Below are 72,089 nucleotides of genomic sequence, written 5' to 3'. Positions count from 1 at the left end.
AGGCCCTGCCTATCAACACTGTACACTAACCATTATCACAAAGTAAAGTAAATAATGAAAAATGTGTAAACTTACCAGAGAGATGTCGAAAAACAACTTCAGTTATTCAAGTATAACTGGAAGAAAGAACTAACACTATTCCTACCACGGGGTACTGGGGTACCCCAGAACACCTGTGGACGCGAAAGCACTTGCCGTTCGGTCACAGCTTACTGACGTACTTACGCGCCAATTATCGAGAGTAGGTAGATTAGCTAGAGCGATTTTTGCAACAGTGCAATATTGTTAAAATTGTTGATATTTTAAACAACAGGGGGGGTACTCCAGTACCCCAGATAGGGTTTAAGAGTTAACAATGACGATGTGAACAATGGAGAAGCAACCCCGAACCAAAAGACAACTATTTCAGATTAAGAAATAAGTAGATCTAAGTATATTTAGGAATATTTATTAATACTTGGCCAAACCAAATTATAACCCAAATGCCTAAATATCTAACATCTCTTTATAATTAAATTCATCCCCCTCGTCCCAACTGATGTGACCTGAATTGGTGAGAAGACAGAGTGGAGAAAGTACACGACCGAAGAGGTAAAGTATAAAACTGCAATTTATTTAAAAATCATTATTATTCTGAGCTCGTTACCGGAGATATAAACGGATTCGCTACAATTCTTCCTGCAGCTATCTGTTTCTTCCTAGTTCTAGGGACTTCTGCCGAGACTTGGTATTATCACGGTGACCGGATAAATCATCAAAATGATAACTCATCACATCTTTAAAAAGTTATATAAAGTCATGGAAAGTGATGAAACAAAAACTTTAACAACTGGGTGAAGTGGGTTAGGTTAGGTTAGGGTAAAAAAAAATTTCATGGTGTCTAATAACTTTATATCACTTTTAGAAGGTGTGTTGAATTGTCGATATGTTGATTTATCATGGAAACATTATCACAGCGTTTCCATAGAGTGATATCTATGCTATCATCACAACACAAGTAACATTTCGGTCATTGTAGTGGTAGTAGGAGATTTTCAAATATTGTTGGCTTATTCGTAACCCAATAATGTTTGTCTTTTTTTAAAATATAATATTTAAAAAATTATTTGATGACCCGATCTGTATTACCAGGTCTTCCCAACCTTCATTTTGTCTATCCCCTTTTCCCGAACACAAACCCCAAAGAGACTCACACTTATAAAACATTTTCATAAAACACTAAACATTATTCATAATTTTCTGTTATACTGTTTAAGCATAAAATATAACTCTTATACAATACTGCCATCCATTGCTTCACAATATAATATTACACGATGCAATGGATTTCAACACATCTACAATAAAATATACAACGTAAATAAAATTATCTACATCCAAAATCATTGCTACAAAAACATCAGAACCATTATCGAGCGTATCAAATGGCGTCTTGACTTTATTATGCAAATATCTATGTTTTTCTTTAAATCCCTAAGTCTTGACCCAGAATAGGTGCATATATCGCATTTAAAAAGCTTACAAATATAGTTTCCCTTGGGTTGCATAATATAATCGTTACACGCGGTGTAAGTTACCCTCCGAATTTAGCAGGATATGGTGTGAAAGTAGAATTTAAACATATCTGAATGATTGGGCAAGCATTAAGGAACCAAAAAAAAACCGAAGTTTAATTACTACGCCTAAATCCCATTTGACACATGATACGTGTCCGGTGATAAACCTTATAAAAGATTCGGCATCGTAAAATGTGTTATTAAAATAATTATTTATTTCCTTAATTATTCCAATAATCATTTTGGTACATCCATATGCTGTCCGGTACACCAAGGACGGGTTATATCTGAGAATTCTAACAATTCTTCAAATTTCTAAGTTAATTTTCAAGTTCTGTGAAAGATTTTTTTAAATTTTTGTTATTATTTAAGTTCTGTCTAGCAACTAGCCTATAATGATTTAATAATAGAAATTGAATAGGATAATCACAGAACCCTAAAATGAACGTTGAAATTTGTAAAGTTGCCCGAAATAAGGTCGTAGATAACGATTTTATCGTTTTATTAACTTCATTTTGATTAAGATATAAAATGAAACCACGATCATAGTTTAAATGTGAAAATAAAAGGCAACCATGGTTTGTTTTCTTTGATGTTGATCTTTCTGGGCTGAATTGGTGACAAATTGCAATTTATTTCCAATAAGTTTTTACACATCGACTATGGAAATTGACATAACTACGGAATAGCGGGTAGAAAAATTAAATTTGAAAATAATCTGACCTATCTCAAATCCTGATTTAGGTTGTTAAAACATACACTTCACTTGTGGTCTTTACGAAAATTATTGGCGATCGATCTTACGGGCACTGGAGGTTATCCACCGCTTACCCGCCCTGGTATAAGTAACAGATGTTACTCCTTCAGGGGTATTACAGGTTATCCACCGCTTACCCGCCCTGGTATAAGTAACAGATATTACTCCTTCAGGGGTATTACAGGTTATCCACCGCTTACCCGCCCTGGTATAAGTAACAGATGTAACTCCTTCAGGGGTATTACAGGTTATCCACCGCTTACCCGCCCTGGTATTAGTAACAGATGTTACTCCTTCAGGGGTATTACACGTTATCCACCGCTTACCCGCCCTGGTATTAGTAACAGATGATAACTCCTTCAGGGGTATTACAGGTTATCCACCGCTTACCCGCCCTGGTATTAGTAACAGATGGTTACTCCTTCAGGGGTATTACAGGTTATCCACCGCTTACCCGCCCTGGTATTAGTAAAAGATGGTTACTCCTTCAGGGGTATTACAGGTTATCCACCGCTTACCCGCCCTGGTATTAGTTACAGATGGTTACTCCTTCAGGGGTATTACAGGTTATCCACCGCTTACCCGCCCTGGTATTAGTTACAGATGGTTACTCCTTCAGGGGTATTACAGGTTATCCACCGCTTACCCGCCCTGGTATTAGTAAAAGATGGTTACTCCTTCAGGGGTATTACAGGTTATCCACCGCTTACCCGCCCTGGTATTAGTTACAGATGGTTACTCCTTCAGGGGTATCACAAGGCCTTTTTTGAATTTGTTTTTAGTTAAACGACTCCAAATTTATTATAAAAATAATCTCTTATAGTTAAATAACTTACTATAGTTAAAATAAAATAAACGAAACAAATAAAATAAATAAACGACGAAACAGCTGCTTAACCTTTTAAATGCCAGTAGGTAGAAGTGTAGCTGTGCACAACAGGTCGTGAAATGCCAGTAGGTAGAAGTGTAGCTGTGCACAACAGGTCGTGAAATGCCAGTAGGTAGTAGGTAGAAGTGTAGCTGTGCACAACAGGTCGTGAAATGCCAGTAGGTAGTAGGTAGAAGTGTAGCTGTGCACAACAGGTCGTGAAATGCCAGTAGGTAGAAGTGTAGCTGTGTAATTTTTAATCAAAATAAATCATTTTTAAATCTAATTTTTATAAATTATAAACATTACACCTTGAAAGGATATTTAAATGACTTACCAAATTTATTCAATGTGCGACTTTTTTGCTTCCCTTCACTTAGATAAACATTTTTTAATTTTTCACAAAATGTCAGAAATTGTCACAGAAATATGGGAACTTGCATTAGAAAAATATTAACAATTAATTAAAAGAAGCCATTATTAAGATCGATTATTTTTTTATTATTACTAAATTATTAAATTAAAAGTATTCTAATGTACGGGATTGTTCGAAACACGATTCAATGCAGGGAGCCACTTTGCACTGCACTTATACCTCGATTCTTTGCAAGCGCAAAGCGTTCTTTTACGATTTTCAACGTACAGTTCGCTGTCGTCATAGTTTTTTTTACGGAGCCATTTTGGCTATCCGATAGTATTTTGTTATCTTCAAGAAACTTGTAGAGTCTAAGTTTCACCGCTTTTTCTATGATTTTAGATATTGTGCTAAGTAAAGATATCGGTCGTGTGGTATTTATTTATTTGTAATATCAACATGTGCTAATTGTCAAATATTTAACATCATTTGATGATTTAAAGGGTAGGACATGTGCAATTAATGTTAGGTAAGATTTTAGGCGAGTGTATATTGAGTGACCACGAGTGAATTATTGGTTAAGGGCAGCTGTTGGGAAAATCATGTTTGCGTAATACCGGTGCAATACCGTATCAAACGCTTTTGCGAGATCGAGAAAAACAGCTGATGGTTTGCATCTGAAGTACTCCTGCCTTAGCGGAAGCCATTTTGGCTATCCGATAGTATTTTGTTATCTTCTGGAAAATATGACGGCCGGCATAGTCCAGTGGTAACGCATTGGACTGCCATTCCGAAGGTCGCGGGTTCGAACCCGGCGTGCGCAAATAAATTTTATTTGATTAATTTGTGTTATTTCACAAATAATTAATTAAAATTAATTAAAATAATTAATTAAAATAATATATAGTATATTTGCGGCACGTTCCAGAGTGGAAGATACTACCAGTATCGCCCTGGTGTAAGACCACCATTCAGAATTGAAACGTTGCTCCAAATGGCTTAAGCCGTTTTTAGTGACTAGATCTGAATAGCCAGGTACTTCCCCACCTTCCTCTTTCCCTTCCCCACTTACCTTCAGCCTCACAACATCCCCCAATTGGGGATGCCATAGTCTCACTGGCTCCAGACGGGAGCAGTTGGGACTCTTGTGAGGTATTCACTATAAAAAAAAATTTAAAAAAATTTAAAAAAAACTTGTAGAGTCTAAGTTTCACCGATTTTTTCTATGATTTTAGATATTGTGCTAAGTAAAGATATCGGTCGGTAGTTATTTACAGATAATTTGTCACCTGTTTTGAATATTGGGATTATTGTGGCCTGTTTTAAGAAGTTAGGAAATATACCAGTTTTGAAGCTTAAATTGATCATGTATTTAAGAGGTGAAGCTATACATTTTTGGATGTGTTTGATAACTTTTGTTGAGATGTGATCTTTCCCGGCAGAGTTACTGTTTTTAATAGAAGAGATTAGTTCTATAATTTCTAGCAGTGGGAGTAAAGTGAAAAGGGTTATAGCTGAGGTTAACGATAGGTATATTGTTTGTAAGATCTTTCTCCGAGACGTTGTTTCTATCTAAACTATCTTTTGCTAAGTTACGTCCGATATTTTTTCAGCGTCAGAGTTGACGTGTATTGTTTGTATCTTCGATATTAATCTTAACAATGGGTGAGTCGGTTTTATTAATATTGGCAATATCTTTAATTAATTAATCTTTATCTTTAATGATATTACAATTTTTTTTTTCATCGGAAGCTTTGCTGATTTGTTTTTGGTAGGATTCCATTTTAACGCTGTCAATTATTTTTGCAGTTGTTTCTATAGCGTTTGAAGAATAAGAGAGATGCATAATCGTTGGGATTTTTTTCTACTGACGCTGTGTTTTCTTACAACGCTTTCTAATACAGTGGAGAACACATTCATGGTTTCAGTTTAGTGTTAGATCGGTTTTATTAGTTTTGATGTAGGATGTTGCATCGGCCAAGTGGTCATGTAAAGTATTTATAAAAGATTCACATGCAGAAGTGGCATCGGTACAAGAATATGTTAGTTTCCAGTTTTATTTAGAGAAATTGTTTAGGAGAGGGTTGAAGGAGATCTTTTTTTGGGGGAGGGTATTTTGTGGTGATTGTTTGGTTGAGGAAGTGATGATTGCATAGATTGATCTGTGACCGTTGACAATGGATATGTTGTCTAGCTCGCTCTTAACAAAAACATGATCAATACAACTACAATTGTTTGATTCGGATTTTCTAGTTGGGGCGGTAATAGCTGGAAAATATCCTTATAAGGTAGTGCATTTAGGTATTTATTTTTCATCACCAATTATGTAGGTATTTTGGCAGTGTTCTATGTTTGTTAAAATTGCATGTAGTGAATGTATGAATGCGAAATTATTATGAGTGTTATATGATTATCAAGTGGAAGTTGTAGGCTGTTTGCATTTTTAATTGTGATCTCTTTGACTGAGTGTGTGATTTGGTTTTTAATGTATTCAATATGGCATCGCTTTTAGTTTGGTAATGTAGTGTATTGTAGTGATTGTAGTTTCTTAAAGTTTTAGGGATGAAATTTTTTTGAATCATGCATTCGCTCAAAACAATTACATCGAAATCTGCGCCAAAGTCAGTGGGAAGAATTAAGAGTTCATCAAAATTTTTGTTTATTTTTCTTATGTTCATAGAGAATATCTTAAGGGTAGAATTAGGTAGTAACAGTTGACGTACTATTTCGGAATCATTAGTAGATGTCCATGGGATTGGTGTTGTGTTATATATTAAGTCTGCTATGTCATCCATTTTTATGGTTTTTTGTTTTGCATTAACTATTAATAGCCAAGGTGATAAGATTTCTTCCTCATGTCCCAGTACATGTTTACTGTAATGGTTTGTCGTTTGCATCCTTAATTCGTATTATAGGGGAGTCATCGCTCTTTCTTAGTAAAATTTATCCGTCCTTCGTCTATACATATTTGTATCCCAAAGCTTTTGTCGACTTTGCCAACCACAGGAGCTGCTTATTTTGTGGGGTTAGCTTGTCATTGATGAAGATTTTGAAGAGATGACTCCGAGTATATAAAGTTCTTTGGGGGTGAGAATTCCTACCTTTATAGTTCTTTTATAGTAGTTTTATTATTATTTCATGTATAACTACCACAACACGGGCATTAGCCTAGTATGGTAGTTAAAAAAAAGTCAAAAAAATAACATGTAAACATTTATTAAATAATAAAAAAAATAGCAAACTGGCTGTTATCAGAAAATCTGTCGCTTAACACAAACAAAACGGAACTTCTAAAATTTTGTCCAGTACAAGCTACACCTATAAACATAGATGTTAACTTTAATATCGATCATATCAAACCTTCCCAAACTTGTTCACTAATGGGAATACAACTAGATAAATAAATAGCAACTATAAACTGGAAATAACGTGTATCTAAAGTTGTAGCAAAAATCAGTTGCTTTTCTTTTGTTCTAAGCATCCTTAAAAATATCATAAACATCGAGTCAGTAATCACCGCATCTATGGATACTTATACTCAATGATCAAATAATATGGAATAGTTTTTTGGGGAAACTCAGTAAACCTCAAAGATATTTTTATCATCCAAAAGAGGTGCCTACGAAAAATTACAAACTCTGACCACCTGGATTCGTGTAAACCAATTTAAAAAAATCTCAAACTTATGACAGAGACGGACATATATATAACGGAGTTATGCCTCTTAGTTCCATCATCTTCAGAAAAGTTCCCACAAAAAAAAATAAAGAAATAAACACGCAACAAGGTTCACAAAAAACTTATTAATCCAAAAGCAAACAAAATTATAGTTCAAAAAGGACCACACTACATGGCCATTAAAGTTTATAAAATCCTTCCACGTAGCATCAAACAAAAAACCGACATACTCAAATTCAAATCAAAACTAAAAACGTGCAACACAAATGTCACTACACTTAAAATGAATACCTTACATAAATTAAATTGTTATAACTAAACAACTAAAGAGAGTTTAATATTAACACTTTGCATGTAAAAGAAAAGAAGGAACGACAAAAAAATGAGTTTCTTATTTACAAACAAAATTAAACATTTATAAAAAAAAGTGTATAAAGTGAAGGGTTAGTTTAAATCTAGGCTTAGTTCTAATTCTTAAAATTAATTGTCCGCTTCCTTAATCCTAAATTATTGTTCATTCAATGTCTTTAAAAGTTGGGTCGCATTACGGTGATTCTGGATTCGCGGATCCCCACGATCGCACTTATCTAACTTATAGTGATAACACAAGCGGCAACTTGGGCTGGTTCCGAAGGGCGGAATCAGTCCAGCCTGGGCCAAGGCTCCGAAGGGCGGAGTCGGCAGGCAGCGATTACTGAGAGGGCAGCTTCCTGGGTGGAAGTCTGGCGACCCCTCTGGCTTCCTGGACGGAAGTTCACGGGGTTACGGGAAGAGCCTCGGCGGAGGCGAGATGGTAACTCCTGCGAGGGCAGTTTACTGGACGGAAGTCTGGCGACCACTCTGGCTTCCTGGACGGAAGTTCACGGGGTTACGGGAAGAGCCTCGGCGACCACTCCAACGGGGAGGGCAGGAGGCTCCACGGCGGAGGCGAGATGGTAACTGTTCGTTGCTGAAAAATCTGTCTTCAGCTGCGCGATCCGGCGACATTCGCACGCCTGTCGTGGGGTGCTGAAACTATAGTGGTTCCGCTTTATACCACTTCGGTTCGTTGTTCGGGTCCATGGCGCTTGCATCGCCATTCTCACCGCTAGATGGCGCTAGCTGGCTGAATCTGGTCTTCCGATTAACAAGGTTCAAAAAATATATATTAGGTATATTAACATAATGCATACATACACTTAATTGATATCTGGTTGCAAATTAAATTCTTAACCTAGGTTTACAATTACTCATGTGTAGATTTATAATTATTGTTAAATATTTTAAAATTACATTTTTACGATCTTCAAATAATTGCAATATAGCCTAGCGCCTTGGGCGAAGGTTTTTATTGCCTTGGGTTGCTGGCTTTTTTCCCATTTCAGATTTATGACTATATGAGGGTCTAGAGCTTAATCTGCGGACTAATAGGTGTATCTCTAGGTTGGCTTTCTATTTTTTTATGGCGGTTGCCGGCCAATCAATACAACTTAATATTTAAGTCTAATAATACGAACTGCCGCCTCCATCTGCGTGTAAAGTTACGGAGAACATATGCGGGCGCACGTCTTCAATTTGGTCGTTCTGTGAATTCAAGTCACGTAGATACCTAGGAACATATCAATATACCTCTGTTTTTATTGTTTTAAATTTATTATTTACATTTATATGTTAACGTGTAATTGTTCGGTATTGTAATATAATGTGTATTTTTTGGGATAGCTGGAATAAATAGGATGTAACCTATAATCTATACCCTTTGTGCTCTGTGTATGTTTGTGCAATAAATGTTTTTTGAATTTTGAATCACTCGCGCGATAACAACATACAATACGAAAAATTAATACTATTTTTTTTAACGTGATTTTATTATTTTATAAGCAATTTAACTTAATTTTTCATTCAATTTTTATTAACAATGAATTAGAAATGGTGAGCACATAAACCCAGTATCAAAAAATTATACTCATCTATCCACACACTTTCCTCCTTTTAATTTAATTTTACTCATATAGTTTTCCAGGTGAAATTACTAAGCCATTGAATGAAGATACATAATAGGTACTTTTATCAACTAAAATTTAATACGCCTTATCAATCGTTTCATAATAATCTGTGCATTTCTAAAAAATAAAAATAAAACATAGTATTTAATGTATAAGAATATATCGCGATTTCCACAAACCTCCTCACTATGTTTTACTGTTTTGAGGCGTTATGTTGTAGTTTTTGAAAATATTATCTTAATGTCTTTACATTGTATTCATTAAGTTTCAAGTTATTCTAATGAGTTAATGATTATCACTTAGTTCTCTCAGCCATGTTTGATTTTAGTTGGTATACTTGATTATTGATTTGTTAGGGGATTATATAGTTTCGCACCATGAAATCTAATATTTCTCTATCCAAAAGATGTATTGAAATAAGTAATTACCAGGAAGTTTTGATGTTTTCCCTGGTTTAGTATTTATGATGCAGGGGGATATTCAGATATATTAAAATAAAGCTTTTGTGGATTGAAAACTTAAAATATTTCGTCTGTAGGAATTCTCACCAGAACTTTTAGAATTGTCTTAAGCATTAACATCTTTTTGGGCTCTGTGTGAGTGATCAAGGCAGGTCCCTATTCATTGGTCCCTAGACTTTCATTGGCTCCAATTCCAAGATATTCGATGTTTTTAAAGTGTTATAGTAGAACAGAGGCATGATAAAACTTGAAAACGTTTCTCGTACGATTGATCGATTGGAATTCATATAATTTGGGAGTTAAGTCATCCGTCCGATTTTTTCTGGATTTTTAGAAAACGTCAAATATTTTGTTTCAATGATATTAAGTCAGCGTATTGTAAGTGGGATGCTGCTTTCGAGAAAATGACTTGAAAAAGGTTTTTCTCCACTGCAAGTCAGCAAGTGGTTCTTCATATCTCCTTTTCGAAAACCAGAATAGTTGCAGTCGGAGCATGAAAAAGTTATTTCTTCACTATGCATCAGCATGTGAGTGGTCAGAAGGTACTAAGAAAAACATGAATATTTGCACTCGAAAGATGAAAAAAGTTTTTCACTACTGTGAATTTGCATGCAGCTCGTAAGATGGACCTTTCGAGAACAAACGGTTAATCTCCACTGTGAATCACTCTATCTCAACATGAAAAAAGTTTTACTGTACTGTGAGTCAGCAAGTGGTTCTTCATATCTCCTTTTCGAAAACCAGAATAGTTGCAGTCGGAGCATGAAAAGGGTATTTCTTCACTATGAATCAGCCTGTGAGTGGTCAGAAGGTACTCATGAATATTTGCACTCGGGAGATAAAAAAAGTTTTTCACTACTGTGAATTTGCATGCAGTTCGTAAGATGAACCTTTCGAGAACATACAAACGGTTAATCTCCACTGTGAATCACTCAATCTCAACACGTAAAAAGTTTTACTGGACTGTGAGACCCCATGTGGACTTCAAATTTCCCTTTAGAGAACAAGTTCTCTAAACACAAAAAAGGTTTTTCTTCACTGTGAGTCAGCATATGTCTCTTCCAATCTCGCTTTCGCAATAATGTTTTCTAGCAGTGTGAAATTGAAAAAACAATTTTAACCAATGTGAGTGTTCATATGGCTCGTCAGCTGGTCCTTTCGAGAACATGAATAGTTGCAGTCGGAACATGAAAAAGGTTTTTCTCCAGTGTGAGTTAGCATGTGTCTCTTCAGATCGCCCCTTCGAGAACATGAATAGTTGCAGCCGGAGCAAGAGAAAGGTTTTTCTCCACTGTGAAGAAGCATGTGGCTCGTCAGCTGGCCCTTTCGAGAACATGAATAGTTGCAGTCGGAACATGAAAAAGGTTTTTCTCCAGTGTGAGTCAGCATGTGTCTCTTCAGATGGCCCCTTCTTGAAAATGAATAGTTGCACTCAGAACATGAAAAAGGTTTTTCTCCAGAATGAGTCAGCATGTGGCCCTTCAAATCGACCCTTCGAGAACTTGAATAGTTGCACTCAGAACACCTAAAAGGTTTTTCTTCAGTATGATTCAGGATATGGTTTGTCAGACTGCTTTTTTGAGAAAATGAATAGTTGCACTTGGAAGGTGAAAATGGTTTTTCTCCAGTATGAGTGCAAATGTGACGTTCAAAATTTGACATACCACGGTAGGAGTTGTGACAATGGGCACAAGAAAATCCCTTTTCCACAGGATGCGACTTCAGATCTGTAGAAAAATTTGAAAAATTATACGGATAAAGAAAAAAACAAAATTCTTATTTTAGGTTAATTGTCATTTTTTTTACCAAGAATCCATTGTCTATGAAACAATCATTAGATTATTATTAATTAAAAATGGTGTATGCAAAGTGTTTCATGTAAGGCCTTAAAAGTTAAATTTCCGCGGTTACTATAGATAAGTTAAATTTATAATAAGATAACATTAAATCTTAAAAAAAAAAGAATACTAATAGTTAAATCATACACGGAAAACCGGTTTTACCTGTTGTCTGGTTAATTTTTTCGAAGCGTTGTAAGCATTCCTTTTTGACATCCGATTGATTAATGTTAATTTCCATATAAGGAACACCCCCTTCATCTTCTGTTTGGGGTCCAAGTTCCGCCTTGATAGTAACAGTCTCCATTTTAATGCTACCTTGAAAAATAAAACGAAAATATGTACGCTGAACAATGATATAAAATAAAATCCTACCCAATTCAAACACGAGAAAAAATTTCTTAGTTAAGTTGTGAAGTTTCTTAAAAAAAATATTATTTTTTTGCAAACAGGCTTAAAATATCTACATGTTAAATTTATTTTAATATTTTATTAATAAAATAAAAATTAAAAAAAAAACATTTTTTTATTAAATAACTGTAAACTAAAATATTCCATTGATTTAACATATGCGAAGAAAAAAAAACATAACGGAAATTTGGATAAGAGACTTGAAAGTTAACATAAGATTTAAGAATGTCCTAAGATTTTCGCTTCAGGGACAGATCCTTAAACGAAAAACCCAGCTCTCGAGCACTTTTAGTACGGGGAGCACTTTGATTTGTTGTTTTTAGTCTATGGATTGATGTTTTCTTCAATCCGCATTATTGATGTATTTCAGAACTACTTTTAAGCAATTAAATTAAATTAAAAAGTTCGGTAACATTTTTCAAAACTCGTTATAATATCTTACATGAATATACATTAAATTATATTAAATTAATACCAGTGTAACAAATTCGTGACTTGGGTGTAATATTCGATGAAAACTTGTCATTCACTGCACACATCAACTATATAACTAATAAGGCTTTAAAGATGCTTGGCTTCCTTTGCAGAACTTTAACTGATTGTAAGTCCATAGATTGTATTAGAACCCTCTATATTTCACTAGTCAGAAGTCAATTGGATTATAATTCACCTATTTGGTCCCCTTTATATAAAGTTCACTCCAGTAATATAGAAAGAGTTCAGTACAAATTTCTTAAGTTCGTAAATTTTAAGCTCAGAATTCCTATTGATTACATTAACTATGTCAGTTTAATGAATCGATTGCATCTAATAACACTGTCTGACAGGAGAATTATTTCAGACCTGGTTGTGTTCAACAGAGTCATTCACAACTTAAATGATAGTGCTGCCATCGTTGCCACTATCAAATTCCATGTGCCGACTAGGCATACAAGACAAAATATGACATTCTTCTGCAATACATACACGACCAACTATCAGAAAAACTCACTGACCAACAGGATGATCTGGGCAACAATTATGGGGGTGCTATTGATTTATTTATTGACTCCATTTATAGAATCAAGCATAATTTATACCACCACTTTATCGAATCCTACAAATTAGAGTAGCGTTGGTAAACAAGTTTTAATGCTTTGTCTTATATCAAGTGTTGTTGTAATTTCTTTTTTACTTTATGTTACTCTTACGTTTTGCTAATATTGTTTCATATATATATATTTTTAATAAACTTTTTATTTTCTCATTATACTTGTAATCACAATTTTACAATTGTGTATTTTGTACCAACTTTACAGTGGATAACATCTATTTACTCTCAGTATCTCCTGTAAAATACATCCTATGTACACTGCATAATGTATCACTTTTATGTAAAAGCCTTTTTAGGCGTAAATATATAAATAAATATGGTAGCTTTAGGAAGAGGCTTTTTATGGTAACAACCAAATATACTTAGGCACGGCAAGAGAAGATATAATATATATGCATGTGTCCTGTTTCCACGACATTTAAAAACGGACATGAATTCCGAACATCCGAGTTCAACATCCTACCATTCTTACAGATTTAATATTCTTATTTGGGGAGGTATTAATTATCAAGGAACATCTATTTACCCTTATGCGGATCGTTTCAAATGACAAATTGTTATACACCGTAATTGGACGGTTGGTATTTTGTAAATACCTTTTTATTACTTTGTAATTTTTTTTAATTTGGACCTTCTGTCTGGTTAACACTGAGATTATCTTATAAACCAAAAAAGGATAAATAAATAAATAAAACTAACTGGCTGTACGAGTACTTTCCGCATGTTGCAAACATTCTTTCTTCACATCTTGGAGGTCGAAATCCATATCCATATACGGCATTTCACCTCCGCCTTCCTCCTGGGGCCCTGGTTCCGTCTTGATGGAAATAGTTTCTGGATTAAGTAGATCCATAGCATTGCTTTGTGGTAGCGATTGGTGATTTGTTCAACCTCAAACAAATATACCTGAAACATAACAAAATTGTTGCGGAACACTTATTCGTATGAGCTTTGAATATTTGTTTTCGCTTGGAACATTTTGTCAAAAAATTGAATTCTTATACATAGCTTATAATTGGGAATAAAGATATTATTGTGGCATTACCTCGACATTTGCAAACGGTCGAGAAAATCATCATAAATCGCAGATAACTCAATTCATACAATATCTATGTCCAAAGATAATATCCGGTATTACCTTATATTTGATCCAAAATTCCGCATTTTACAGATAATCGGAAATCCATATTTTTATAATGTGTGTACTGTAATCAATGCAATTTAAAAATCGTAACCCACTTATATTATTATGCGACGTACTTACAAATACTGAATGTGGCAATGTTATTTTTCTTCCGTACACGACAACTGATTTATTCAATACGCGATATGACTATGGATTAATGTCAACGCTTCCGGAGATCTGGGATCATAGATATTTTATTTATTTTTCGGAATAACTTTTTTTGAGTAAAACCTCAAATTATAATATTTAAATATTGAAGACAATATTAGTGATTTCTAAACGAAAATCTGAAACAGAAAAATCAGAAAAGGAAACGGTCACATCTGGGACTCGAACCCAGGACCCTTGTCTTTCCGGGACAGTGCTCTACCAACTGCGCTAATGGGACCCTATTCTCCTCGGTCACTTTTAACTGTATCATACTTCGAATAAGAACTACTAACATAGTCTTCATTTTTTCACCGCACATTTTTATTGGCAACTATCTTTATGTATGATCGCAAGATTCAACCCGAACTAAATGCAATCCAGACAGCGTCTTTTAGATAAACCTATCTTATTTTTTATTTTAATGTGCGACATCTGTTGACTTTTCTGCAAGTCTAGAATGAATATTTATTTTTCGGAATAACTTTTATTGAGTAAAACCTCAAATTATAATATTTAAATATTGAAGACAATATTAGTGATTTCTAAACGAAAATCTGAAACAATGAAGACTATGTTAGTAGTTCTTATTCGAAGTATGATACAGTTAAAAGTGACCGATTGGAATAGGGTCCCATTAGCGCAGTTGGTAGAGCACTGTCCCGGAAAGACAAGGGTCCTGGAATCGAGTCCCAGATGTGACCGTTTCCTTTTCTGATTTTTCTGTTTCAGATTTTCGTTTAGAAATCACTAATATTGTCTTCAATATTTACATAGATATTTTATTCACTAAATCGATTTCGTCGGGATTTTTTAATGAAAAAAAGTTGTTTTCCACTTAACCACAGATATAACGGACCTACGTGTTTACCATAGACGATGATTGAGGAAACTCAAGGCCATTTCATTTAAAACATTATGTCCTAATGTTTTAAAACAGCATGTTTCAAAAAGTGCCACCAAAGTCAATATTCTTGCACTAAGCCAATTCCGTCGTTCATTCATTAGTTCAATACATATTTTTAAATGTTGGATTGCATAAAACATCAAAACTTTTCCACACGACAACAAGGTTCTATCTAATCACAAGCGAATTAAAACATTATGTGTTCACACTATTGACTAAATAGGACTAGACACGGCTTATTGACATCGAAATAACCCCAATCCAATTTTGATTTGGTTCATGTGAACATTTGTAAAAAAGCGGGCGTATTGTGTTGCAATGCGAAGAGGGCGCTGTTTGGCTTTTTGCGTTTTGCCTTTTGATGGACTTTAGTAGAGCCAATCGGTTTCTCAGTCAAGCTAAGAAAGTTTAATTTTTTCAATAGCAAAAAAAATCAATCTGTAAATATTTTAGAGGGCATCTAACGCGGACTTTATTGCAGAGTAAAAAAAAAAATATTTAAAAAAATATAAATATAAATATGATACTTGGATATAATATTAATAGAAGGTTGATAAAAGTCGATTTTTTGTTATTTAATCGTAAAAAATTACATTCTGGCGCATATAACATTGCCAACGCTGGCTAAACTTTATGAGATACATCAAAATAATGTACTACGGAATTGTATATCTTAAAAAGGCCAGCAGAAAAGTCCGAAACGGTACATGTCTATCTCCTAAGGCTAACTCCCAGCAACACCAGGTACACTTCAGCTAGAATTTCTTTATATTTTATGAAAGTAAATACATAACTACATTTCCAATTTGATATTTCTAGTCGGTAATCCAAGGATTATAATTGATCGAAGACGCATTAAAAAATAAATCTTCTGAATTTATCACCATCTACTGTTGAATATTAAATGCTAAATTATATTAGTTCCAGTTTATGTCGCAAGGAAAAAACTGACACTATATGCTCCATTTTGTCAACATCTTAACCACAGACGATCACAAATGAAACGGTCGTACGGTCCAGAATAGTAAATATTTTGTAGATCATAAGTGAACCATTCATATATCAAGACCATTTAAAAAAAAGAGCAACCATAGACAATAAAACTACACCCAGCGAACATCGTTCATTCACTAGCCCCCAAAAATATATTTTAAATAAATAAAGATAAAAATATTCAAATAAAGGAAAAGGAAAATCAAAAAAACCCACAGCTATGAACACATCAAAATATTTTTTAGTTTCTAAAATACAATGGACAGTAATACAAAACAGGGTCAGTACAACCGATGTATTAAGCATTGATTTATCATTGAAGTAGAAGATAATACTAATATTTCTAAACAAAACATGAAACATAACAAGACACAGAAAAATAAAAAGTAAGTTCGACGGCCGGCATAGTCCAGTGGTAACGCATTGGACTGCCATCCCGAAGGTCGCGGGTTCGATCCCGGCGTGCGCAAATAAATTTTATTTGATTAATTTGTGTTATTTCACAATAAATTAATTAAAATAATATATAGTATATTCGCGGCACGTTCCAGAGTGGAAGATACTACCAGTATCGCCCTGGTGTGAGACCACCATTCAGAATTGAAACGTTGCTCCAAATGGCTTAAGCCGTGTTTAGTGACTAGATCTGAATAGCCAGGTACTTCCCCACCTTCCTCTTCCCTTCCCTACTTACCTTCAGCCTCACAACATCCCCCAATTGGGGATGCCATAGTCTCACTGGCTCCAGACGGGAGCAGTTGGGACTCTTGTGAGGTATTCACTAGGGCGGAACGAAATTTTTTTTTTCTAATTCTGATTTGGAATAGTTGTATTAAGTTGCCAATTGCCATCAATTACCTCAATTAAAAATATAAAAAATATCAGACAACGGTAAGAGCCCCCGCCAAGACATCGAACATTTACAAAAACGACAGTTTAGGGGATATTTGCGCGGCCTAGAAAATAGTACAGAATTTATTAAAATAGGTTTATTTTATTCAAAAACATATTCAAATATAGTTAACTAGCTATTGCAATCAAATATTTCTTTATTTTAATATACTTTGGCGCTGTAACAGAGGTGCAAAGTGCGGAACGAAGCGGGGGGCGGCAGCTGACAATCTACGAAATGCAGTGTTTTGTTTAAACTACTGTCGATAATTGTCTCAGGTGAAAGGTCGCGCGTCAATTATATTCACGAGTACTTATTGATAAACGTTTTTTAAGTGAATTAAACTGATTTCTAGAAGACAAAATTTAAAATGTCTGATATTTGGTGTAAGTGCAGAGTTGAAAGAGAATATCCTACCTACGTATGAAAATGTGATGAAATTCTACGAATGGGTTAGACAAGACTTATAAGTAAGGAATAACACAACAAAAGAACCTACGTATTTGGAAATTGCCGTAGTAGTTTGAACGAAAATTGAAGAATTGTGGATAAAATCTTCGATTCCAATTGTCACACACAAAATAATCTTACAGTTACTAAAAAGTTATCACTTGAAGTGTTATAATTTGATAAAGTCTTTGAAGAAACTTAAGGAAGGAAAGTTAGAAGAGTTCAGAGTACAGAGTAGAAAGATTTTTGACATAGCTGCAAGTAAATGTCAAGAATTTGTAAGCTGTACTTGTTTGAGAGAAAAAAAGTTCCAAAAGAGGAACAAATGTTTTAAGAAGACCAACGCACTAACTGACTAATGGCTTTAGGAAGAACTGATCTTATCCATAGTAAAAAATTGCTGAATAGAAGATAACGTACTCTCAAACAAGAAATGAGGCATAATAGATAGGATGAAACTAAGAACAATAAGGCAGAATGAGACGCGAGCAAATTTTAACCGAAGAAAGAGTAACAGAAATTCCTTCATTATATTTCGATGGAAGGAAAGATAAGACGGCTAAAACTGTTTTAAAAAGATCGAAGAGGCTTAAAGTGATTGTACAAGAGGAACATATTTCGATTATAAAAGAACCAGGTACTGTTTATGTTGGGTATGGGGTTCCAACATCGGGCAGTGCAAGAAATATTGAAAGAGCTATCCACAGATTTTAAACGACTGAAAAGATATCACTAGATGGTTTAATGGCTGTTGGCTGTGATGGAAAAAACACAAATACAGGGAAAACAGACAACCTCGACCATTGCAATGGATAATTTGTCTCTTACACTCCAATGAGTTACCATTGAGGCATTTGTTTACCTATTTGGATGGCCCTACTGCAGGACCTAAATCATTTGCAGGTCAAATTGGTAAAGCATTAGAGATATGCGAGACGCTGCCGTTGGCTAACTTTGAGAAGATAGAAGGTGAACTACCTCCACAAATATCCACAGATCTCAGTACAGACCAGAAATATTTACAAGAAATTACTACTGCTGTCATAAATGGATCCTGGTCTCCTGGATTTATTAAAGAGAAGCCCAGGTAAACTACCCCATGCCCGCTGGTAGACAAGAGCTAATCGCATACTGCATTTGTATATTTCTACAGAAAATCAACAGCAAAATCTTGTGACTTTAGCAACGTTTGTCATATAATCATACGCTCCTGTCTGGTTTACTATCAAAACACATTCATCCTGCAAAGATGGTTCAAATCATTTATGGAAGCTCATTAACAGCACTAGATATTTGTTCAACGAGTTGTTAGTGATAGTGGACCCTGTTATAATTTGTAACAGTTACTTCGCTCATCCAGAAAACTTGTTGTTGAGTATTATAACAGATTCATGTAAGCACATTAGAGAACTCGCTGCAAGACGCATTTTAAAGGCTCGTCAAGTTAATACAAAATCTGTTTCGCGCATTTTTGAGGTGCCAAAAGTGAAGTTAAATGCATGTTCTTACATAGACATGATTGACTGGCAACAAAATATATACTAACCCTCAATACTGATGAATATTTCCGATGGTCAGTTACAAGATCTTATTGAAAATGGAGAAGATACATTGTTGAAGTTTATGAGACTGACTTGCCATACCCAGGCTGTGGAAAGATTTGTAAAAGTTGTGACAGAAGCAGTTCTAAGTGCATTCGACAAGATAAGACGAGAGGGATTCATAAAATCTAAATTAGCCTCTCGAAAACTCATGCCAAAGTTTGAACCTAAAAATGGTTTTTTGCTATAAAAAATGATTTTATTCATACCAACATAACTTTCTTAATCTGTGTTTAATTTTGAAATAAATGTTTTGATTAATTAAAATATACTTTTATTTTATAATTTCATGCATAACATATTATATTTACTTATTATTTTGTTTAAAGGGTGTTTAATACAAAACGTCTATAAAAACTTAAAAAATAAAATTTCAAGTCTCTGGCGGGACCTCAAGATGTCGAGCTAGAAGTTCCAAATTGAGAACTGTTATTTAGAATTACATAAAGCAACTTTTCCCTGGTATTCCAATTCGAATTTCGAAAAAAAAAAAATTTTCATACAAAAGTGTTCCACCCTAGTATTCACTATAAAAAAAAAAAAAAAAACGGTCAACTAGGAATCGAACCTAGAATTTTTGTCTTACTGCAACAACTTAAAAGGATTTAATTTGACCTTGCACAAAAATTCAAAGAATACATCTTCAACGTGTTGAAAGATATTTATTATGTCAAGTAATAAAAAAAAGAATTAGAGGCAATGCCGACCCTGTGCGGGCGCAACTGGAGCATAACCCATGCTTAGCTTCTCTTTCTGTTACATAAGTCGCTATGGTAGAGAGCGAGAGATCGATCTACAATTTTTGCTCTGAGCTTTCAGCCACAACAGCTTTGTCTATAAGAATTTGGGTTGGGAATAACTCCTCCCATCAGGGTTACAAGGTCAGACAGGAGTTATACGCCCCTGCTTTCGAAGATCTGTGATCATAGATATTTTATTTACTAGATTGATATCCTCTTAATTCTATAATTTATAAAAATTGTGTTTCACTTAACCACAGATATAACGGATCTATGGGCTTACCATAGACGATGATTGAGGATTCTCAAGGCCATTAACTTTAAAACAATATGTTTATGATTAAATAAGGGAGTAGACAACATTATTGCACTCAAAATGTAAGAATGCAAATATAATCAAAACTTTTTCACACGGCAATAAGTTTCGTTATGATATAAACAATATTTTGTAAGTCAAACAAAATTGTTTCCACTTAACTGCTTTTGGAAATGACTATTTAAGTTGATTGGGCTCGAAGTACATACACAAAATAGGTGAATAGGTTCATTGTTTGGGTCATTTAATAAAATATAAGTGTATTTTCAAACCTTCCAAATTTACTTATATGATACAAAGAGGAAAAAAAATGCCTGTTAATCTTTTCGAAAAAATATTGCATTATTCGATTTTTCACAATTTTATTTTTTTTATCAAAGAAGGAATCGCTTTGGAAGGAATCAACAAACATGAATATAATGTCATCCACTACAGTCACTTTTTCGCGAAGATGCCATGTTCCTTATACGACATATGGATTTATAGAAACGTTTATTTCGACAAGTCGCTGTCCTAGTTCTTGTATGTTCAATAGACCTTTTTTTGCAAAACTGAGTTATGAATGCCAATAATATGTTCATTAGCTTTTTGCGCATTAATGAAGCTCGAAAAACACATATTTTTTGGTTTTTAAGTGACATTTTCAACTGAAAATTGAACTTGAATAGTTTTACGCATCACTCGGAATTTTTTTGATGGAATACCGCACACAGTCTCAACTGCTCTATTTATAATTAATTATTTTGTGAAATATTATAAATTTATCAATTAAAATTTATTTACGCACGCCGGGGTTTGAACCCACGACCTCCGGATTTCTAGTCAAGAGTACCCCTAGACCACGGAAGCCGTACTACGTACGATGTAGGAATGTTTCACATCACGCATGCACCGCCATCTGATAGTAGTATATTAGCGGTAGGTACCTTTGTACTTGTGCATTTTTATCAAACTTACATAATATTTGGATGATTTATATAGAGCAGTTTTTATAAAAAATCACCCCAAGGAAGCTGTTTGTATATTTTAAAGTTTAAGTCATTTACTAACTAAAATAAAAGTTAAGTGTTTGAAATCTGAAAATCACGCTGTATTTACAATTTACCACTAATTGGCTGATTGAACAAAAAATGCCTAAAACTTATGGGAGCCGAATCGTTCAAACTCCAGACCATATGTTCAATATCCAAAATAATCATTCATAATTTTAAAGCGATGGTCAAAGTCCACCTTTAAAGTCATAATATGGGCATATTATAGCTTCAATCTTCGAAACATGATATTTAAACATTTTCTGTTACACCTATGTATAAAACGAATTGACAAAAATCGAGAATTTGTGAGAATTTGCCTGTAAAAACAAAAAATAAACTTTTCCTGTAAATTTAGCTAAATAGCCTGTTGAACATACAAGCACTAGGACAGTGAAGTAATGCAAGAAACTTAACATGTCAAGCGAACTTATTTATTTATTAAACGGCCGTAGGACTTTTACAGACTTAATACAATTAATATAACCGAGAAATTTAATACTTAAGTAAATTAAATAAACATCATTTGATAATTAGATACAATTAATCGGTCAACTAAAGTTTTCACCTCCAAGGTCTTATCTCTGCTGGTCTAAGTGCGTACTTGAAGTGAAATTACAGTAAACTGCGCTATGTAAATGCTATGTTATTTTTTTATTTATAATGGTTTACATTTCACCAAATGAAACAGTTCAATTTGAAGTCTTGAAATGTATTGAAGCGAACTTATATCGGAATATTGTTGAGCTAAATATATTTACAACATGGGAGTTTATGTTTCCCAAATTTTTGATTCGTCTCATAGGCGCGTAATACTGCAAAGTTGTAAAAGAATTGCTACAATAATATAGTTGGTACTGTCTTGTAACTGTTCCGAAAGGAACATGGAATGAAATTATGTGAAGCAAACTCAGGGGTATTCAAATGGCGAATTAATAAACAAACACATAATCGCAAATAATTCTTCGTTGGGATAATTTTAATAAATGTAATCAATTAAGAAGGTAGCCGTTATCTTGGCATTCTCTGGGATTTGCTTTTCTAAAATTTAGATATGATAATAATTTATTTTGGAATCTTTCAATGGTACGTGAATGGACTTCATAACTTGGAGACTAAACTGTGGAATTATACTCTATATGACTCCAAACTAGTGTTATATACAATGTTTTGATAGTGCAGATATTGTGAAAATCATTAGATAATCTTAATATAAAGCTCAACATTTTCAAAGCTTTGTTGGATATAATTTCTGTATGCTTTATAAAATTGAGTTTCATGTCAAACCCAAGTCATTTATTTCCGAGACAGAAACTACCAATATATCACTAATAGCATATAATCTAAAATGATGAAAGTATCTTTGCAATTAATTATAAATTTTAATATTCATAATTACAAACACTAAGGGCGAGTTGTTTCGGAAAAGCTGAACAATTATTCAGATTCCCGAGTTCTATTCAAATGTAAAAAAATCTTCACGTCGATTTTATTCAAATACAAATTGGGTTGTTTCAACTCCGAAAAAGCTTCCGTTATATTTGAATAATCCGTTCCAGTGTTCCCCGCCGAATCGGGCAATTATTGCAGAGAATATTTTTTTTGCGAGACAGGAATTATTTTTACGCTGGCAACACCTCGTATTTTTATCAATCTGTCAAAACTTTTTCCCGCCGCGCCGTCGCGTTGTTGGACTGCCTGTATTTTGTGATTGTTTATTGTCTCAAATGTTGAAAACTTAAAATGGATCCAAACTTACTGTAAGTATTGTAAATTATACCCTTTTTCCATAATAAATATGAACTTTATGAATAAATAATACACATGTTTGTAACCGTATAGGTACGTGAGGCATTTTGTTTTCCTAAATCCCAAAGTAAAGCTTGATAATATTATGTAGAGTTTCGTCTTCTAAACAACATAAACGATCATAATGAAAACATTTGCGATACCTCTATATAATTATCGCTTGTAATATTACCCGGTGTTTCTGTGCAATGAGACAGGTTTCAGCAATTACAGGAGATCAGCAATTCCTTGTACGATCTTGTTATTTATAAATATGAAATGTGTTTTCAGGAAACAATGCAATGTTGGTGAGGAAGTATAGCCATATTCTCACCAATAAAAAGACCGACGCAGTCATCTTCAAACAACGAGAGGCGACATGGCTTACTCTTATATCCGATTTCAATGGCGATGGATTCTGTCAAACAGCTCCGAGCTCGGTTTGAAAATATGAAGCGTCGGGCAAGGCAGGTTGGAATATATTTCTTAATTGGTATTAATCTTAACGCCATAATGCTGTTAAATGAACTGTTATATTTAGTAATTCGTTGCCCTGATGCTTTGTTTAATTCATGCAGGTATATATGTTTATTAATTGACTTTTAATAATGCTTCAAGGACGGTAGCAGAGAAATTCAGGAGAGGACTAGCGGTGGACACAAATTTTATGCGGAGCATAGTGGCTACTTCGATTGACGGACTCCCTAGCGTGTTTGACGATGACATCAGCACTTTGGTGCTGCAGGAGCTAGCTGGTGGTGGAAGAAGGTGGGAGTTTGGTTAGCGCCACAGCTGAGGTTTATTATGGTGTTGACTGCAGTTTACTAACCACTACTACAATGTTTCCTAGTTTTATATTAGTTCTTCATTTAAGATAATCTGGTTAATTAATGCATTTTCACATTTTTTTAAGCTTCCAACTCCTACCCCTTTGACAGCAGCGCCCCAGAACCAACGATCTAAAAACCTATTTCCTCTCCTTTTAAATGTAAGCGAATTTGTCGAATGATTTTATATAAGATGTTAGTAGAGTGTAGTGTAAAGCAATTATTTTACATTATCGTTGCTTTATTTAAGAAATTAATCTGATTAATTAATGTATTCTTATGTTGTTAATGCATCCAAATCCAACCGTTTTGATAGCAGCGCCCCAGAAACCTCAATCCTAAGAGCAATTTCATCTCCTTTAAATGTAAACGAATTTGTTGACTGACTTAATACAAGTTTTCAAACAAACTATTAGTAGATTTTAGTACAAAATATTTGTATTTCACTATCGTTGCTTTATTTAAGATAATAATCAGATTAGTTAATGTATTCTCATGTTGTTGAAGCATCCAAATCCAACCCTTTTGACAGAAGCGCCCCCTATTATACATACCGATTTCCGGTTTAAAAAAAAATTGGATTATTGAGACAAGAACGAGTAATATCGGAGTCATGCTAAAATTAAACTGAGATGAAAGCAGTTTATTCCCCTCTGTTCACTATCTACTGGGTGAATTCTTTAATGTACTGATATTAATTTTAATAATTTTTCTCTTTTTTATGTACACAATTCTTATGAAGTATTTTCTGGCTTCACAATCACCTACATTATATTACATGATAATACTAACAAATGTACATTGTGTACTTACGACGGGGTACTCCAGTAAGACCGCATTTTTCTTTTCTTTCCTTTTAAAACTGTAAATTTAAAAAAATGCATTTTATGCAATATTATGCACGGCATGTCCAGGTTTTTATATTATGCATATTTTTAATGCTGTGTGACCTTTACTTTATGGGCCGTATAATCTTTTGTGTTCTTTCTAATGTTTTTCAATTATTGTCAATTATTGTTAGAACAAGATGAATGAATGCATTCGCACACAATTAACTAGTCCATTATATTATGTTCTTAAATGTTTCTTTCCCATTTATATAAATATGTATTTTTGCTGTAAATTATTCTTTCTTCCGAGAGAGTATTCTGGTATAATTTTACTTCTTTCAGGGCATTAATAAAAAATAAATAATCACAATCGCTAATCAAGTCGCTACAGCGACCTTGATGTGATTTACTATGTAATACATTTCTAGAATGATCTATGTTATTACTAACTATATATGGAGATAATATACAGTACCATAGTTACCTGGTAGATAAGTATGGTACTGTAGACGGTATGGTACGGTACACTTAAGATTAATACTTAATTAACATTAACTAATTGTTAATACAGGATTTAGAACATAATTGGAAAATACCATAAATATTATTTTAAACCTTTATTTTATTATTTTTTACTGAATTTATATTAACAAATTATTATAATCAATAAATATTAGTCTGAAACACCCATACATATTTAAAAATAAATAAACTCTGAGAAAAAATAAATGCCGCTGATGGAAATTGAACCCGCAACCTTCCGATTTATTCATTTTTTTTCAATTTCTACAGTGTAGGTAGGTGCCTTACTTATTTTCTCTTTTAATTTAATTTGTTATATTATTTTGTTCCTCACTTATGTAAAATACAAATAAAAGAATATACTACATCTTGGTACTCTATTTATTTTATGAAATTTTGTAGGAGTACCTATGCAGTTACACTTAAGCTATTCACATTCAATAACGATCCAATGCATATTACATAATATATGTATATGTGAGATAGTTGTTCAAAACATTTCTAATAGTAGGTATGTATTCTCTATTAATAAACAAAGTAATTTACTAAGTTTATAAACATTAAAGTATAAAATAAATAGAAGATTTATCATTACATTAATTATTTTGTACATGTTAACTATCTATCTCTGAATATATGTAAATGGTCGTTTGTTGAAAATCTCTGAAAGTTCTTCATTGATTGCTTTGAAATTTAGACACAATGTTGCATTCAAATATGCGTGTGTTTTTATATACCTACATTATTTAGATGACACCTGTTACAGGTAAAACAGACTGAGCCACAGCAACACGTGGCGGGGTACAGCTATTTTTGAATAAAGACTTTATTGTTTTGAAATTCAAGACTTTTATTATCTTCGCTCATGTACCAAGAGATTGTACACATGTGTTCGAGTCTCCAGGCGGAAGACGTTACAGAAAGTGTTGCCCCATGGGTTGGTAAAGAATCAATATAAACCGAGTTCTGCACAGAGAAGTAAAGTAAGAAAACAGTTTATAAGGCGGTCTACTGTGGAACCTCTCTTGCAATGCAGGGTTTTACAGCACTCGGCTTATGTGGATTCCTTACCGACACGTGGGACGACAGGCTTAATGGTACAGAAGGAGGTAAGATAGGGCTTTTTGTGCTGGGTAGTATTTTACTATTTATTAGTCCATCAATCTGGCAAAATATGAGTTAATGAGGGTTTGACGAACGTGGTCATCTCCCCTGTTAAAGATTGGTGCTTGCACCAGTACATCGTTAACCTCGTCCAAGGGGTCTATGAATACAGGTGGTTGATTTTGTTACAATGATCCCTTGTACCTACCTGCATTTTAATTTATGAAGAAAGGACTGGAAGCCATCTTTTAACAGCTCCAAAAGTTCTTTCAACAACATTTCTGGTCCTGATCTGACTTTATATAAATTTTGTTCTCGAGAAACGGAATTCCTTAAGGGTGTTAGTAAATATGGCTTTATTCCATAACCACCATCTCCAACAATCACTTCATCTCCAAACTCACCGCATTCCAACCTTACTTTGATGCTGCTACTATTAAAAAGATGGGTATCTCCAGGCCACCTGGCTACTATGTTGGTCATAATTTGTGATATATTGGTCGACAAAAGAAACAAACTTGTAGTTTTTCAATATTTTTACCAGTTTTTTCGTAATTTTAAATCACGGAAACCAACGATATAAAAACGAATTTCGACAATATTTTATGTAGAAAAGGTATCTAAACTTCTTCCTACAAAACCTTTAACTTCATAAATTTTAATCGTTGGGTTTTTTTTGCGTTATTTGCCAAAATAGTGAGGGTCGTTATCACCAGTAATTGGCACATACGATATGTCAGACCGCAATTGTGACGTTCGCGCATGCGTCAATCTTTTTCAAAATGGCGGATCGCGTTAACCGGCCGATTTCGGCTGATCACATTTTATGAATATTTCGTTGAATTTTCTCTTGACGGACGATGAAACAACCCAATTTATGGAAAATTGAGTGGATTGACGTTGTGATGACTTTCTCACACGTGATTTTTTCCGAAACAACTCGCCCTAAGTCCGGGTTGTTTCGGAGAATTTGAATAATTCTTCAAATTTAGTTAATTTTCAAGTATAAAAATGATGTTAAATATTCTTCATCTTGATACTCACAACTTTTTTAGACACAAGCGACAGCTTCTATAGAAGAGGAAAAAGTATAATAATTGTCTATGTGCCGCAACCCACTCCTCCATCGAGACAAAACCGCTGCCCTTGTCTGCCCCCACTCTCCTGCTGAACTGCGAGCAATTATATCGAATAATCATTTGATAATTTTGTTTTGATTAAAATATTTCGATCTTGTATATGTTTCGATCCCGCCCATCACTATTGTAACTTCTCTGACAGCTATTAAATAAATTATATATGAAATATCTTTCTAATTTTTCTCAATGTCGCTGAAGCCGCACAGTTATCGGGACAAAGAATCTCTTAGTCCTGACGTGTGCGGCTGAGGTTAATAAATCAGTTTCCTCATACAGTCGTTTTGAAAGAGTGGGTCCCTTCCAATTGCCTAATAATATTATACAAGACGCAATTGCAATGAAATCATCATTAACCTAGAAGGTCAGTTTCCTGATAATTATTATAATTGACTTTGACTTCATTAGTGTCTATGAATAACTTAACTAAAGTATTTTGACAACACATGCTTTCGTTTATCCTTTTTCCATACTCTGTTTAACCCACGTTGTTAATTTTATCATCTTATACTTGTGATAGATTTTCGTTAGTGCTAATACCAAATATTCATCGCTATTTGAAAGCAGTCGTTATTACCAATCAAACTGAGCGACCACGGTTTTGAAATTAGTGCCATGGCATACTTAAATACATAATTGCGCTGTATCTAACGCGACCTAGCTTTACTTTACCCAATCGGTACACCTAACTTAAGTAATCTATTTGTGTGTTTTGTAAGGAACGTTTAAACTAAAACGTCAAGACGTCAAACTTTCTATTTTTAGTCTAGTATTCGAAGGGCATTGGCTAAAAATAATCGCAGATTACCGATATTTGTTAAAGCCAGAACGACAATACGGTTTTATCTTTAGTTATTGAGTTATCTAGTTATCTGACAATCGAAGAAAATTTTTTTAACCGTTTTCAAACTTCTTAACTTCAGTCTAAGATACAGTCGCAATTATATCCTCATTTCGAATTAGGTATTTTGACGACTATACGACCTCATTGGTTTGACAGATTATTCCAAGCGAAAACAAATGTTCAAAACTTATTCATAAAGTTCCGTTACATTACAACTATGTATTGTTTCAGGTATGTTTTTTTGGGCTTTAACCAATTACCCAACGCCACAACAGCAGTGCCATGGATCTACTAAATCCAGAGACTGTTACGATCAAGACGGAACTAGGACCCCAGGAAGGAGGTGGAGATGAAATTTCAAATAAGGATATAGATGTCGACCTCCCAGATGTAAAGAAGACATGTTTGCAATATGTGGAAAGTACGCAGAGAGCCAGTTAGTTGCAATGCATATGTAAAAAATGTTAAACTCGGATGTTCGGAATCCACGTCCTTTATGAAATGTCGTTCAAACAGGGCAATTGCGTGTTCACTTCTTCCTCTCTTGTTGCGTAAAAGTATATTTGATATTTACCTTATCACTCCTTTGACTCCCGAACAAAACTCCGCACTTAAGTTACTCAAATCACTGAAGCTGACATTTGGGAGCATTACTATTTCTTAAATTAACCTAGTCTCTTTGGATGGTTTGTGTCACAGAATTTGAACAATTTAACAAATTTCAAAGTTCATTTTCATTTTCTGTTTAACATTTTTTGTTCATCGATAATTAATTAACTAGATTTAATTTTTTCAGGTTGCTTTAATGTGGAGTCTGTTACCAGCAAGGCGGATCTTCGACCCCGAGAAGAAAATAGAGGGGGATTTCCTTATACGGAAATTGACATAGACCTGCAGAATATTAAAAAGGAATGCCTTAAACGTTTTGAAAGAATCAACCAGACAGCAGGTAAAATCTTTTTTTCTTAATAGTTTAGTGAATCTATAAAAAAAAACGGCCCAAACTGGAAATTAGGCAAATGCTGAATTTTCGCATGTGAATAGTATCTCATACGGGAAGTATTTTCAGAAAAGTTCCACTAAAGCCATTATGTCCCCTAAACTAGAACAAACGTCAGAAAATTACTTCCAGAAATGATTCAACAGTACCTAAAAATAATGTTAAATATAACTATTTGCTATCTGCAATAGTTAAGTTAATTTGAAGAAGATTTGTATGAAAAAAAAAGAAAATGAAATTATTTTACCAAATTTAATAAACTCATTCCCAAGACAGAAAATAAATTAAATTTCATGGAGGACTGTAATTTGAGAAAAAAAAGTTTTTGATGCTAAACTACCTCACGGATATTGTGGAAAAATAAATATAGTTTTGTCATTAGAAACTTACGAAACATTGATTCATGTTTGAATTGTGATGCAGGCAAGACATATGCTTCTGTACGACGTCCTCTCTTGCCGTATTTACACATATTTGGTATTTGCCATAAAATATGACATTGCCGGAATTTGCCAAACTACACCACACTTTAAACTTGCTGAGTTGTTTTTTTGTAAATACCGCATCAAAGTCAAAACTGCTCCGTACCATCTTGGGGCAATTGGAGTATGTTGTGAGGCTGATGGTAAAGGGAAGGGGAAGGAGATAAAGATGTGGAAGTTGAATAAACATGGCCAAAGCTATTTCATCCACGTTTCATTGGAAAATTATTTTCATAAGAATATATCTATAAATATTTTTTACCTATTTATAGTTATATTCTATCGGTATTTTATATGTTTAAACCCGGGCGATACTTAGAGTATCTTCAAATTAGGGAAGTCAAAAGTGAGATTTACCTGGCTATTCACCTCTTGTCACCAAACACGGCCAAAGCCATATTAATCAACATTTAAATTGTGACTTGTGTCTTTACTCCTGGACGATACTCAGAGTATCTTCCACTCAACATCCACTGCAACGTGGCGCAAGAAGGTTGTATACTATTTTGAAGGAAAAAATTGTGTAATAACACAAACTAATCGAATACTTTTTAGTTGAACCCCGACCACCGGATTACTAATCGAGAGCCTTACGGCTCGAATTCAGAAGTCGCCATTTTTTTTAAATTTTTTTTTTTATTAAATATCAAAATAATATACAAAAATCAAAAAGTCCCTATAAACTACTTTAAAGTAGTTTGTCATTGGGTGCTTTTAACTTAAACAGATTATATCAAATGTATACATTCATATCATATCATATAAATTATTTATTTAAGTAATACAAGACTTAGAGGGTACATATGGTTTTGTGATATTTCACCCTCCATGCTAGGGATGGCCCTGTGTTATGGCGGGTGAATTTTACAGTTTTAACAGAATCTTTACATTACTATGATATGAAAAAGAAAAATGATAAAAAACTAGTTTGGGTTGCGAGAAGAGAATGGAGAAGTTAGAGACTTATAAGATCTATTTACTAATAATTTGAGTAATTATTAGTAAATAGATCAGACTAATTATTTGTGTACATACTATACCGCTATGTTAGGGAATAAGGAGATGTTATGTTTTGTCTGAAAGGTGATTAAATTCAGTGTAGAATGAAACTTTTCTTCCAAAAGGTTCCCCGGTTTCTTAAGTTTTCACCTCATCTTGTTTGGATCATGAAATTTTTTTTTGTATTATAATGCATTTATAATAAATATATATTGTTGGAAGAAAACATCATTCTATCGACTTTTAACTAGCCAACTACAAATGGAGGTGCTCATGAGCAAGTGGTTTTCCGTTCTTGAAGGATAAATATGGGAATGCATGGAAAGCAGACATCTGGAGTCATTCCCATTTCCTTAATTTACCTTAAAGTCTCTTTACAAATTCACGCTTCTACGTTGTTAATCATTTAAATCTTCAATCGAAAAAACATGTTTTAATTTCCAGTTATTTTTATTAAAATAATACCTTTCATTTATATCAATGTCCAACGTATGTATCGTTTCTTTGTTAATCTAGGTAGCATTATTATGGAGACTTTTGCCATCAAGGCAGAACTTCGACTCTGAGCAGAAGATGAAGGGGGATTTCCTTACATGGAATTTAACAAAGACCTACCGGGTGTTAAAAAGGAATGCTTAGAAGTCTTTGAAAGAATTACCCAGACACCAGGTAAAAAAGATGTTTATAAGATTTAAATATATCTGCTCTACTGTTTTTCTACTTTTTTATGAATTAACTAATGTAAATGGAGATAATAAGTTACACTTAATCCTTTTTGTCCGTTTTCTTTTTCAGATTTGTCGCCAGATCTTAAGACGCATCCTGGGGAAAACTCCAGCCATCCTATGTCAAATTTTGAACCCCTTTTTCGCACTCATACTGGAGAAAAACCATTTTCATGTTCCGAGTGCAACTATTCATCTTATCGGAAGAGCGATCTTATGAGCCATATGTTGACTCACACTATAAAAAAACCTTTTTCATGTTCTTTGTGCAACAATTCATTTACTCAAAAGAGCAGTCTGACCAGTCACATTCTGACTCACACTGGAGATAAACCTTTTTCATGTTCTTTGTGCAACAAATCATTTATTCGAAAAGGTCATCTGACGAGCCACATGCTGACTCACACTGGAGAGAAACCTTTTTCATGTTCTTTGTGCAACAAAACATTTACTCAAAAAGGTTATCTGACGAGCCATATGCTGACTCACACTGGAAAAAACCTTTTTCATGTTCTTTGTGCAACAAATCATTTACTCAAAAGAGTCATCTGACGAGCCACGTGCTGACTCACACTGGAGAAAAACCTTTTTCATGTTCTGAGTGCAACTATTCATCTCATTGGAAGGGCGCTCTGATGAGCCACATGTTGACTCACACTAAAGAAAAACCTTATGCATGTTCTTTGTGCAACAAATCATTTACTCAAAAAGGTCATCTGACGGGCCACATGCTGACTCACACTGGAGAAAAACCTTTTTCATGTTCTTCGTGCCACAATTCATTTACTCAAAAGAGCAGTCTGACCAGTCACATGCTGACTCACACTGGAGAAAAACCTTTTTCATGTTCTGAGTGCAACTATTCATCTCATCGGAAGGGCGTTCTGATGAGCCACATGTTGACTCACACTAAAGAAAAACCTTATGCATGTTCTTTGTGCAACAAATCATTTACTCAAAAAGGTCATCTGACGGGCCACATGCTGACTCACACTGGAGAAAAACCTTTTTCATGTTCTTTGTGCCACAATTCATTTACTCAAAAGAACAGTCTGACCAGTCACATGCTGACTCACACTGGAGAAAAACCTTTTTCATGTTCTGAGTGCAACTATTCATCTCATTGGAAGGGCGCTCTAATGAGCCACATGTTGACTCACACTAAAGAAAAACCTTATGCATGTTCTTTGTGCAACAAATCATTTACTCAAAAATGTCATCTGACCAGCCACATGCTAACTCGCACTGGAGAGTAAGCTTTTTCATGTTCTTTGTGCAACAAATCATTTACTCAAAAAGGTCATCTGACGGGCCACATGCTGACTCACACTGGAGATTAACCTTTTTCATGTTTGAAGTGTAACTACTCATGTACTCTAAAAGGAAATTTGACGAAGCACATGCTGACTCACAGTGGAAAAAAACCTTTTTCGTGTTCCGACTGCAGTTTTTTGTGTTATCAAAAGAGATATTTGTATAAACACTCATTCTTATGTCCGGATATCTCAAGCGGTAGAGCATGTGACTCTTAATCTCAGGATCGTGGTTTTGAGCCCCGCGTTGGGCGCCATTGTAATAGAATAATGTGGCTAAAATTAATAAAGACGCGTTGGTGCGCTATTGTTACAAAGTAATAATGATCATTAATGCCAATTATGCTATTGTAACAGTTAATATAAGTTGAGAACAACAAATACCATAGTGTGAGGTAGGTGAGATATAGATAGTATTGAAACAACTTAAGTATGTGACAAGAAATCATTTATTGTCAAAGAACGAAACTTGAGTGATGTTTTATTTGTAAAAATGTATGTATTTTACAATATATTTTCATTTTTTTACAAATCATTACAAAAAAAGACCTACAATATATTATATAGTATGAGAACTGGAGAACACTGTCTTATAGTCGATTTAATACAGAATAAATTACTATTATGATACTTCTACATGATAAAGTTCCGTTTTCACCTAAGGCTGTTTCCGACAAAACATTGCAATTATAATAAACTCTGGAAGGTTTTCTGCCTGTTCGATTTATGTTTGTAATTAAAAAAGTGTATTATAATTAGTAATAAGATAATAATGTTGGTTTAAGTGTCTAGGAATGTGGTGATCGTGTGTTTGCGAATATGAAAGAAACCGAGTGCCTGAGGGAGACAGCATGAATGGTAGTATAAAAAGTACGTACGCTGTCCATTGTGTTTCTCTTGTCTTTGATATCAACGGAACAACAACTTTACACTGTACACCATGCAGAATAATCGTACGTTTAAAGTACCGACGTGTTTTTATTATCAACAAGAAGAATCTAAGAATTCGTCGGCCACGACTCTTACAAAAATTATATGATTTATAAATAATAATGTATATTTTATAAAAGTACACCGGAAAGATAATTTTATCTTGTTTCAAAAACAGTTTTTATGTTTTCAGAAATTAAAAAAATAAAATAAGAAGTACCCATAAAACATTGCAAACTGAAAAAAAGTGTTGAAAGTACTGAACGGTACACCGTAACAATTTACCTACACGCTCGTCATATGAAAACATTACAGTTTGTAATTCTCTCTATCGCTTTTGCAATGTATGTTTTATAAAGTTCTTGCAAAATAAATACTTGAAACGCAATGTTTGAAAGGGTCAATAAATAAATAATAATTGTCTATGACTTCGTTATTGTCTGTGTACAACTAACATTTTTTGACACATGTTTCTTCACTGGCAATTGTTTCATCCTGATTCCAAACTCGAAATCGACGTAATATCCTGTAAACTGTTTAACCCACGCCGTTTAGTTTTTAATCACAGGCTTCTAATAGCTATTGGTAAGTACTTATGCTTATATCACGCTACTCATTTTGGTAGCGGCGTTAATATAAATGAAACTGAGCGATCATTGATCTTTAATTTGGGCTATGGCTGGCTCAAATGCACAACCGCGCTGTATCTAACGCAACTTGCTTATCTTACCCCAATCAGTACACCTAAGTTAGGAAATCTACTGGCGTTTTGTTTGAGGAACCTGATCAGTATATTAGACGTCTACCTATTAAGTGTTTCGAAAGCCTTTCAAATATCGATAGTCATTGTATTGTTGGAAGCCGAATGGTGGACCCAATAAATTGTATAGCGGTTCAACTTTAGATATGTTTATAGTATATGTTGAGTTATCCGACGATTGACAACGATTCCATAAAACGTTTTAAAATGTCAAGGTCAAGATAGTCATAATAATTATATCCTTATTTGCGTTATGCATAAGTACGATATAATTGTTTTGACAGAATATTCCAAGCGAAACAAAGCTTTTAAAGATCATTCAAACTGGAGTTCCGTTATAACTATGTTCTGTTTCAGGTATATTTGTTTTGGCTTGTGCCAATTACCAAATCCTACTTCAGCAGTGCCATGGATCTACTAAATCCAGATACTGTTGTCATCAAGAAGGATACAGAGCTCCAGGAAGAAAGTGGAGGTGAAATGCCGTATACGGATGTAGATTTAGTACTCCCAGATATAAAGAAGGAATGCTTGCAAAAGCCGGAGAGTACTCAGACAGCCAGTTAGTTCCTTAGCATATCTAAAAAAATTGATGTTTGATCTGGATGGCGGGCAATAGTTAAAGAGTATTTTAGTATTATCACAGCCAGTGTATTAAGACTGTATCTCAGCGAGTACAGTACCAGAGTGATTTAATATCAAGCCACGGACGGTTGCCGATCGCCGCCCGTCTATATCTCGTAGGCCAGGGAGGTAGGTACCGCTACCACGAATTGTATATTTGCCGGAAACACCCAAAATCCATCACAAAACTTAAAATTATGTTTTTGTGAATACCACACCAGCGTCCCAACCTTTCCTAACCTTGTGTAGCAATAAGGGTAAGTTGAGAAGCTGAAAAAAGAGTGAAGGGGAAGGATATAGGGAAGTGAAAGCTGTGAGGTAACTGGCCAATACGATATGGTAACCGAACACGGCCAAAATCATTTAAATTAACGTTTAAATTGTGTCCTTCAAGCCAAGCGATAATGAGAGTATTTTCACTTTGGAACTTATTTTAATTACTATATCAATGCATATTCGAAAAAAGTGATATTTTAACTTTATTTAACCTTTCCCTTACTGTGCTAAAAAAATCCACGCGTTCCGGTGCTGTTAAGCAATACCTACACATCTCAAAATAAGCGATATAATATCGGAAAAATATGAACAAAAGTGATAATAATTGTAATTTAATTGTTGAAAACATGAAAAACCCATCAGCAGATGCTAAAAAAACGTGGAAGGGGTCCACATCTAACGACGGTACGCGACCGACTGGTTGGCGGCTAGCACACACACAGCTATGCGGTCGTAGGTATCGATGGTCTAAGTCAAAATACAACTGCGGACGTGTGGATTTCTCATGATATCGCATAGCGAACTAAACTGGGACATCAATATCGTGTAATTTCCTCACACACTCTTCTCGTAGCAGTGTCACACAGTTGATTGTATTAGTGTATTTGTTTCCGATTTTTAACAAAAATCTCTGATTTTTAATTGAATTTGAAAAGTATGTAAAATTTTATTTTTGAATTCGAAGCATAAATGTACAACGGAGGAATACCTAAAATCTGAACCCAGAAATTATTATATTTATAGAGTTATTAAAGTTATTAGAAGCAATGTGTAGTAAATACACACCACAGATAAGGAAATGTTAAAATCCTTTCATATTACAAATCGGCTGGTCCTGTTAACATTCCTCCAATCACCTTATCAAAATGTCTCCTACTTATCCCTTTACTGAACTTTTTAACTTATCTCTAAAAGTCGGCACCTTTCCAAAAAATGTAAAACAAGCTTCTTGTCTCCAATCTTTAAGAAAGGTCATAAATCGGATATCTCTAACTGTAGACCTATATGTATTCAGTCGTCAATCCCGATTATTTGAATTTGCTCTGCTCTCTAAACTCTCGCCCGATATCAATAAAATAATCTCGCACCGTATACATGGTTTCATCGCAAATATTTCTACTCTAACAAACTACATAATTTATGAAGAGTATTTATTTAATACTATGTAAAAACGTCATCAAACGGACGTAGTTGTACACCGACTTTAGTAAGGCTTTTGACAAAGTCTCACAGTAAATTTTAATTAAAAATACTATTGGAATAACATGGAATAATTTAAGATGGCTTTAAAGTTATCTACACAAAAGAAAAATATCAGTTCAACTTTATTCACACTTTTCACACCAGTTTCTCATTTGGGACGAATATTGTTTTCCTTTTTTATCAACGACATAACTACCGTTTTTGATGGATTTATGATACTCCTATTTGCTGATGATCTTAAAATTACAAAACCGTTACTAATCTCAATGACTGTTATGTATTACAACTACATATTGTGAGACTACAAGAGTGGTGCACCCGTTATGGACTATTCCTAAATATTGAAAAATGTCAAATATACTTTTGCCCGTAACAAAAACCCTATCATGCATCAATATACCATCAATAACATTATTCTAAAAAGACCGGAGCAAATTAAGGATCACGGTATTATTTTTTTGTAAATTAACTATTGCTTCTCATTCTTCAATTTTCGATTTAAAAAAAATTAATTCAATTAAATTACTATTCGCAGGTTGGTGAGAAGCAATCTAGAGTATAATTAGGCAATCTTGACTCCATTGTGTAAGATTCACGAACTCAAAAATCGAGAGAGTGCAGAATAAATTTCTAAGATTTATTAATTATAAATTAGGAATTCCAGTCGAAGATCCTAATAACACCTTTTTAATGGACTTACTAAATTTGACCGACTTATCATCAAGGCGCACAACGACTGATTTATTTTGTCTCTTCAAGATAGCGAATGGAAATTAGACGCCATGGATTTAACGGACCTTATTACTTTGCATTTACCTACGCGAAAGACAAAACAGACTGCTCCCTATAATGTTCCAAAGTCTGCTAGTATTTATATCGAAAATTCGCCAATTCAGAGGCTACACAGACTATGTATTAAGTATAGTTCAATCGATGTTTACCGCCACCACTCGGTGACTAAAAATCAACATATTAGATTTTTTGTAACTGATCTCTTAAATTTATTTTTACTTACAAGCCCACTTTACATATATAAATTTTTCTATGTTCTATAAAACACCCAATCAGGCGTAATAAATGTCTGTTGATTACAAATTTGCTTTACAACAAACCGTTCTGTTATTTGTTGTAGTGATGTTAAGCTATGTTCTGTATAATAAATTTATATTTATTTTACTAACATCAAAAATGTTACTAAATATTGTTCCGCAACTACTTTTATAGTACCTTAATTACCTATTCTCTACTTTATTTTTAAACTTCCGATTTAGTTGTCCGGGTTAAGTCTTCCCCAAAGGAAAAACTTAACCCTTCCACTCACTTTTCCACAAATGATCAGCTAGTCAATCAACACTATGTAAGTGCATTATATAAGTAAAATAAATACAAAACAATACAAGAACAACAACACGTCAAATCACCAGATATCAAATGGGAAAAAAAAATTCACCGTCTCCAGATATTTTCATATCAGAGGGTTCGGCTCGGTAGAACTTCTAACAGGGCCTATAAATCCTACTGATCCCTCAACATAAATATTTAAAAAATCTTTTGTTATCCTACATGTATTCAAAATGACCGACTTTTGCATCTTTATATATAAATTTTTTGATAGATCTAATACGCCTAAATTTTTAATTAGAGAGCTAGGTATAATGCCAGTAGCCGAAATAACGAATGGTAATATTTTTATAGTCTGAGAATGCCAAATTCTTTTTATTTAATTTCCTAAATCTGTGTATTTTCTTATTTTTTCACTAACATATTTTTGAATATTACAGGAATTTGGAATAGCAACATCAATGATATAAGTTATTTTTTTAATTTTGTCATGTAAAACTATATCGGGTCTATTATGACTAATCGCTCGGTCTGTTAGTATAGTTTTATCATAATATATTTTATAAAATTCGTTTTCTAAAAATGAATTTGGTTCGTATTCATAATATGGTACTACATTACGGCAGTCAATCAAGTTATGTTTAATTACCAAATTTTGGTGAATTATTTTTAAAACTTGATTGTGCCTAAATGTATACTCGGACGGTGCTAATATAGAACATCCCGATATAATATGTTCTATAGTTTCCGGAAAAGCCAAACATTTTCTACACAAATCATCAATTTGATTTGTATCTTTGATTATATGCCTTCTATAATTTTTAGTATTAATGACTCTATCCTGAATTGCAAGCATAAATCCTTCTATTTCTGCGCTCAACTCTCCAATACTCAACCATTTGTTTGACTTAATTTTGTCAACATACGTTTGGTTGAGATAATTGAAGTGTTTTGCGTGTAAAATTTTATTTGACCAGGAATCTAATAATTCCTGGTTGGGATTTATAAAAATGTTGGCATTCTCATCGTATAAATTTAAAGGTGTAATATTTCTATCTGCCTTGCAAATTATTTTGTGCATTTCTGAGCTATGAGCTTTCCTATGGAAAAAAGTTCTTAGCATTTCTACCTGATTATGTTTCAAAGAAGTTATTTTGACTATACCTCTACCTCCTAAATTTCTAGGTAAATTAACTCGTTCTATAGCTGAATTTGGATGATGGCAATTAAACTTTGTTAGCGTAGTTCTAATTAATCTTTCTAAGTTATCTAAATCTGTATTAGACCATTTAATTATGCCAAATGAGTACGTTAATAGAGGTATTGCCCAAGTATTTATTGCTTTTACTAAATTTTTAGCAGATAGATTGCATTTTAAAATTTTCCTTATCCTAGTTTGAAATTTAATCCTAATATCATTTTTAATACTACTATGGTCTAATCTATTTGATTGTGGGTATCCTAAATACTTATAAACCTCATCCCTTTTCATACTAGTAATTTGGAAATTTCTAAATATACTCTCGTCCCCATCTACAATTTTGCCTTTCTCTATATGGATCGTTCTACATTTATCTAAACCAAATGTCATTTTGATATCATCTGAAAAGTTTTTATTATTATATGTATTTATCGAACAACTATTATTTCAATGTACAACACTAAACGATAACTAGTATTGTAGCTTCTTATATTGTCCGGACTCTATTATCCTATTTATTATACTTCTGATCAGCTTACCTTAAATAACGCGAATTAATCAAATGAAATTTACTTTACGGAATTTGAAACCGCGATCCCTGGAATGCTAGCCTAGAGCCTCACCCCTCGAACGCGAAAGCTGTCAAAAACCAGGAGCGTAGTTTAATGTTTTTGTATTTAGTTTCTAGATGTATTTAAAAATATCTTTATATTCTAGCAATTGTCACTCTGTTCTCTCAGGCTTGTTTTAACAATGTGCGTATTGTTTTCAAGGTTGCATTAATATGGAGGCTTTTACCGTCAAGGCGGAACCTGAACCCCGTGAAGAAGATAAAGGAGGATTTCCTTGTATGGAAATTGACATAAACCTGCCGGATGTTAAAAAGGAATGCTTAGAACGCTTTGAAAGAATTAACCAGATAGCAGGTAAAATCGCTTTTTTACAATTCGTCCTATCCCATATTTATTTTATTTACAAATAACTGTGCTTATTTTTACTTAATGTACGTCCTTCTTAAGCCTTCTCTATTCATATTTTTTTTATATATTTGTCGACAGATCTGATGAGGCATCCTGTAGCACAGCTATTATCTTGTCCCCATTGTAGCTACTCCTGCTCTAGGAAGTCAAATTTCGGAAGGCACTTGAATACCCACACTGGAATAAAACCTTTTTCATGTTCCGCTTGCAACTATTCGTGTTCTCGAAAGGCAGATTTGACGAAACATATGCTGACACACAGTGGAGAAAAGCTTTATTCATGTTCCCACTGTAACTATGTATGTGCTCGAAAGAGACATCTGACGAGTCACATGCTGACTCACAATGGAGAAAAAACTTTTTTATGTTCCGAATGCGACTATTCATGTTCTTTAAAGCACCATCTGACGAGCCACATGCTGACCCACAGTGGAGTAAAACCTTTTTTGTGTTCTGAGTGCACCTATTCATGTTCTCGGAAGGGAGCTTTGACGAGACACATGATGACTCACAGTGGAGAAAAACCTTTTTCATGTGCTAAATGCAACTATTTATGTTCACAAAAGGCCCATCTGACGAGCCACATGCTTCTTCACAGTGGAGAAAAATCTTTCTCTTGCTCCGGCTGCAACTATTCATGTTCTCGGAAGGGAGATTTGAAGAAACACTTGATGACTCACAGTGGAGAAAAGCCTTTTTCATGTTCCAAGTGTAACTACTCATGCTCTCGAAAGGGATATTTGACTAGACACGCGATGACTCACAGTCGATAAAAACCGTTTTCATGTTCTAAGTGCATTTATACACGTTTATTACGTTCTCTAAAGTACCATCTGTTTTTCACCATTCACTATTAGGCTTAAGTTTCTAACCACATTTATATAATCAGTAAAAGTTCACGTCTAAAAATTGTTCATCTAATATTTCATTGTTCTTCCTCCATATCACTTTTTTCAGAATCACTAAACTGTAATGGCATTACTGACATTCTTCTCCTACGATTCTTCACTTTCACTATGGATTTCAGGCAAATAATTACTAGAACATTCAGATAAATTATCTGCGACGATTTCGTCATCACTTTCTTCATTTTTAAGAATCCATTTTGAAAGGTTTGAAAAAGTAAATATAAATATTATCTCCTCGGAACACAACGATACGACAATTTGCTTTTTAAAAATTGGCATGCACTTGTGAATATTTATTATTGTCCGCCTATCTGTGTTTGCCGATACCTGCTTTTGTTAAATGCGCCCGACACTCTCCGCTCGCTCGCACCTAGGAGTTGAGTGGGTGCGGAACAGAGATAGAGAGATTTGTTTCGGGTTTCAGGGTAATAAAAACCCTCGTTCCAGGAATTGAATTATTACAATAACAGAATATGTTATCTAAATTACTTATGTATTTCTTCGATCTTCAAACTCAATACCTATCAAGTGTCAGGTGTTCAATAATATGGGTCATTTTAGTTGAAATACCGATGTACACAAAAGACTCTAAGATAAATACAAAAAAGACTTGAATTGCAATTTGATAATCATGTACATATAGTTGGGACCTTTACAAAGAGATTGGTATATAATATTCATATAAAAACATCGGATAATTTCTTCTTTTCTGCCATTGAAATAAGGCGGACGCAGAAGGTAGAAATATCCTTCCCGACGTTAAGCATCAATCGACCGAACGGGTAGAAATTCCCTTCCGATTAAAGTGTGTTAAAACATCATCCTCGGGTTAAAAATGCATCTGGCTGCTAAAAAATTACACGAAGTAGCCTACAGATAAAACCATAGAAAAAAATGATACTTGCCACTAGAACGTAAAGAACAGGGGCGTACAACTCTCGTCTGACCTTGTAACACTGATGGGAGGAGTTATTCCCAACCCAAATTCTTATAGACAAAGCTGTTGTGGCTGAAAGCTCAGATCTCATTGGCTCAGAGCAAAAATTGTTGTTTGATCTCTCGCTCTCTACCATAGCGAATGGTGTAACAGAAAGAAAAGCTAAGCATGGGTTATGCTGCGACAAAAATTAACGGTAATTTCCAAGACGTAATTTCGAAAGTTGAAGCATGAAGTCAGTAGTTGAAGTTTTTAGCGTAAATATTTTGAATTTACTTTCATCCATCTTAAAATAATGTTGCGTGATAGAATTCTTCAAGGTGATAAATTAATGCTGTGTTGTGTTAAAGTGTGTTATCCGGTCTATCTCCACCAATTGAAAGAAGGACCCGAACCCGTTGTTAAATACAGGTACTAACCTCTCGTTCTTTGATACAATGTTCCTAATTCCTGAATGTACTTCATTGGCTAATAATTTAATTAATTTTCCTTTTCAGACCTATCCGTATTCCGACGCGATACTATACCACGTATTAGGATGCTAAAACTGCTAAACAAAGGCACGATTACATCAAACAAGGTCATTTTAACCTCTCCAGAATTGCATCATGTAAGTACCTTATTCAGTTTTAACCAGCATTTTCCATAATGTTTGCTGACGACAAAGCTGTGGAAATTATATGAAAACCTTGCAGGAGAACTTGAATAACTTCTAGTGCTGTGGCAATAATAATTAACACTTAAATTTGTTACTCTTTAACTAATATTTATAAGATGTAAGTCACCTACAGTACGCTTCAACAGTGTGGAATCCTCATTTGAAGGAATATTCTGAAGGTCTAGGTACACCTAATTTATATTGCAGTGAAACTCGCTCAAGAAGTTTTGTTTTCGCTTCCTACAAATTCTGCAGAAACTGCATAAAACGCGATTTTTTCCCATACAAGAAAGTTCAACAGTGAATTAATCCATCACCATTAATGTCCCCTTTTTCTTAAAATATTTTTTATTAATTTTATCCATGAAATTTATTAAATATGTGTACAATACTAGAATAGTGTAATCATTGGTCTCAAATTTTGTCTTTTTCTTGGTAAGACGAAGGGCATTTTGAGCTGTTTTGGTCCGACGCAGCCCTTTCTCCCAGGAAACAGAAGACGCACAAGAGGAGATTTTGGGGACCAGACGGCAACTGTGATATGTATAACATTTGTATATATATATATATATATAACAGACCTTTTTAAGGTCTTTTTTTCTGTAGGCCTTTTTAAGGTATGCTTTTTATCAATATGTGTCAATGCATGTGTGATTTATCTAAACCTTCCGGAATAAATTCTCTTAATGACGGTGAAAACCTTATCAAAATCAGTTGCATAGTTAAGAAGAACTAAACGCACAAAAAGACAGACGCGAATGTCACTTTATTTTATACAATTTAGAGATAATGGATTCCACCACGAATTGTCAGTATCCAAAATAGAAATATTAATTACATGTTCTTAACTTCTATTTTATAATATCTTTTGTTGTTATTATGGTTTATGTATTATTAAAATTATACCATGTAAAAGTCAAAAGGCGTTACTATTGTTGTTCGTTTAGTCACGGCCGGTCCTGAGCCAAATGGCGCATGGCGCAAGTAAAATTTTAGCGCTCCTTGTCAAAACCAGTAGATGCCTAGGCCCTAGGTAGTAGATAGGCGATCACTGTAATCCATTATATTGTGATGCTTTGTATGTATGCGTAGCGTGGTTTTTATGAAAGATAATCTTACGTTAGTTTAGGTATTATCACCCTTGGAAATTCAGCGCCCGAAGCGGACTGCTCCATTTGCGCCCGCACAGGGTCGGCCCTGCTTCTAATTATTTTTTTTATTACTTGACATAACTTTCAACACGTTATATTCTGTGTATATATTCTTGTATTTTTGTGCAAGGTCAAATTAAATCATATTAAGTTGTTGCAGTAAGACAAAAATCCTGGGTTCGATTCCTAGTTGAGACTGTTACTTTTAATTTTTCTGTGTCTTGTTATGTTTCATGTTTTGTTTAGATATATTAGTATTATCTTCTACTTCAATGATAAATCAATGCTCAATACATCGGTTGTACTGACCCTGTTTTGTATTACTGTCCATTGTCTTTTTGAAAATAAAAAATATTTTGATGTGTGCATAGCCGTGGGTTTTTATTTTTTTTCCTTTTCCTGCATTCCAGTATTTTTATTTTTTAAATATAATTTTTTTGGGCTAGTGAATGAACGATGTTAGCTGGGTTCAGGTATATTGTCTATGTTTGCGCTTTTTTTAAATGGCCTTGAGATTTCTTTATGGTCCACTTTATATTTACCTGTCTGGACCAAACGACCGTTTTATCTGTGTTCGTCTGTGGTTAAGGGGGTGACAAAATGGGGCCATCCAAAAAGCCCGAAGATATCGATCTAGAGAGTGGTTTGTATATGGTCATTGGGACAAAGAATCTCTTAGTCCTGACGTGTGCGGCTAAGGAGGTTAATAAATCAGTTTCACAGTCGTTTTGAAAGGGTGGGTCCCCTCCAATTGCCTAATAATATTATACAAGACGCAATTGCAATGAAATTATCATTAACCTAGAAGGTCAGTTTCCTGATAATTATTATAATTGACTTTGACTTCATTACTCTCTATGAAGAACTTTACTAAAATATTTTGTCAACACATTACACGTTTTATCCTTTTTCAATACTCTGTTTAACCCACGTTGTTAATTTTATCATCTTATACTTATGATAGATTTTGGATAGTGGTAATACCAATTATTCATCGCTATTTGATAGCAGTCGTTGTTACCAATCAAACTCACCGACCACGGTTCTTAAATTAGTGCTATGGAATACTCAAATACATAATTGCGCTGTATCTAACGCGACCTAGCTTTACTTTACCCAATCGGTACACCTAACTTAAGTAATCTATTTGTAAGTTTTGTAAGGAACGTTTAAACTAATACATCAAACTAATACGTCAAGACGTCAAACTTTCTATTTTAAGTCTAGTATTCGAAGGGCATTGGTTAAAAATAATCGCAGATTACCGATATTTGTTAAAGGCAGAACGAAAATACGGTTTTATCTTTAGTTATTGAGTAATCTAGTTATCTGACAATCGAAGACAATTTTTTTAACCGTTTTCATACTTCTTAACTTCAGTCTAAGATACAGTCGCAATTATATCCTCATTTCGAATTAGGTGTTTTGACGACTATACGACTTCATTGGTTTGACAGATTATTCCAAGCGAAACCAAATGTTCAAAGCTTATTCATATAGTTCCGTTACATTACAACTATGTTCTGTTTCAGGTATGTTTGTTTGGGCTTGAAACAATTACCAAACGCTACCACAGCAGTGCCATGGATCTACTAAATCCAGAGACTGTTACGATCAAGACGGAACTAGGACCCCAGGAAGGAGGCGGAGGTGAAATTTCAAATACGGATATAGATGTCGACCTCCCAGATGTAAAGAAGGAATGTTTGCAATATGCGGAAAGTACGCAGACAGCCAGTTAGTTGCAATGCATATGTACAAAATGTTAAACTCGGATGTTAAGAATCCATGTCCTTTATGAAATGTCGTTCAAACAGGACGATTGCGTGTTCACTACTTCCTCTCTTGTTGCGTATAAGTATATTTGGTATTTACCTTATCACTCCTTTGACGCCGGAACAAAACTTCGCACTTAAGTTACTCAAATCACTGAAGCTGACATCTGGGAGCATTACTATTTCTTAAATTAACCTAGTCTCTTAGGATGGTTTGTGTCACAGAATTTAAACAATTCAACAAATTTCAAAGTTCACTTTCAAGTTCTGTTCAACATTTTTTGTACATCGATGATTAATTAATTTTATTTAATTTTTTCAGGTTGCTTTAAAGTGGAGTCTGTTACCAGCAAGGCGGATTTTCGACCCCGAGAAGAAAATAGAGGGGGATTTACTTATACGGAAATTGACATAGACCTGCCGAATATTAAAAAGGAATGCCTAGAACGTTTTGAAAGAATTAACCAGACAGCCGGTAAAATCTTTTTTTTAATAGTTCAGTGAATCTATACAAAAACGGCCCAAACTGAAAATTAGGCAAATGCTGAATTTTCGCAGATGAATAGTATATATATTTCCAGAAATAATTCAACGTTACCCAAAAATAATGTAATATATAACTATTTGCTATCTGCAATAGTTAAGTAAATTCGAATAAGATTTGTATGAAAAAAAAGAAAATTAAATTATTTTGCCAAATTTAATAAACTCATTCCTAAGACAGAAAATAAATTAAATTTTAGTGAAGACTGTAATTTGAGAAAAAAAAAGTTTTTGATGCTAAGCTACCACATGGATATCGTGGAAAAATAAATATAGTTTTGTCATTAGAAATTTACGATACATTGATTCATGTTTGAATTGTGATGCAGGCAAGACATATGCTTGGGTACGACGTCCTCTCTTGCCGTATTTACACATATTTTGTATTTGCCATAAAATATGACTTTGCTGGAAACTGCCAAACTACACCACACTTTAAACTTGCTGAGTTGTTTTTTGTAAATACCGCATCAAAGTCAAAACTGCTCCGTACCATCTTGGGGCAATTGGAGTATGTTGTGAGGCTGATGGTAAAGGGAAGGGGAAGGAGATAAAGATGTGGAAGTTGAATAAACACAGCCAAAGCTATTTCAGCCACGTTTCATTCGAAAATAATTTTCATAAGAATATATCCATAAATATTTTTTATCCATTTATAATTATATTCTATCGGTATTTTAGATCGATAGTCAAAAGTGTGATTTACCTGGCTATTCACCTCTTGTCACCAAACACGGCCAAAGCCATATTAATCAACATTTCAATTGTGACTTGTGTCTTTACTCCTGGACGATACTCAGAATATCTTACACTCAACATCCACTGCAACGTGGCGCAAGAAGGTTGTATGTTATTTTGAAGGAAAAAATTGTGAAATAACACAAACTAATCGAATAATATTTATTTGAACCCTGACCACCGGATACTAATCGAGAGCCTTACGGCTCGAATTCGGAAGTCGCCATTTCTACCAAAAGGTTCCCGGTTTCTTAACTTTTCACCTCATCTTATTTGGAACATGAATTTTTTTTTGTATTATAATGCATTTGTAATAAATAAATATTGTTTGAAGAAAACATCATTTTATCGACTTTTAACTAGCCAACTACAACTAGAGGTGCTCATGAGCAAGTGGTTTTCCGTTCTTGAAGCATAAGTATGGGAATGCATGGGAAGCAGACATCTGGGGTCATTACCATTTCCTTAATTAACCTTAAAGTCTCTTTACAAATTCACGCTTCTACATTGTTAATCAATTAAATCTTTAATCGTAGAAACATGTTTCAATTTCAAGTTATTTTAATTAAAATAATACCTTTTATGTATATCAATGTCCAACGTATGGATAGTTTCTTTGTTATTCTAGGTAGCATTATTATGGAGACTTTTGCCATCAAGGCTTTTTCTACTTTTTTATGAATTTACTTTTATTTAATTTTATTTGTAAGTGAAGATTATAAGTTACACTTAACCCTTTTTGTCCGTATTCTGTTTCAGATTTGTCGCCAGATCTTAAGACGCATCCTGGGGAAAACTCCAGCCATCCTATGTCAAATTTTGAACCCCAATTTCGCACTCATACTGGAGAAAAACCATTTTCATGTTCCGAGTGCAACTATTCATCTCATCGGAAGGGCGTTCTGATGAGCCACATGTTGACTCACACTAAAGAAAAACCTTTTTCATGTTTGAAGTGCAACTACTCGTGTACTCAAAAGAGATTATTGACTAACCACATGCTGTCTCACATTGCGGAAAAACCTTTTAAATGTTCTTTTTGCAACAATTCATTTACTCAAAAAGGCAATCTGACCAGGCACATGCTGACTCACACTGGAGAAAAACCTTTTTCATGTTCTTTGTGCCACAATTCATTTACTCAAAAAGGTCATCTGACGAGCCATATGCTGACTCACACTGGAGAAAAACCTTTTTCATGTTCTTTGTGCCACAATTCATTTACTCAAAAGAGCAGTCTGACCAGTCACATGCTGACTCACAATGGAGAAAAACCTTTTTCATGTTCTGAGTGCAACTATTCATCTCATTGGAAGGGCGCTCTGATGAGCCACATGTTGACTCACACTAAAGAAAAACCTTATGCATGTTCTTTGTGCAACAAATCATTTACTCAAAAAAATCATGTGACGGGCCACATGCTGACTCACACTGGAGAAAAACCTTTTTCTTGTTCTTTGTGCCACAATTTATTTTCTCAAAAGAGCAGTCTGACCAGTCACATGCTCACTCACAATAGAGAAAAACCTTTTTCATGTTCTGAGTGCAACTATTCATCTCATCGGAAGGGCGTTCTCATGAGCCACATGTTAACTCACACTGGAGAAAAACCTTTTTCATGTTCTTTGTGCCACAATTCATTTACTCAAAAGAGCAGTCTGACCAGTCACATGCTGAATCACAATAGAGAAAAACCTTTTTCATGTTCTGAGTGCAACTATTCATCTCATCGGAAGGGCGTTCTCATGAGCCACATGTTAACTCACACTGGAGAAAAACCTTTTTCATGTTCTTTGTGCCACAATTCATTTATTCAAAAAGGCAATCTGACCAGCCACATGCTGACTCACACTGGAGAAAAACCTTTTTCATGTTCTTTGTGCCATAATTCATTTACTCATAAAGGCAATCTGATCAGGCACATGATGACTCACACTGGAAAAAAACCTTTTTCATGTTTGAAGTGTAGCTACTCATGTACTCAAAAGGGACATTTGACGAGCCACATGCTGTCTCACCTTGCCGAAAAACCTTTCTAATGTTCTGAGTGCAACTTCTAATGTACTCAAATGGGAAATTTAAAGAACCACATGCTGACTCACAGTGGTAAAAAACCCTTTTCTTGTTCCGACTGCAGTTTTTCGTGTTCTCAAAAGAGATATTTGTATTGTGGCAGCGTGTAGTATGAGGGCTGTACTTATTTGTAATTTATGGCGGCTGCCCAAACCGTAAATTGTGTTCGGGAGATGGGAGATTGAAACGAGTGTCTGCACAATTAATTTCGTTTATTCGTGAGGACGAATATCATAATTTTACAGAACGCAGTGACGGTGGCAGAAAGAGTGGAAATACTGGCGAATGTATCGAACGTTGAAACGAATGGAGATTTCTCTTCTCATGCTCGCTTGCGTTTAGCAGCGGATTAATTCGCGTTAGTATTTCCACATGTGGGGGGAAATAAAGTAGTCCCACATACCTCCCTTCCAGCGTCTCCACGCGATACAAAGAAACGTAACACATATATTTATTTTTGTTTTATTTATTTAACGCCCAGAGGGCTTTTACATGGTTGGTAGAATAATTTTAAGTTGACAGATACTTTGAAACATAAAAAATAAGAATAAAATTACATTTGATAAAAGCTATGCAACAAGTCATACAAACACAAGAAACAAAAACAGAAAATTACAGCTTTTTGTAGGTTTACATGATGTGTTTTGGAGTATTGTTGAAATAAATGTTTTAAATGATCCACAAAACTTGCCAAGTTGGTATTGAATATATCAACATTACCCAAGTAATGATTCCCCATGGTGTGAAGTCGTTGTATCGGAGAGTGGGCAATGTAGTTACGCTTATGTGTGCTGCTGTAGAATATTGTATTTTGTCGTGTTGTTACTGTGGGTGTATGTATGTTTATAAGTTGCAGGAGTTCACAACAGTCGAATATATAGTTAAGTATTTTGAATAAGAACGTTAAATCGTTTATTTTACGTCTATCTTCTAATGTTTTTTAGAGTATTTAATAAGAAATTGTGTTTTAAGTCTTCGACAGGGATATTTAATTTAAAATTTATAAAACGTAGAAATTTTTTTTGTATTCGCTCAATGTTGTAAATGTGAATTTTGTAAGATGGAGACCAAACTACTGAGTTATATTCAATTAGACTTCTTACTAGAGATACGTCTAATAGTTTAATGGCTTGTAAAGAATTATAGTTTTTAGTTGTTCTTAATACGAAGCCTAGTGTTTTCATACATTTGTTCACAATTTGATGGATATGATTGGTGAAACTTAGTTTTTCGTCCAAAATAATTCCAAGATCTCTCATTTCCGTGACTTTTTCTAAAGCTGTGTTATTGATGGAATATTCGAATAAAACAGGATTTTTGTTTCTGAAGAAAGTAAAGGTTTTGCATATTACTACATTTAAAAATAAATTATTTTGAATGCACCAATCTCTAAACTTACTAATATTTGACTGTAGTAGGTATATGGCAATGATTTATATAAGTTATTTTCTTGTATAGTTTGATGTCATCTGCAAAGAGCAATACCTCGACATCGTTGAAGCAATTGGTTATATCATTGATGAAAATGAGGAACAAAACCGGGCCAAGGTTACTACCTTGCGGTAGGCCACTGGTAGCCCGGAAAGCCTTCGACATCCAAGATTTTATTTTAACGAACAGTCTACGATTTGACAAATAGCTACTAAACCATTTCAGCATGTTATCCCTTATTCCTATAGTAAATTGTTTTTGGATTAGTAGTTTATGGGATACTTTGTCGAATGCCTTCGAAAAGTCTGTATATACACAGTCGACTTGTTTATTTTCTGCAAATGATTGTATAATGAAGTTTTGTAATACCCTTAAGTTAGTTGCGGTGGATCTTCCTTTGATAAAACCGTGCTGTTTTTGATTAATTACTTTTATTAATTTGGGATAGATTTCATCAAGGACCAATGATTCAAAAAGCTTTGGCAGTACTGACTGTATACAAATGGGGCGATAATTAGCTATGTCAGTATCGTCTCCTTTTTTGTAGATCGGTGTAATGAAGCTTGATTTCCAGCGGTCTGGAAAATGTCCAAGGGTCAAGACACAGTTAAATAGTAATGTGAGTGGTTTAGATAATGTATTAGAGCATTTTTTTAGCAATATTGGTGGAATGTACAATACAATATTTATGAACACTTTTAATTTGTCACAATGTATGATGTTCACATAAAAAGTTTCTATAATGTCATGAAAAATTATAAAATAAAAGTTCAGTTTTATTTACTATATTGTACATTAATCAAATCTTTACCTTATAACATACGAGAAATAAAAGTAAAGTTTTTATTTAATTAGGATGTTAAATTATAATATAATGTACATTACTGTGCATTATTTTTGCGCTCGGTTTACAAAAGGAAAATAATAAATAATAATAGTGACTCAACGCCGACACTGCATAGTAACTATGTACCTATGAGTGGCGTTGAATGATATTTGGTCGTACGAATTTTTATTCGCCGTAGTAAGTAGGTAACAACATAATTAATTTAAAGGTAAACAAAAATGTACTATAAATACTATTGACATAGTTGTTGTTGAACGGCGGTCGCTTGCCGCTATGTACCTAGAGTGGTACCAAGCTACCCGTGTTTACTATGAATATTTACAATGATTTAAAATACGCTAGTTTTGACAGTTAAAGGCCCGTTTATAATAGGAGTAAGCGGTAAGAATAGGCCGGTGCCGTAATCCGTTATCTGTAATATTTTAAATCGTCGTTTATAATTGAAATAGGAATAGAATAGAATACGTCCATAGAAGTGACTATGCCGCTGTCACTAGTCTATGTCAACTGTCAACCGAGAGTATATTCTTCCTCCATCTTATAAAAGTAATATTGTTTTATATAAATAAATATTGAAACGATGGATTCATAAAATATTGTTGCATGTGGAATGCTTTTTGTCAATTCTGGGGCTAAGGCTTCAACGCTGCAATAGGAGACACACAGTTGTCGAAAAATATAAGGAAAAACCGACGTTGGAGTGTGCGTCCCATTAATCATAAAAGGAAGAAAACAGGACATTTCCATAATTTGTTTAAAGACATGGCGACAGTTGACAACGATCAATTTAAGAAATATACAAGAATGTCGCAGACCAATTTCTATAAATTGTTAGGACTTCTACAACACAAATATTATTTTTCGATTGTCAAATACATAAATAAACCACTCTCTAGATCGATATCTTCGGGCTTTTTGTATGGCGCCATTTTGTCACCCCCTTAACCACAGACGACCACAGATAAAACGGTCGTTTGGTCCAGACAGGTAAATATATTGTGGACCATAAATAAATCTCAAGGCCATTTAAAAAAAGTGTAACCATAAACAATATAACAACACCCAGCGAACATCGTTCATTAAATAGCCCACAAAAATTATATTTTAAAAATAAAAATATTGGAATGCAGGAAAAGGAAAATAAAAAAAACCCACAGCTATGCACACATAAAAATACTTTTTATTTTCAAAAAGACAATGGACAGTAATACAAAACAGGGTCAGTACAACCGATGTATTGAGCATTGATTTATCATTGAAGTAGAAGATAAAACTAATATTTCTAAACAAAACATGAAACAGAACAAGACAGAAAAATAAAAAGTAACGGTCTCAACTAGGAATCGAACCCAGTCTTACTGCAACAACTTAATAAGATTTAATTTGACCTTGCACAAAAATACAAGAATATATACACAAAATACATATTCAACAAATTTAAGTGTTCATTATTATTGCCACAGCACTAGAAGTTATTCAAATTCTCCTGCAAGGGTTTCATATAATTTCCACAGCTTTGTCGTCAGCAAACATCATGGAAAATGCTGGTTAAATCTGAATACTTACATGATGCAATTCTGGAGAGGTTTAAATGACCTTGTATGATGTAATCGTGGCTTTTTTTTAGCAGTTTTAGCATCCTTATACGTGGTATTGTATCGCGTCGGAATACGGATAGGTCTGAAAAGGAAAATTAATTAAATTATTAGCCAATGAAGTACATTCAGAAATCAGGAACATTGTATAAAAGAACGAGAGGTTAGTACCTGTATTTTACAACGGGTTCGGGTCCTTCTTTCAATTGGTGGAGATAGACCGGATAACACACTTTAACACAACACGGCATTAATTTATCACCTTGAAGAATTCTAGCACGTAACATTATTTTTAGATGGGTGAAAGAAAATTCAAAATATTTACGTAAAAACTTCAACTGACTTTTCAACTTACGAAATAGTGATGGAAATGATCGAAATATTTATATAATCGATTTTTTTAACCGAAACATTAAAAGAATCGAATGGTCCATTCGAATGAATCGCTCGGAGTGTAAACTTTTTTCTTTTTTTTGAGGCAATTTATTTTCCGTTGGGGTAGGATTCGAAAATAGAAACTCGAATATCAAGACTATTCCTATCGTAAAAAAAATTGTTTGCATATTCCGGTTGAAATTTATTTTCATTAGTATGGTAATATTTTTGGTAAGCAGGTACTAGCGAAATTTCAATCACAAATTTTCATTCCTGGCAATGATTTAGCAACATTAGTATTATTTCTGTTAGCCACGAATTTCAAATATGTATGCATATGCAATTAACATTTTTATAAATAATTAATAAGATTCGAATATCAACATACGTACAATTAAAATAAATTATTATACAAGTTTTTTTTTTTTTTTCTTAAACTTCCGATTTAGTTGTCCGGGTTAAATCTTCCCCAGAGGAAAAACTTAACCCTTCCACTCACTTTTCCACAAATGATCATCTAGTCAATCAACATTATGTAAGTGCATTATATAAGCAAAATAAATACAAAACAATACAAGAACAACAACACGTCAACTCACCAGAGATCAAATGGGAAAAAAAATTCACCGTCTCCAGATATTTTCATATCAGAGGGTTCGGCTCGGTAGTACTTCTAACAGGGCCTATAAATCCTACTGATCCCTCAACATAAATATTTAAAAAATCTTTCGTTATCCTACATGTATTCAAAATGACCGACTTTTGCATCTTTATATATAAATTTTTTGATAGATCTAATACGCCTAAATTTTTAATGAGAGAGCTAGGTATAATGCCAGTAGCCGAAATAACGAATGGTAATATTTTTATAGTCTGAGAATGCCAAAATCTTTTTATTTCGTTTCCTAAATCTGTGTATTTTCTAATTTTTTCATTAACAGATTTTTGAATGTTACAGGAATTTGGAATAGCGACATCAATGATATAAGTTATTTTTTTAATTTTGTCATGTAAAACTATATCGGGTCTATTATGACTAATCGCTCGGTCTGTTAGTATAGTTTTATCATAATATATTTTATAAAATTCGTTCTCTAAAAATGAATTTGGTTCGTATTCATAGTATGGTACTATATTACGGCAGTCAATCAAGTTATGTTTAATTACCAAATTTTGGTGAATTATTTTTAAAACTTGATTGTGCCTAAATGTATACTCGGACGGTGCTAATATAGAACATCCCGATATAATATGTTCTATAGTTTCCGGAAAAGCCAAACATTTTCTACACAAATCATCAATTTGATTTGTATCTTTGATTATATGCTTTCTATAATGTTTAGTATTAATGACTCTATCCTGAATGGCAAGCATAAATCCTTCTATTTCTGCGCTCAACTCTCCAATACTCAACCATTTGTTTGACGAAATTTTGTCAACATACGTTTGGTTGAGATAATTGAAGTGTTTTGCGTGTAAAATTTTATTTGACCAGGAATCTAATAATTCCTGGTTGGGATTTATAAAAATGTTGGCATTCTCATCGTATAAATTTAAAGGTGTAATATTTCTATCTGCCTTGCAAATTATTTTGTGCATTTCTGAGCTATGAGCTTTCCTATGGAAAAAAGTTCTTAGCATTTCTACCTGATTATGTTTCAAAGAAGTTATTTTGACTATACCTCTACCTCCTAAATTTCTAGGTAAATTAACTCGTTCTATAGCTGAATTTGGATGATGGCAATTAAACTTTGTTAGCGTAGTTCTAATTAATCTTTCTAAGTTATCTAAATCTGTATCAGACCATTTAATTATGCCAAATGAGTACGTTAATAGAGGTATTGCCCAAGTATTTATTGCTTTTACTAAATTTTTAGCAGATAGATTGCATTTTAAAATTTTCCTGATCCTATTGTGAAATTCAATCCTAATATCATTTTTAATACTACTATGGTCTAATCTATTTGATTGTGGGTATCCTAAATACTTATAAACCTCATCCCTTTTCATACTAGTAATTTGGAAATTTCTAAATATACTCTCGTCCCAAGAAATATATTTTTATGTACATTATTATTGTGCTGTAATTTTCATTTGCTGTACTTTGAAATCTGTTTTATATAATATTGTAAGCTCCTGCTGAATAGCTACTTAGTGTAGCCAGTAGGTACAAATTCCCATTAATAATATTTATAATGTACCTCTAATAAGACAATAATTATATGCCGTTTTGTTAAAAATAACCTCTAAATCTCATGTACGTTGTAGGCGCCTACTAGAACCCAAAACAAACCATTCATTCATTTGAAATTTGTATGCTATTCACAAATTATTATTAAGTAAATAAAGTTACTTTACTACAGAAAGGGTTTCATTTCGGTTTAATTACTAACTAAGAGACACCAATGTTAATTTCATTCATGTTAATTTCAAATAAATTAAATATATTTGTTCGTAGCATAGGTAGCAGATATATTATGTTTACATGAACGAACACATGTCACTTGATGAGTTTAATATATACTGAATATTGTATACTGCCCGAAGAAGCTACGGTTGTAGTGAAACCCGATCAGCATTAAATATAAAAATGGTGTTTGCTAAGTTATTGGTTTATTTTATTTTAAATATACACTACCCGAATGTCCCGAATAGATGATACATAATCTAAAAATAACATAGGTAGGTATTAAACCTTCAATTGTGAAAAACTATCACCATGAAAATCTTTTACAAATAAACTATACCTACTGGAAACGTAAATCGTCACCAAAAAGTATTAATTCATAATTTACAATTCACACACGAGGTTGATTATAACATCAACATGCTTCAGTAGGCAGCCAACAATGTACTTCGTTTGTCAAGCAATCTGGGATATTTTGACATCTCGAAATATAACCTCTCGAATGTGAGAATCGATTTGCGTTTTCGAACGAATTCTGACAGTTTGAAAACGATTATCTCGGACTGAACATTCGAATGATTTCTGACATTTCAGAGCGATTGTCTCGATTCCACTTTCGATGACATTTGAAAACGATTATTTCGGACCGTGCATTCGAATTAATTCTGACCAATCACAACGCTTGGCAGGCATCGATTATTTCTGACCAATCACAGCGACGACTTTCGATGACGTTTCAAAACGATTGTCTCGGAGATGCATTCGAATTAATTCTGACCAATCACAACGCTTGGCTGGCATCGATTATTTCTGACCAATCACAGAGACGTCTTTCGATGACGTTTCAAAACGATTGTCTCGGAGTTGCATTCGAATTAATTCTGATAATGAATCGAGATATTTCGAATGGTAAAAAAGATCGAGTAAACCATCGATGATTCATCGATTCCACCCATCGCTATTACGAAATGGAGTCTTGGAAATTACCGTTAACTTTTATCGGAGCATAAAGCATGCTTAGCTTCTCTTTCTGTTACACAAGTCGGTATGGTAGAGAGCGAGAGATCAAACTACAATTTTTGCTCTAAGCCAATGAGATCTGAGCTTTCAGCCACAACAGCTTTGTCTATAAGAATTTCGATATTGAATAACTCCTCCCATCAGGGTTACAAGGTCATGCGGGAGTTATACGCCCCTGAATAAACCACTCTTGTCAAATAGTAGATACCATAGAGTATCGATCGAAAATACATTAATCTCGGTATATATCTCAGCTTTCTGTAATCCGTAACCGTAAAAGATAAAGTTGGACCATCTTTTCGGTTATGGAAAAAAATAAGAGATTATTGCCGTCGAAAACGACCCAGTAGGCATATATGTGTTCTTTTCATCCATAACCTAACTTTTCACTGTTTATTATTTTGTCTTCTTTATGAGTCACTAACTAATATATGTATTCCGAATAGGTCAAGAAGGACTCTCACGGCACTGGAGATATTGGAGGAGCTAGACACCTTAGATGACATCCAAGCAAACTCCGTTGATGTATACCTCACTCCGCCCGACGATGATGGGCCAGAAACTGACGGAGATTCTAAGAGACTAAGCCGGAAACAACTAATGGCTGAGGCAGAAATAGTCTTAGATGATGGTGGCGTGTCGAATGATAATGAAAGTGTAATACCACCTCTAGCTGTCGCAACTGTTACCAACAGTGTATCAACTGATAATAATGGGACAAAAACGTTCACCGTTATTCATGGTGGAAGAAAACGAGTGGCGAAGGGAGGTGCTCAACCTGATCAACGGAAATGGGTAGATGGAGATTTGCCACAAAACCGCACTATCGGCAGGTTAGAGCCTGAGCAACTTGTCAACAGCCTACTGAATGAAGGCAGTCACCCAGCCGATTATTTTAATTCTTCATGGATACAAATGTTGTTACCAATATTAAAAACATTCAGTCGATTAAGCAGTTTCTAAGAATTCACCATCCTTGTACACATTTATGGGCATTCTTTTTGTAAGTTTTTCACGCCGAAGAATGTTCTGTGAGTCACAAAACGACGTGCACAACGTTTTAGTTTCGGGTGCAATGCGCCGCAATTGCTTCGAAGAGATCTTTCGATATTTGCACGTTGCGGATAATAATCAACTACCGGAAGGTGACAAATTCGGCAAAATAAGGCCATTGCTGAATGAGCTGAACGATAATTTTCTGAAATATGCTCTTATCGAGGCGGAGGTATCCATATCCATAGACGAGTCTATGATTCCGTACTTTGGGGGTCACGGATGCAAACAATTTATCCGTGGGAAACCAATCCGTTTTGGATTCAAAGGATGGGTTTTGGCCCATAGACTTGGGTATTGCCTCCAAGTTGATTTATATCAAGGGCGTGGTGGCTTGAGGGTTCCAGAGATGTGGAATCTGTGGTTCTAAATTTTGCAAATACATTGAAAAATTCATTCAAAAACAAATTTTTCACTATATTTTGATAATTTTTTCACGTCAGCTAAACTTATTACAAAGCTGGGTAAAATCTGTTTCTTTGGTACTGGTACCGTGAGAGACAATAGAACCGAAAGATGTCCACTTACTGAATCTACAAACATGAAGAAAGCCGAAAGAGGCACCTATGACTATAAACTTGACAAAGTCAACAATATAATAGCTTGCAAGTGGAAGGATAACGCTGTTGTGACGGTCATGTCCAACGAGACGGGTGTTCATCCACTGAAAAAAGCACTGCGTTACAGCGCAAAAGAGAAGAAGAAGGTTTATTTATTTATTTATTCGAGACACAAACAGGATATTTATAAAAACATTAATTATGGTTTACAAAATAAAAAAAGTACAATTATAAATATCCCTAGACTAATGTGTCTGCAGCAATCACATTGGCACATTCACATAAGCATACATGTAAAACAATAACAGTATTTATTATACAAAACATAAAACTTAGTTACAAAGATTGAAGCACATAATAAGTAGAAAAATTTAAAGAGTACATATTAAAAAAAAATTCTAAACCACTAAACAAGTTTTTTATTTATTTATTTTTCTTATTATTATTATTTTTCTTATTTCTTATTTCTATTGTTATTGGCAAAAATTTCGGTCCAAAATATGTTCATATTTCTAGTATATTTGGGCCTGGCGTAAAAAGTGATTTGATTGACTAAGTTAGTATTAACACGATTATTCACAATTTTGTAAAGCATTAAGAGGTCATTTATATTTCGTCTTTTAACTAAACTCTCTAATTTGAAATATGTAAGTCTTTGTTCATACCCATTTAGAAGATGGTAGACACCTGATCGATAAGACAAAGTCCGTGTAAATTTTCTTTGGACAGATTCATTGAATTTCATTGGATTCAGATTCATTCACATTGAAGTGCCTCAACCGCATATGTTTTCCATGTATAATAGATTCATTTTTTTTAATTTTTTTTTTTTATAGTGAATACCTCACAAGAGTCCCAACTGCTCCCGTCTGGAGCCAGTGAGACTATGGCAACCCCAATTGGGGGATGTTGTGAGGCTGAAGGTAAGTGGGGAAGGGAAAGAGGAAGGTGGGGAAGTACCTGGCTATTCAGATCTAGTCACTGAACACGGCTAAAGCCATTTGGAGCAACGTTTCAATTCTGAATGGTGGTCTTACACCAGGGCGATACTGGTAGTATCTTCCACTCTGGAACGTGCCGCAAATATACTTTATATTATTTTAATTAATTAATTGTGAAATAACACAAATTAATCAAATAAAATTTATTTGCGCACGCCGGGTTCGAACCCGCGACCTTCGGAATGGCAGTCCAATGCGTTACCACTGGACTATGCCGGCCGTCGGCGTCATGGGAGGAGTAGACCAAATGGATAACAGCGTCGCGAAGTACCCCATCGGGATGCGTGGTAAGAAATGGTACATGCCAATTATCATGTGGCTTTTCGATGTCTGTATGAACAATGCTTGGCTGCTTTCAAGGGCGTGTGGTCAAAAACTGGACAATTTGGGTTTTCGGCGAGCACGATGCCTAATCATGAAGTATGGTGTTCGACCTGCCGCTTCGGGACCATCTCGGCCGGTGAGCGGTGCATTTTGTGTGCCCGTTGCTGTCAGAACACACAAAGCAGCACATCTTATTATTACCAAGCAGGCTCGAAGAAGATGCGCAGTTTGTGCAAGCAATACTACGAAGGCCTGCATAAAATGCACCGTTGCTCTTCACGATAAATGTTTTGTGCTTTTTCATCAAAAGTAAATAATTTCAAGTTAGATTTAAAACCAATATGAATAAGAAGTAATAATTACTTAATTAATAATTAACCCTAGAAGCCTAATCTATTTTATAGGTACATAAAGCCTTAACATACGTCTCAGAGGCGTGCACATGTAAATGACAGCCTGTAGGCCAAAATATACCTACTTGTGCCCTATTCTTTGATAGAAAGTTAAGGTTGGTATACAAAATAATAATAAAACACAGTTTTATCAATGAAAACTACTATCACAGGTATTTAATACAACGAATCAAATCACTGTGCTTATATTCCACCAAAAAAATCATCTTCTTAAAAATCAACTTGAACATATGTTTTTTTAAAAATAAACTTATATTTTTTTAACATTTATTTCTTATTCATAGGGCAAACATTAAAAGTAATCGTGCTTTTAATTACTAGCTTTAATTTTAGAGCAATCTACACAGACATCAACTTTGTGCTCAGAAAATACTGACTTTTTGCACTTACAGCACACTAATTTCGACATTCTATTTTTTTTTAGCAGCAAAAAGCTCAGTATTTATCGACGGTCCCGTAGAACAATGTCGGATCTGCAAAAAAGCAAAAATCGTTTTTTTGGCTTATTTTATATTTCTTTTCTTGCTTTTGTAGTCTGCGTTTTCAGATTTTTTTTATCTTAATTATTTCAGAAGTTATTGAAACAAACAAAGTCGGTTGTGACATACTGTCCGGAGAACATTGTCAGTAGTGCACAACCGACTTTGTTCATTGTCACAAGTCCGCTATTGGATGTGCGCGCGCACAGTCGGATTGTCAGAAACGACTTAGTTCTTCGGAGAGTTAGAACGGTAATGGCGTGTGTGAAAAATCAGTGCGTGCACATCAATATAAAAGTAAATTGTTGCTCTTTTGTTAGTAAGGCAGTATAAACTAACTATGCCTCGAAAATAAAATAATTGTTTTAAATGTTTGCCTAGTAAAATGTGTCCAATTGAAGTGAATGAACAAAGTGCAGACAAAGATAAACGAGAACCAGGACATGCCTCTAACGTGTCGAGAAACATTAATTGTCGAATAAAGCAGTTAATAGACATTACAAATAACATTATTCATCCAAATCAGGATAATGAGAATGAAAAAAAAGTTGTACTAGGTAAGTTTTTATTGTTTTCCTACAGAACTGCTATGATTTTAAATAACTTCATCAGGCCTCCCAAAAACAATGTCGGATTGTCAAAACCGACAACAATCACAGAAAATAAATCATTTGTCTTTACAATGAGAGTTTTTAGTTTACATTAATTAAATCATTGTTTGGTGGTACTTAAATAAGTATAAGTGATAAAAAAATATGTGTCGCCGTAAAAGCACATCCGACATTTTTTGTTGGAATCTGTCAAGTAGCAGTGTGCAGGAAACAAACATCCGAATTTGTTCTTGGAACATTAAATTTTTTTCTCGTGTCGGATGTTCACATCTAACATTATTCTTGGGAAGTTTTTTCAATACTACTTTGTTCGACAAAAAAAAGCTCTTAAACACCTGTAAATTATAATTTGTGTGGTGTTGTTGATTTAACTAAAGGAAATGCAATCGTGCTTGAAAATCTATTATTGTATCATGTTGCATCAATTTTGTAAAGATTTATCTGCTGTGTAAATAAATTATTTAAAAATATTATGATATTTTCATATTTGTGTTACAATTAAAAATGTAATTTAATAAGTATTTGAGATTAACATATTCCATGTTTTTAGATCCCTGTTCACGTCATGAAGATACTCCGAATCAAATAAATAATACGGATATTACAAAAACGATGAATCCAGATTTGAATTCGGTTGATTCGTCAAGCAAGTGCTCCTAGGACGATTTATGGTCCAAATGAATGGAAGATTCTCGTGAGATGGGCAAAAATTGATGAAAATCCCTACGAAGTTCGAGATATGTCGCAAGATAACTTTTACGACTTTAAAATACTGTTAAAGAATAAAAATTGGACTAAAGATACCCAAAATAAAAAAAATGACATGGAGCTGCGTCAAGCAAGTTCGTACCTCTGGAGATCATTCCAATCAGCTGGAGTATAAATATGAGCTCAGAAAAGAGTTTCAGACTATCATCGTTCGTAATGCCACAAGACATTTTCATACTATTGACATCGAACTTCATAAGGCGTACGATACCCCTTCGCCGATTCAAAAAGATAAATACAATGACCTTATAAGTCTTTGCAATTTAGGAATGAACAATATCATGAATTTTATAAGACCATAACATACGGAAACATTTGTGTCAATGATGGTGACTCTGAATAATATTACCTAATTATTAATTTAGGTCTTTTAAAAATATTCTATTTCGAAAATTAGACTATTAATGCTTTAATTTTATGTTATAATTAGGTACTACCCTATTATGTTATAATTTTTGTTATATTTTCTTATTTCTTCTCCTTTAAATAATGTGATAGTTGTACTTATGTAACTAACTCATGTTACAGACTGGGATTGAACAATCCTCCCAGTACTAAGTACTGCTAGATTAAAACAAATAAAACTACGGATGTTTTAATTTTATGTTATGATTAGGTAACCTGTTATGTTTTTAATTTTTCTTATATTTTTTCTCTATAAATAATGTGGATATCTCATGTAATATGGCAGACTGAGATTGAAATATCCTCCCAGTTCTGTTGCATTAAAAACGAATAAAAAATTGAATATGTTATTTTCCCTGTTTTTATTTATTTAGTGTCAAATTCTTGTATATAACTTTTATTATAAAGGGGTTCCTTTACGTAATTATTACTAAAAAAAATAGATTAACTTTTTTTGGTAATACTAGAAACAAAAAAAATATATACAATAAAATTAGGTTGTAAATACGACAAAAACTTATGTTTGAGTTCCAAAGAATAAAGTAGGATATACATATACGACACACATGTTTCATGCTATGTCCGTAGAACAATGTCGGATGTTTCTATACGACAACTCCTTGTCCGTAAAAAAAAGTCGGAAGTGATTTTTCTTAAAAACTACAACAATGTTGCAAAAAGCTGGTATACTGTATTTTTACAATTAAATAAATAAGGGTTAATGCAAAATATCACATCAACTTCACATTTATTTCACTCAAAAAACATTAAAAATGCAGAAACGAAACTTTAAACAGCTCTCCTGCAAAACTACGATTTTGCAGATCCGACATTGTTCTTCGGGACCGTCGATTTCATGCTATGTAAACAATCAACAAAAATAATCTCTAATACTTGAACTGATTCATTTTATAAATACAACAAAATAAATCATATTTCACGTCAACAAGACACAATTTCCTTAATTGCATTCTTTAATTCATAAAAATAATAATGTATAACGTATATTTCTACGAGTTCCCAAGGTACTACGAAATTGTAATAATAATAGGTAATTATTATTATTACTTATAGTAACAACGGGCCAAACAAATGTTTGAGCAGCGTAAGTACATAGATATCTATCCACTGGCGTACGACCGCCGAGAATAAACAAATGAAATTGCAATTATTATTATTATGATTTTTATTTATTATTATTTATATACAATAGTACAATGTAAACAGCTACCAGCTTTATTAAATGTATAGTTTAAGAGCGCACGCACGCTTAACTTATTTTCTAAATAAAATATTTAATCAAACATGGAATCAAAATAACTATAAGATATTTAAATCACGAAAATACTTTTAACTATATAATATAATACAAACATTGACATAAGTATTAACTCCGTATTATAAAATATAAAACTTTTTGAAATATTTGAAAATAACAATAATGACAACAGTTCAAACGGCCACGGCACATCCCGGCCGCAGGCTTATTAGTGTTAATTATCATTGTTCCTTACATGTATCAATTAATTATAATCATTATGTTTTTTGTGTGTTATGTTATATCGCGTAAGACGCTGGAGGGGAGGTATGTGGGGTAAATTGTAGGGAGTTTGCATCTCCCGAAAATAACAACAATATTATTTTTACCCTCATTCTTGTGAGGCTGGTATAATTGTAAACCTGCGCGCGATACCTCGCGCGGTAAATAATATTATCCTATCTTCAGCAGTCTTGCCGTCGGGTTGGCCCTAAACCTCCTCTAGCGTACGCGATTTATTTGTTCGTCAAATTATTATAAGTGATTTTTATTAAAATAAAAAACTAAATTAGAATTATCCAAATTCTCGTTATTTCACACTAAAAATAATCACGCAACCTCGGATACTGCGGATTTGGAGAACCGCCGAATCATTTAGCCACCAATCCATTTAAACTGGCAAGGATAACCAATCCTCCAAAATAGCTTCATGAAAAATCGCTCCACAACTTCAAACCTTGATTTTTTCACCAATTTTCAATGATCAAATGGATATGCGAAGCTATGTTGTGGCCATTTGTATGGATTACGCCAAAGCATTTGACCGTGATAATCACTATATTCTTTTACAGAAGTTATTAGGTCTAGGAATTCACGGTGATCCCAATGGATGGATCACATCATATCAGTAATCGGCATCAAATCAAGGTTGTCAATGGTTTTGCTTCTCATTTGGAAATTGTCTCCGGTGTGCCGCAAGGGTCGCACCTAGGACCGCTATTATATATTATTTACATAAATGACATTTATGTATGCTTTCAAAAGAGTTAAATCGTGCTTTAAACGGATGACATGATAATTTAAAAACTTTTAAAACCCTTATCCGATTGATCCTGATTGATCCTGACGCCTGTGCTCTAAAGATTGCAGTCCGTTTGTTAAGATTGGGGAATCTATCAAACGGACCGCCCGTTTCTGCACAGAGTCAAGGGTATTTTTCAGGTATTTCGGGGCTCCGGACCAGAGATGGCTGCCAAATTCGACAGTAGGGCGCACTTGCGATCTGTACAGGGTCAGCAGTTGTGTACTATTAAAGTATCTGGGGGCCCTGTACAGTACGCCCAGCTTCTGAGAGGCCAACTTTACTCTGGCTTCGATGGAGCCCCCGTACCTGAGCTGGTCACTTATATTTACACCAAGCATATCAATGGAACGCCTGTTCGCAAGATTGCTTCCGTTGAAGATGACTAGATTATCATTTGGATCCCTTTTAGACGTAATCAGACAGGATTGGGTCTTTGAAACATTAAATTCGACGAGATTATTTTTACCCCAGGAGGAAATACTCTCGAGATAACCGTCCATTCTCTGCTTCAAAGCCCTCCGAGCCGTTGGAGTTTGTGTGCCCTTTGGGGGCCTGTCGAACAAAAAGCTATCATGAACTGTACTGTATAAGAATAATGTCACAGTTTTCACAACCCTCCTTACTATCGTTTACTGTTAAGCCTGTTGTAATTTGAGAAATGATTATCTAAATTTCTTTATATTGCCTTGATAAGTTTTGTTTATTTTAGTTTATTTAGGAAACATACAGTTTTACAAAAAAATATAATTGAACATAAAATATAGAACATGATTTAAATCAGTTAGGTTCCATTTATAATATTTATAAAAGCTAGAAATAAATGAAAAGTAATAAAGTAGGTACATAGTGTGTGTGAAAAATGATTAAAAAGAGAATACTAAACAATACAGAAGTAATATTTTTAACGTAGGTACATAGTAAGGTTAATTTGATTTTAAACGATTTAAGGGTACAGGGGAAAATGTCAATATCGCTTAAGGCATTATAAGATTTGCAGATACGCCTGAGCAAGGAGTTTTGTGCGTATTTCGATTTGAAATGTTGTATATAAAATAAGGCATTTGATCTGATATTGCGTTCAGGACAATGAAATGCAATCCTTTCTAACAGGACTGGGGAGTCAATAAGGCAGTTCACAATTTTGTACAGAAACAGTACGTCAAAAAATTTTCAATTCGATTAATATAAGTATGGTATTGTGGATTCCAAATGACAGATGCAAATTCGAGATGAGATCTTACGTTTGCCATATAAAGTAGTTCAAGTGTAAAAGGTTTATTGAATGGTTTTGTGATTCGTAGAATGAAGCCCATTTGTTTGTAGGCTTTTTCTAAAATGTTTTCAATATGATCATTAAAAAGTAATTTAGAGTCAAGAGCCAAGGTCTCTGATTTTTTCTTTGCAAGTTATTATCGCTCAGTTCTCTTAGGCATGTTTGATTTTAGTTTTTAATACACATACTGGATAGTTGATTTGTTGGCATTATAGAGTTTTGCACCATGAAATTTAATATTTCTCTTTCCAAAACTATTTCTGATATGTTTATATAAAGTTTTTTTGGATTGAAAACATTAAAATATTTCGTCTGTGGAAGTTCTAACCAGAATTTCTTATACTCCTTGGGCTATGTTGAGCAGCTCTGTGTGAGTACGCAAGGCAGTTCCCCATTAAGTTATTCCATACTCTATTGTGAAGGACGAAAACCTTTGTTGATGTCGTCTATGTTGATAATATAACGAATTTTTACTAAAGAAGTTTATTTAAAGGTGATTTTTTTTGTAATGACTTAAATGTGTGAATTCCATTGAAGTCTTTTGATTGAAACCAATTCCATGTTATGGTGGGAAAGAGGCATGGTAAAACTTGATGTTGATAATATAACGAATTTTTACTAAAGAAGTTTATTTAAAGGTGATTTTTTTTGTAATGACTTAAATGTGTGAATTCCATTGAAGTCTTTTGATTAAAACCAATTCCATGTTATGGTGGGAAAGAGGCATGGTAAAACTTGATTGCGTTTCTCGATCGAACTTGATTACGTTCTTCGATCTCCTTTGGATGTGAAGAAAACGTCAAATATTTAGTTTTACTGATATTAAGTGTAGTGAGTCATCATGTGGTTCATCAGATAGTGCTTACGTTTATATGAATACTTGCACTCGGAACATGAATAAGGGTTTTCCAAACTGTGAATCAGCATATGTCTCATGAGATGGTACTTTCGAGAACATGAATAGCTGCACACAGAACATGAAAAAGGTTTTTCTCCACTGTGAGTTCGCATGTGTACCGACAAACTTCCCTTGAGAGTACACGAATAGATGCATTCAGAGCATTTAAACGGTTTTTCTCCACTGTGAGACAGCATGTGTGCCGTCAAACTTCCCTTTGTAGTACACGCATAGTTGCAATCTGAGCATTTAAAAGGTTTTTCTCCATTGTGAGTTCGCATGTGTACCGTCAAACTTCCCTTTCTAATGCACGAATAATTGCACTGGGAGCATTTAAAAGGTTTTTCTCCACTGTGAGTTCGCATGTGTACCGTCAGTCTGCTCTTTTGAGAACATGAATAGCTGCACACAGAACATGAAAAAGGTTTTTCTCCACTGTGAGTTCCCATGTGTGCCGTCAAACTTCCCTTGAGAGTACACGAATAGATGCATTCAGAGCATTTAAACGCTTTTTCTCCACTGTGAGACAGCATGTGTCTCGTCAGATTGCTTTTATGAGAAAATGAATAATTGCACTCAGAACATGAGAAAGGTTTTGTTCCACTGTGAGTCATCATGTGGCTAGTCAAATGTGTCTTTCGAGAACATGAATAGTTGCACTCGTAACACGAAAAGATTTTTTCTCCACTGTGAGTCTGCGGTTTCACATCGGCTGTACCTGGTGTCTGGGTAATTCTTTCATAGTGTTCTAAGCATTCCTTTTTAACATCTGGAAAGTCTATGTCGATTTCCATGTAAGGAAATCCCCCTTCATCTTCTGCTCGGGGTCCTAATTCTGCCTTGATGGTAACAGTCTCCACATTAATGCCGCCTATAAAAACAACAAGAATGTTGACATCGAAAAACAACAAAAAAATTTTTTGAACGATTGAAAATAGCATTGATTAACAATGTAGAAGCGTTAATTTGGATAGGAGAATTTATGATTAATTTAAGTAATAGGAATGACCTAAAAGGTCTGCTTCATGGACCGATGCTTCAAGAACGGAAAACTGTTTGCTCTTGAGCACCTCCGCCTAGTAAATCCCACGTTTAACTTCTACGCTCAGTATCGCCCGGGTGAACACACATTAAAAAAACATATATGGTATAACTACAAATATACACAAAATATTCATAGTTATATTCCTATGAACACAATTCTTAAATGAAACGTGGCAAAAATGGCTTTGGCCGTGTTTAGTGACCACATCTAAAGCCGGGTGCTTCTCACGTTCCACTTCTCTACGTCCTCCATCCCTTCTACCATCAGCCTTACAAATACTCAAATTGCTGATGTATTTTGGCTGTTTCCGGCAAAGACACATTTTATGTGAAAATGCCAAATATATGTATGTACGGCAAGAGAGGACAAATCAAAACGAACTGAGATTTTCTGGGAACAAAAATCATAATTTTTTTTACATATGCAAGGCAACAAACTGGCAGTCTGAGAAGTCTCCGCACTTTGCCAACATTCCATCTTTATATCTCGGGCATCAAAATCCATTTCCGTATACGGTATTTCACCTCCGCCTTCCTCCTGGGGCCCTGGTTCCGTCTTTATGGAAACTGTTTCCGGATTTTGTAGATCCATGGCACTGCTGTGGAAGGATTTGGTAATTAGTACAAGCCAAAACAAATAAACCTGAAAAATAACATTGTTGTAACGGAACTATTATTTGAATGTGCTCGCAATATACTTTTAAAACAATGATATTGTATGCAAAACGCATATTTCGAAATAAGGATATAAGAACTGTGGCTATCTTGACCTTGAAGTCGACATTTAAAATAGGTTGAGAGAATTGTCTCAATATATACTGTATCCATATCTAAAGTTAAACAAGTAAACCTTTCATAGGGTCCGCCATTATACTTTTAACAGAATATGGTTATCGATATTAGAAATGCTTTATAACTGGTAGAAGTCTAATTGACAGTTTAAAGTTCCTCAAACAAAACGCCACTGTACTTCCTATCTTAGATTTCGATCGGCGTAAGTTAAGATAAGTTGCGTTAGAGACAGCGCAGTTGTGCATTTGAGTATTCCATAGCACAAATTAAATGACAGTCGCTCAGTTCGATTTGGAATAACGGTCGCTACCAAAATGAATAGCGATGAATATAAGCATCAGTACTTACCAATAACAATCACAAAAATTGGATTATAAATTTAACTGCGTGGGCTGAACAGTTTAAGAAATATAATGTATATCGATGTGTAGAGATTAAAAACAAGACGAATTCACTAGCAGTTAAGAAACGTACGTCAAAATTTATACATAGACAAAACAATAGACATTTATTTTACTCAACCTATCTATATATTTTTTTATATAGCTAATACTGCATATAAAGATTTTTTTTTTTGGTTTTAGGCATTTCACCCTAAAAAGAGTGTTTGTGCCGGTAACAGTTAAAGTGGTAAAAAAATTCGGTTGATCTATTGAGAGAATAATAAAACAAATAAAATATTGGACTCATTTAGACCACTAAAACAAATCTTGAATTCATTCAGGTTAATAATCTTACATAAAGCTGTATGAACACGAGAATTGTTAAGAGATAAAATATAATATGAAATATTAAGGGGGGACTGGTGTGTGATTTTAATAAGCCGGCGGTATATGTTCTTGAAAGATGAATGGTTTTTACAGTTAAAGAAAACGTGGTCGAGGGTTTCCTCTTCCACACCGCACTGGCAGACCGGATCATCCAAAACTCTAATTCTAGCCAAGTGAGATGCAATTGAACAGTGACCAATTCTCATTCTCGAAATACATGAAATGAATCGTTTTGAAAGTTTTTTACTGTGAAACCATGGCTTAGCAGGGATATGGTTTTGAATTCCAGCATAGAAAGATCTAGTTCTTATTTTGGAGACTGCCCAATTTTCTTCCCAGGCACGAGTCATGTTGGATTTAAGAATCGGGAAGACATCGGAGATAGGAATTCTAAAATTTGGTGGGATAGTTCCGGAATCTGAACCAGATTTGGCGAGAGAATCGGCCATCTCATTACCCTCGATACCCAAATGGGCAGGGACCCAGGCCAATTTTATTCAACACATGATGATTCATCATATGACAATTCAACACAGACAAAGCTCATCATATCACAGATTTAGAACAATACAAACTCAAAATAGTACATTTTCAGCACACGGGATTCAGCACACTTTTTAGATATTCACTGTTACCAACAGACAAGCGCCAAAGCTTGCCTTTTATTTTATGGCTGTTTAAGCTTGTCAAAACCAAACATTTAGGGCGTACCTACTTTTTTATAAAACCAGAATATTGCCTGAAAAATAAGCATTTCGCGTTATTTGTGTGAAAAGGGCAAAATTCACTTAGGAATTAATGTTGTAAAATTCGCGTTATCAATAACCGTAAAATTATTATCTTAGATTCCAACTGGAATGAAAGATTTTGTTGTATGTAGGCGGAGAAGTATTGTAAAATAAACACGAGTTTTGAGGAGACAGAACGAACTGGAACGTTTAGTTTAATAACTTTTAAAACCATAGACAACAGATCACTTTGATATAAGAAATTAACGAGTAAGAAAGAACACACAGTTGTAGCATGTCAGCCGGGAGTAGTAGGTTATTGGTTATACAGTTTTTATATCCCTCACAGGTCAATTGAATATTTTCCAAAATAAACTTAACATATTATCCACTCACTCTAAAAACTGTGTAATTGATTTTACTTGGAATACGAACTGTGCAACTAAGCCCGTTGTCTCACGGATTTTTTTTTTTTTTTTTTTTTATATTTACTCCACACAGGAGGCCCTGAAGAAAATAATTTCCCTCAGGGCCTATGTCATCTTTGGGGATGCTGTGTGGAGGGTCTTTTTGTGGAGAGGAAGGAGTGAACATGGGTCTTGAAGAGTCCCATGTTGTAGGAGGGAGGAAACACAGAGGCCGGCAGTTCGTTCCACAGCCGAGCTGTTGAACTTAAGAACGAATCGTAGAAGCGACCCGTTCTCATGTGACAAGTGTCAACTGTGTACAAATGTTGGGCGCGCGTTTGGCGTGTATCCCGACTACGCACCGGTGCCGAAGAGATCAATGACGCTAGTTCCTCAGAGCATCTTCCATTGTAATACCGATAGAACAAGGACAGCATACCTACCTGACGCCTGTGCTCTAAAGATTGCAGTCCGTTTGTTAAGATTGGGGAATCTATCAAACGGACCGCCCGTTTCTGCACAGAGTCAAGGGTTTTTTTCAGGTATTTAGGGGCTCCAGACCAGAGATGGCTGCCAAATTCGACCGTAGGGCGCACTTGCGATTTGTACAGGGTGAGCAGTTGTGTACTATTAAAGTATCTGCGGGCCCTGTACAGTACGCCCAGCTTCTGAGAGGCCAACTTTACTCTGGCTTCGATGGAGCCCCCGTACCTGAGCTGGTCACTTATAGTTACACCAAGCATATCAATGGAAGGCCTGTTCGGAAGATTGCTTCCGTTGAAGGAGACTAGATTATCATTTGGATCCCTTTTAGACGTAATCAGACAGGATTGGGTCTTTGAAACATTAAATTCGACGAGATTATTTTTACCCCAGGAGGAAATACTCTCGAGATAACCGTCCATTCTCTGCTTCAAAGCCCTCCGAGCTGTTGGAGTTTGTGTGCCCTTTGGGGGCTTATCAAACAAAAAGCTATCATGAACTGTACTGTCATCCGCGTAACAATGAATCGGTGCACATGTCAAAAGGTCATTGATGTGCAACAAAAACAAAGTCGGAGACAGAACCGATCCCTGTGGGACGCCAGCATTTATGGAGTGCGAGGAAGAGGTGAAACCGTCAGCAACCGCCTGAATCGACCTATCCCTTAAAAAGTTAGCAATCCACGTACACAGGGATGCGGGAAGTCCGTAAGAATGCAATTTGTTGACAAGTCCTCGGTGCCAGACCCGGTCAAAGGCCTTGGATATGTCTAGTGCGACCGTTTGGGTCTCACCGTAACGTTCCAGGCACCGCCCCCAAACATGCGTCACATACGCGAGAAGATCACCGCACGAGCGGTTCCGCCGGAATCCGTATTGACGGTCGTTGATAATTTTGTTCTTCTCGAGGTATGTGAGCAGTTTGTCGTTGATCACACGTTCCATCACTTTGGACAGAACTGATGTGATCGCTATGGGGCGGTAGTTGGCCGGGTTGGAGCGGTCACCTTTCTTGGGAATAGGGTGAATTACCGCTTTTTTCCAACCAGAGGGCACAGTGCCACACTTCAGGGACATTTTGAAGAGCTTTGTCAAAACCGGAACTATTTCCGCAGCACACCTCTGCAATAC

At 34.4% G+C, this 72,089-nt stretch overlaps 1 protein-coding gene and 2 long non-coding RNA genes across 3 annotated transcripts; all 3 read left to right on the top strand.

Annotated features, from left to right (window-relative positions):
- The first annotated feature begins 22,949 nt into the window (after positions 1-22,949).
- On the top strand, positions 22,950-24,300 carry LOC149416285 (uncharacterized). The gene is made up of 3 exons (XR_016303527.1): positions 22,950-23,025; positions 23,345-23,524; positions 23,672-24,300. It is a non-coding gene; the product is annotated as an uncharacterized LOC149416285 (long non-coding RNA).
- A 3,369-nt stretch (positions 24,301-27,669) lies between these two features.
- Positions 27,670-30,379, top strand: LOC149416284 (uncharacterized). Its single transcript, XM_089641939.1, has 4 exons — positions 27,670-27,836; positions 28,548-28,752; positions 29,113-29,265; positions 30,354-30,379. The coding sequence occupies exons 2-4, from the start codon at positions 28,599-28,601 to the stop codon at positions 30,377-30,379; spliced, it is 333 nt and encodes a 110-aa protein (XP_089498065.1). The 5' UTR covers positions 27,670-27,836; positions 28,548-28,598.
- A 3,881-nt stretch (positions 30,380-34,260) lies between these two features.
- Positions 34,261-40,441, top strand: LOC149416283 (uncharacterized). Its single transcript, XR_016303528.1, has 3 exons — positions 34,261-34,350; positions 39,944-40,096; positions 40,229-40,441. It is a non-coding gene; the product is annotated as an uncharacterized LOC149416283 (long non-coding RNA).
- The last annotated feature ends 31,648 nt before the right edge of the window (positions 40,442-72,089 follow it).

This window comes from Hesperophylax consimilis, chromosome 17 (genome assembly GCF_061612785.1).
Source record: "Hesperophylax consimilis isolate HC1 chromosome 17, BYU_Hcon_1.0, whole genome shotgun sequence".
Lineage (NCBI taxonomy): Eukaryota > Metazoa > Arthropoda > Insecta > Trichoptera > Limnephilidae > Hesperophylax > Hesperophylax consimilis.
This window is presented reverse-complemented; position numbering and strand designations above follow the sequence as displayed.

Excerpts from the sequence above, each read along its gene's own strand:
- LOC149416284 (XM_089641939.1), top strand. The coding sequence starts at position 28,599 with ATGGATCTACTAAATCCAGAGACTGTTACGATCAAGACGGAACTAGGA. Across the intron at positions 28,753-29,112 it reads GGAAAGTACGCAGAGAGCCA|GTTGCTTTAATGTGGAGTCT; the intron begins GTTAGTTGCAAT and ends TAATTTTTTCAG. Across the intron at positions 29,266-30,353 it reads AAGAATCAACCAGACAGCAG|TTGAACCCCGACCACCGGAT; the intron begins GTAAAATCTTTT and ends AATACTTTTTAG.